Source organism: Phoca vitulina, unplaced genomic scaffold (genome assembly GCF_004348235.1).
Source record: "Phoca vitulina isolate PV1807 unplaced genomic scaffold, GSC_HSeal_1.0 scaffold46, whole genome shotgun sequence".
NCBI classification, from domain to species: Eukaryota; Metazoa; Chordata; class Mammalia; order Carnivora; family Phocidae; genus Phoca; species Phoca vitulina.
Window position 1 is genome coordinate 8,437,889 of NW_022589749.1, and position 72,089 is coordinate 8,509,977.

Here is a 72,089-nt window from a genome sequence, read left to right on the forward strand (position 1 = left end):
TCACTAAAGTAAAGTGCTTGATCAAGGGGTGTGGATGTTTAAAAGCCTCAGTGATTTGTCACGTTGCCCTCCGAAGGCTGGGCCAGTTGATAGGCTCCCCATCAGCATGAATATGGTTTTCTGATGCCACTGCAAGGGAGAGATCAATATCCGTCAGCCTTCGATTTCTGCCAATCGTGCAAGGAATTCGCTTTTTGTCAAAGGCACAGCAAATCTATTTTCCTAACTCAAGAGAGGGGTATTTTGTTCCAAATGTTTACCTTTTTACGTAGTCAATTTATTCCTTTTCTCCTGGGATTTTGTGTCCTGCTTGGAAAGGCTTGTCTGTCATCTTCCATGTTCTCTTCCTAATACTTTTATGGTGTTCTTAAAAAACCCCAGACATGCAAACAGGGATAACAACACCCACACATGTAACACTTAAGTGCTTTTTTTTTTTTTTTTGATTTTGAACTTTGTATACACCGCATTTGGTTTCCCCTGTGCAGGGAGATTTCTGTCGTTATTTGCAGTTCCAATTTACTCATTTTCATTGCTGCCGAGTGATCTAAACCTGTCTCAAAGGCCACGTACCTGTTTCCCTGTTGCTTTTTGGTCACCTCGGTCGTTCGATGCTTTTATAAACATGCTGGTGTGACTCTCCCAGCCCACGTGAGGGAGTCTCTGAAGGTGGTGCAGGCATGGGCCTGCCGGGCTGTACGGTGAGGGCACGCACGAATCTAGAGGTACTTACTTGTTCTGCAGCGTAGCGTACAGGGCGGTTCTCCACTTCCTTGGTGTCCCACGGCCCATTTGTCAGCTGATGGGCACAAACGCTCTCTCACTGGGATTTGGCTGGTGGGGCTGTACATCTCGTATTTATAAGCCATTCACGTTTTCTTTCGTCTTGGTCATTTAGCCATTTTCCTTTTGGGGTATGGTTTCATTTTTCAAATTTTTTGATGCATTTGCAGTTGATTGGGCGTAAGGGGGATACAGCTGTGTTTTCTTCAAGATGACCGACAACGTAGCGAATACCCCCTTTCACCTACTAAGCTGGAATACCACCTTTCTCACACCGTGCATTTAACAACTGGAGCTTTATGTCTGAGGGTTTGCTGCACTTGCTATTCTTTTTCTTTTGTTCATGTTTGACTAAGATGTCTGCTGGTATTTTATCATTAATAAATGGATTACATATTACCTCAAGATGTCCATTCTCCCTGAATTAAAACTTTCCTAAGAACAAGATATTACCATCGATCTAATGAACTCTTGGGGCTCTCTGTTCCCTCGCAGGCATCGTCCCACCGGTTGCTGGATTGCAGAGACTGTCGACAGTGATGAGTGGTGGGCACTAGCGCACGGTGAGTGGGATTCTGGTTGTGTCAATACTTCTGGTTCATTTTTCAGTGGGTTATTAAATGGGAATTATGGAGACTGCTTTTTTCTTTACGTCAGGAATGGATGTTAGTTTATCAGATTTTTATCAAATATTTCTTCCATCTCTGTAGTTGCTAGGACTTGTGTTTTTTGTCATTAGGTTTATAGAATCATCTATCCTTGCCTGTTTTTTTTTTTAATGATAAAAGAATCATCTTCAGTAATTTGGAAGAGAGAGAAATGCCCCACACCAAACCCATGCCTGATAGATAAGCACTAAATAACCATCAAATGGAGGAATTCTGCTATCTGCGGCAGCCACTCCAGTTCACTTTTATCTATTCACAGTAGGAGTGCAGAATTTTACATTTTCCATCTGAACAGTATGAGAAGCATCTCTCCATCAGTACAACCTCCAAGCTGCTGACAACTTTTAAAATCTGATTATCTCTGAAAACCCAGTGACAAGCCACTCAGCTCTCCCCACACTTGAGTCATGTGACACACGAGCAGACCTTGTCCCCAGAAAGTCAAGTCTAAGACCTTCCCCCCACCAGAAGGTAAAAACTCTTCGGGGTGCAGGGCTGGAGGCGCTCAGTGCCCACCGCCCACCCCTCCCGCCGGAGAACAGTCAGCACCACACTGAACTTATCGTAGAATAGATTTATTTACCTGAAACCATGTCTGTGCAATGCTTGTTGTTACCAGCACAGAAATAGACAACTGTTCTCTATTTACAGTCTAAAGTCAAACATGCGTTGTGATAAATGAAGTTTAGCATTTTATTAAGATAAATGCATCACAATATTCGTATTGCACCAACATCTGTCTACTGCTTCTGGTTTCATTAAATAAGTTACATTTAATACAGTGCAAAATAGCTGTTTGCACACTCAAAAAAATAACAAGTTATGAACTGGAGGCCTACATTCTAACCTTTCAACACCTGTAGTGTTTTCAATAAATTTATAAATAAGCAAACTGTACAGGGCCAACTAAAAAGTAGCATGTTTAAATGACACCATAGAGAAATCTGGCTACTTACAACTGAAGGCATGCATTACAATTGAATATGGTACATTTATATAGGCTATGACATTTTGCACAGAGAAACATGGAGACTTGGCTGATGGCTTCTAAGTTCTTAGATAAGGTTTCAGAACCTCATTCTTCTTGCAGCAAAGAAACCAAAGTTCTCTGGAGAAGCTTTCTGATTAAGCTAAATTGTACATTTGTAATTATTTTGATTTAAAAGCTAAACCCCGTTGGTAATACACGTTTCCTCCACATAACACACAATGAGTTGGGGACTTTTTTTTCTACTTTTCTTTTTCCCCCAACATCAATCATGCAGAGGGCTGGTAGATGTGTTGCTAAAAACGCACATGCACGCAACCGAACACCCTTATATTTCTGCAAAATGGTTTAGGAAGCGGTTACTCCAGTATTGCTGAAAAGGAAAGAGAAAGGAAATCAGCTTTATGAAATATGGGAAGAAATGTTAGAATAACTATTTAAGATTAATAGTGACAAGGAATAGTGAGAAGGAATATTCAGTTTGACCTTTTAAGATTTCAAGACCAGCATTTCTAATTAACTGTCCCTGAGGCGCTGCCTACATACATAGGGTAGCAGCTAGAAGCACTGGCTTGGCGACACGGGCCCTTCCTGTCACCCTGGCTCACAGAAGAACCCCACCAGGCAGACATGGAAGCGCTTCAGATGTAACGGAAGGGAGATGGGCAAGAGGAGGGAAGTTCCCGGTTAGCAGTGCAGATGGTAAGGAAGGTGAAGCAGAGGTGAGCAGTGTGGCCCCGTGCGAAGCCTCGGGCTCCTCCCTTTCCCTTCCCTCCCCTCCCAGGGGGCCTAGCCCTGCCTGGTCCTACAAGGGGAGCTGCGGCCCTCACCCGCCTCTTTGAAGCAGGCAGGCTGGGGATTACCGTCACTGTTAGCTGCACGGTGGTGGCTTTGACAAAATTGGTGGTGACACTGAAAGGGCTGCCTTAGCCCACGGGCACTGCAGACTGCTCCGGCGGTGGGTAGGTGCTTCACAGACACTGAGCTAGTGCTTGTGGTCTCCTATTCCTGAGGTCTACCACCTCCAGGACATTCAGGGGGCCGAGGCCCGGGCTGAGGGTGGCGTGGTAGCAGCTGCTTGTTGGGGGGGGAGGCTGCGGGGGCTGGCACTGGCCTGGCTTGTTTGGGAGCTCACGCAGCTCGCTCTGCACAATGTGCCACGTGTGCTGTGCAGATGAAGAATGAGCCGCTGGAGTGGGATCCCAGCTGGGGGACGTGTGAGATCGCCATCTTCCAGGCAAAGCCCTATCAAAGAAGCTGTGCAAGGCCTACCTGCCCGTCGGTGAGGACACGAACAAGTTTTGGTGAGTCTGAACATGACACCAGCCTGTCTAGTCCTGATGGCGGCAAAAGCAGAGGCCGCCTGTGCCTTCCTGCAGGTGCTGGGTGAGGCCAGGTCTGGGACAGGAGGCCTGAGGCCAGGGATGTGCCCACAGCAGTAAGTGGCTGAGGACAGGGGCTCATGGGGGCCTGTTTCTCAGCAGCAGAGCCGGGAGCAGAGCTGACGAGGGGATGCTCCCGGCGGCCCGGGCGGAGGGACGGGGATGCCTAAACCAGCTCTATGGGCCGGACAGGCCTGAAGCTGAGAAACCACAAGACAAGAGCCGGCCCAGGCCCAGCTGGGGCTGTGCACGTCTCCAACAGCAGCAAACCACATTCAGCTTCTTTTGTAAAGGCCACCACATCAAGGAACCAGATCAGGAAAAGGTGACTGGTAAGTCTGGTTTCCACTGAATAGCACACCCAACAAGCTCAGACATCCTGTCTTGGTTTGCAGCCAAGGTGCACTCCTTGCATTTGACCACTCAACCCGCTTCTTTTTACGCCAAAATCGGCAAAACCTACCCTCCTCCCCCCTATATTCTCTGCCAAACAAACCAACCTCCCTTCCTCAGAGACCTCGATGAGTCAGGCTGGGACTTCCATCCCCTTATACTCAGACCTGGGAGGTTGGCAGCACCTTGCCCTGCTTAATATCCCTTAACTTTTCCCCAAACACTGAGCCTTTATAGCACATCTTGGGGCCGGCCCCAGTCCCTTCACAAGAAAGGTCAGGGCCTCACAGGGAAGGAGCTGCTGCCTAGGCCTCCCTCACCCTGGCTCATGACTGGTCGGCTGGTTGCTAGCAGAACCATGCCCTACTAACTGCGCTTTCTCATACCCTGGAGAAAGAGAAGACAAGTCTCAGCTGCAAAGGATATGACCCAGAAGGTGAAAAAAGGTGGCCACCTATCTGAGACAAACCTATGGATGTATGAATTCACTGCTCAATTATTTGCTTTCACTAGGTTTTTACTTGTTAACAAACACGGTAGCAAGGCTCGGGGAGGAGTCCTTGCAGCTAGTAAACACCAGAGAACCATGAGTTTTTGAGACTCCTCACCTTGGCATTAACAAAGGCAGCATTCCCTCAGCCTGTCAGTTGGACCAAAGCAAAACGAGTCTCTCTCCCACCAGGCCCTCCTCAACATCTGGCTGAGCCACTGTCCAAGGCCGTGCGTGGAGTCTGCGGGCATCTAACCCACCCCACGTGTGCACAGGTACCACGCATCGTACGCTTGCTCTCGGAGACACAGAGCAGAGCAGTACATGACACAGGGGATGTTTCGTTAGTGTCACAGCTAGCTCGCTCGGTGGCAGTCACCCTTAGGCTAAAGCATCAGGATTCCAGGGAATACTCACGTTAGTTGATGGATGTTGGAAGGCATTGGAGGAAAACACCATAGTTAGGACAGTTAATGACTTACACACGGTTGGTAAGACTGATCTCGAACATGCGCAAACATTTGTCATAGTAACCATGGTGTTGGTTAGTGCCACATTCAAATAAAAATAGTTCTGTACATATGTTCATTTGGTCATGTGCTATTTACAGATTTTTACAAAAACACATACACACATACACCCCCACACAAACACGCACACACTCCCCTTTATATTCTCTACACCAGGCTAAAACAGGCCAGCAGAAACTTGCAAAAAAGTATCATGGGCGACAACAGGTGCCTATGTATTAATTCCTACAACTACCTCTGCAGCAGAACACAATCCTCCTTCCCCTCGAGCACAGTAAAACTCAAGTTCTGAGCTAAGAACTTAAGAGAAAATTGGACACATCTGTTTGATAGTTCAAGCTAAGCCACTTAAAAGTTAAAAACAAGACAGTTATTTTTCTGTCCATTTAAAATGTTTTATTTTCCTTTTTAAACTAGATTGTGAAGTGCCACTGAAATAGGCAATGTTGGCAAAACAATGTCTGTTACAATAAAATACATTAGACATTTAAATAAATAACCTTAAAAACTACGTGGGGGGACATGAACCCAGTCGATTGAATCTGGAACAATGTTTTCTGCACAAGCGAGAACAGGCATACCTCTTAAGACTGATGTAAACAGAACCATCGGAACCCTACGGGAGAAGCAGCCGAGCGGGGCCGGGAGCGGGGGTGGGAGTGAACGGGGGCCGGGGGGTGAGGGGAGTGGCAAACCAAAAAATACTGACTGAGGTAGCAGTACTCTGCTCAGTGCAGAAAAATTGGCTTATGAATAAAAATTAGACTGTGATCTCAGATTAAATCCAGATGATCATGCAGAAGACACAATACATGCTATTTAGTTTTAGAAAAAAACCACACACATTCATTTCCTAAAATCTGCTGCCAATTAATTTGCTGACAATGTCTGCTGGCTCAACTATTTTTTTTATACAAGGATGAGTTATTAAACAGAACACTGTACATGCTTTTTCATCTACAAAAAAATATTTGCATAAAATAGTGTTAGTTCTCTGTACATGTCAATGGACACTTTAATTATGTGTATAAAAAAGGAAAATCTTGCCCCACTGGAGTCAGAAAAGCAAAACAAAATCTAGAGTATGAAATCTCCTTCACCAGCCAATATGTTCATGTGAAAATTCAGCAGAAATAGACAGTTGCTTTAAACAATAAAAAAATTAATTGATTAAGTTAAACATCTTCTTTATGTAAAACTGTCAGTCAAGACCAAAACATATCACTAAAGTTAGTGTCTGTGCTATAGACCCAGACCACCAGGGGCATTATGAGCAGCACAAACGGCCAGGAAATCCCATCGGTGCATGCCGAGAACGAGCAGGATTTGGTGGCAGGCTGCACACACTCTTTACCAGGTTCCAGGTAGTTGCGGGCCACAAACTTGAGCGTCTCATCCATTAGAATCACAGGCAAGGAGATTTTCAGCACCATCAGCCACTGGGTCAAATTCAGCGGTGTGATCTGGAAAATAAGCTGAAAGACAAAGAAGCTCTGTCAAGTTTCCAGACTTGCGGGACAGGCAGCGAGGCCCCAGCCTCGGTCCTGGTCCCCCCAGCGCTTACTGGCAAAGGTTCCACGTAGAGGATGAGGAAGTGGAGCGACATGGACAGGCAAATGGAGCCCACGAGCCAGATGTTCTCCCAGGGGGGCATCCTCAGCAGGGACTGGTTTTCAGACAAGCTGCAGAACGACGAGAGGGACATGAAATACGCCCACCCGAAAGGCAAAGGCCCTTGTACCGAGCGACCAAGACCGTCCGAACGCTGCGTCAGGCAGGCGGTGGCTCACCTGGCGCTGCCCGCGGACCTACTTCCACTTGGTGAAGTTTCTATTGTGGCAAAGTTAAAGGAAGAATGTTCAGATGTAGGACAAACTTCCAATTTTAAATCTAGGCTTCAGCACAGCAGACTCCATTTCAATGGACTCAGAGCTGCTCTCAATTGCCCTTGACACTGACGCTATTTTGAAATTTCCATTTTTGTCACTGGCTTAATTGGATGATACCATCTGTCTCACTGCTAAAGGGCAAGAGTGCCTTCCCTGTGGACAATGGCACACAGGGGCACGAGAGGCCCTATTTTTGGCCCCCGCTGTCTCATAAGGAACATGTGGTTAAGCACTCCCACTACTTCCTGGAGGTGATGATGACTAAAGCTTTTAAAACCGGTGCTGCTTGTTCTCCTTTCTTTCTGGGAGGGAGGAGCTTTCCTGCAAACCTCCAACAACCACGACACCCAGTTCCCCGGTGTGCTGGCTGGCGGAGCTCTTGCCCCAGCTTGTCGAGGACTCACTGACCTGTTGAGGGCGTTACACATCTCTATGGTTACTAGAACAGACAGCGCCATTGTCATCGGGTATGGGGACTCAAAGATTGCACAATCCACTCCTTCAAAGTCCGGGTTGTCATCTTTACACTGTAGGAAGTGGCTCTGCAACAAATGTGCAATCAAGTTCTTCATCAGCCAAGTACATTTCCAAGGTCCATGTCCCCGTTCCACAGGAAGCCCAGGACACAGACCCACACAAGATCTCCCCCCATCTCCCAGAGAAGCCCTGGTCCTTCAGAATCCTCTTAGAGGCCACTGCTAATTATTTGAGTGTTAAGATTATTTGGTAGCCACCCAAACCACAAAACGCTCAAGGACAACCTTTTAATGCTTTGCCTCTAAGGCAGAGGAGAAAAGGCAGATACATACCAGCTGGTAGAAGGTCACTCTGGGACCTCCGTCGGCAGCAATGAACCACCACGCCGCAGCGCCCACGGTAGCAGCGCCAACATAACCTGGGAAGAGACACAGGCGGGGTTTGCAGCCCACAGCTTTCCCTGCAGGTCCGGCCTCGCAGGCCAGTGTCCAGCCAAGAGGAGACGGGGCAGGACGACGCTACGGGAGAGCCCGGGCTGCCACTGGCAAGTGCTCACTCCCATCGGCCAAAGCAGCTAGACGGAGGCTTTCTGCAAGGAGACGGGTGTGTGTACAGAAAAACTAGGCAACTTTTCTTCCAGAGCGTGGGAGGAGGAGCACCTACTGGAATTGGCTGGACGTTCACGCTAGCCAAGCCCCTCTCAAACTGGAGGCTAACGCTTTACAGCTGCAGGTACGTGTCCTCCACATAGCGCCTCACTGTGCTGCAGGGCCAGATCACACCCCCCAGGACTTTTAGGAAAACTGATGCTCCCAGTTAGACACCTACTTGCTCCAAAGGCCTGGCAGAACCGTTACATGGAAATGCCGCCAGCGCGGTCAGTGCAGAACGCAAGCGATGTGGCAAAGCCCAAAGCCGATTCTGGGACCACCTCCCCCGCCCCCAACCAAATAGTTCTGAATTGAGCAAGTTTATTACAAAGCAACAGGGTAATGGAGAACACAGGGACACCATGAAGACGGTCCCAGTGCGGCAGCGTCTACCAGAAGATACAAGCGCACACTCCCTCGAAGCCGGCAATTACAAGGGGACAGGGACAGGGCAGCCACACACGTACTGACGTGGCGATTCCCAACAAATAGGGAGAAATGCAGGGTTCAGCACATGTGTGTGTACAGCACACCAACACTTAGGAAAAATACAGGCACAGGATAGATCTATTTGCTAGAGTATTTCTGGAAGGCACAAGAGAAATTCAGTATTGGAGGGGAACTGACTGGCTGAGAACCTTCTCACTTTATGCCACTGTGTGCTTCTGGAATTTTAAATCATGTGAACATACTAAAAAAGCAAACAAAAAACCACCTTCCTGTTGAACCCCAGGGCAGTTATTTTAACTCTCTGGCCTCACTTTCCTAAGGTCTAAAGTGAGGACAAGAACCGGCAGCCGGGCGGGAGCAGGAGGGCCAGAGACGATATATGAGGAACCCGACCTGTGGCCGGGGCTCCCGTGTGGCTCCCACGCACTGTAGATGAATGCAGAGCTCCCCCCTCTACTTTAGTGGGAGGGGGGCTTAGTTTCATAGCTTGGTGATGGAAGGCCTGACCCTTACTCACCCCTGTAACCTTTTGCCCTTAGGTTAAATCTGAAAATCTCATTCACAAAGGCCCAAGGAATGACAGGGATAACTAAAACAAGGGACCAACTTTCCTGTAAACTGGGTATATAGTTTATTAAACTCCATCTTCCGTTACCCTAACACAGGGATAGAAAAGAAAAAATGTGCTTTTAAAGAATGAAATTTACAAAAATGTTGGCTCATGAACGTTTTGTTTCAAAGTCAACGATATAAAAACTATACTCACAGCCAATGGCCAGATAACGGAAAAAGAGCCATCCGCTGATCAGGGGTTCCTTCGGGTTCCGGGGTGGTTTATTCATGATGTCCAGATCGGGAGGGTTGAACCCCAGGGCAGTGGCGGGCAGGCCGTCTGTCACCAGATTGACCCAGAGCAGCTGGACAGGAATTAAAGCCTCAGGAAATCCAAGGGCTGCTGTCAGGAAGATACTGTTTCCACCCGAAGAAAGAGAAAGACCCCCAATTATTTTGGCCACTACTTACATAGCATCAGCACCCTCTCCTCCTCCATAAAAATCAATGGACAGTAACAATGACTGCTTGAAATAACTTTTTGGCCACCATAAAAACATTTGTTATACCTAATTTTGAGTTAAAGTACAATGTTAGAAGGCCAAGAATTTTATGTTACTTTATGTAGTTAAACTCATTTCTATGTTCAAGGACATGCTTTACACACGAGGGCAGCTGCAGGACAGCCCTCCCAAGGGCTGGAACAACCTCTACCTTCCTCCTCATGCACGAAGACCAAAGCTGCTGCCATATGAACCACAAATCTGGAAAACTGGTCATCCTAAGCCCTGATTTTAGACAAAGGACTAAAGTGATCTTTCTCAAGCACCCACCAGACAACTTCCCCCACATTCGACGAGATGAGGTAGCGGATAAACTGCTTCATATTGTTGTAGATGGCCCGCCCCTCCTCCACCGCAGCCACGATGGTGGAGAAGTTGTCGTCAGCCAGGACCATCTCAGACGCCGTTTTAGCCACTGCAGTGCCAGAGCCCATGGCAATGCCGATCTCCGATTTCTTCAGGGCAGGAGCATCGTTCACACCGTCCCCAGTCTGAAAGGGAACGCGAGGGCTGGTTTACGCACACCTGCCACCACCTCACACGCCCGACAAAGGCTCAGCCATCCTGAAGCAAGGGAACGAATGCAGCCATGGCCCTCTGGGCACAGACACAGAGAATTTTCATTTTTACAAAGTGGTATCACAAAACACACTTCACCTGGGAAACGTAAAATTGCCCAATGAGCCGAAGAGACTTCAGAGGGAAGTGGAACAAAGAGGACTTCAAAATTCATCTGTATTATTATGTTTTTACCAAACAAAATAAAAAACCACCCACATGACAGTTAAGATGCAGCACTTGTATCCACACAGAGAAAGCTCAAGTAGAACAGGTGCAGACTGCAAAAAGATGGAAACCGTAATATTTACGGAGGTCACAAACACGCAAAAAGACCAGATATTGTCTACAGATACAAAGCTATCATTCCCAACACTGAACACCCAACACTGAATTCAGAACAGTGGTTCCCTCTGGGAGAGGAAGAGGAAGGAAGGGGGAAGGGAGTTATACCTGTAATATCTGCTTTCACATAACACCTTTGTTTCTTAAAGTTTTACAGACAAGCAACAGAAAGCAAATATGGCACAATGTGAATGTGTCTGGGTGAAGATTCACACTAGGGGAAGAATCCTGGAAATGCCTCGCACATGGGCAGCTCTTAATGCTTGACCAGTACATCTTATTTCAGGTAGGGTTAGAGAACACAAAGGAGTTAACCCTGAATCAATTTTTAGAAACTTGAGATAGATAGAAACATGTACACTTTTGGGGCGCCTGGGTGGCTCAGTCAGTTAAGCGTCTGCCTTCTGCTCGGGTTATGATCCCAGGGTTCTGGGATCGAGTCCAGGATCGGGCTTCCTATTCAGTGGGGAGTCTGCTTCTCCCTCTCCCTCTGCCCCTCCCCCTGGCTCATTCTCTCTCTCTCTCTAATAAAATCTTAAAACACAAAGAAACATGTACACTTTAACCAAGATAAAGACTAGATGTCACCAAATATTTCCCCACAAGTGATTCAGAAGGCATACTTCTACTTCTTAAACTACTCTAGAATCTTCCCTGCAGGTCATACCAACTACGGGTCAACAGAAGCCTACAGAAACAGCCCTGATTGTGACAAAAATCAAGATATTCTAAATCTGGGAGCGGTTACTAAAAATTTAACAGTCAAAATTACAACCTGCTCTGGCTGCATAGTGAGAGTCCAAAGGTACTCACCATAGCTGTTATCTCATCAAAAGACTGAAGAAATTCTACAATTTTTGACTTGTGGGAAGGTTCAACTCGAGCGAAACATCGGGCATTCAAACAGGCATCTCTCTGGGCTGAAGGACTGAGCTCATCAAACTCCCGACCCGTAAAAGCTTTCGACGTCACATCCTCGTCCTGCCTGAAGATGCCAATGCGCCGACAGATGGCCACAGCAGTGCCCTTGTTGTCCCCAGTGATCATGATAACCCGGATGCCTGCCTGCCGGCACAGCTTCACAGAGGAGGCCACTTCAATTCTTGGAGGGTCCAGCATGCCCACGCAGCCCACGAAAGTCAGATTGGTCTACAGCAAAAGAATCACCTTAGTTCAAACAGGAAATTCTAGTTTTTCCCATGGTGTAGAACAAGGGCCAGTTATACATTAAGAGCAAAAGTCTCTGCATTTTCCTATAATAAATTCTGTAACTGTGACTCTTACCTAAGATTAATATTCATAGAGATATAAATCCAGTAAGGAATAGTATTAATTCCAATTAACTGGAAAGGATGAAAAATAGCACTACATTCTTGTAACCAAATCATCCTTTAACTTTCATGATGATAATCCTTTGAAATGAAGAGAAAAACATACCAAGGAATAAGAGCATTTTGCTACTGGCCACTCTAGGGGCCCACAGTATCCAAGTTATTCCTTATTCCTTTCAGGCAGTGCTTCAGGAAGTCACATACCTGGTAAGAAAGCTATGAGCAGACAAGTGAAAGGAATCTCTCAACTTGGATATTTTGACCTTTAATAACTCACGAATGTTTTAAAAACATTCCCAATTGTTAAAACATCTTAATTTACAGAGGAGTTGCAAAATAGGCTTTATAAGTTTATTTAGCTTAAGTCTTAATTATTCTATCTTGAAAGTAACAGACTTGTATTAAACTGTTAACTACATCGGGGCGCCTGGGTGGCTCAGCTGGTTAAGCGACTGCCTTCGGCTCAGGTCATGATCCTGGAGTCCGTGGATCGAGTCCCGCATCGGGCTCCCTGCTCGGCAGGGAGTCTGCTTCTCCCTCTGACCCTCCCCCCTCTCATGTGCTTGCTCTCTCTCATTCTCTCTCTCTCAAATAAATAAATAAAAAATCTTTAAAAAAAAAACAAAAAACAAAAAAAAACTGTTAACTACATAGGTTGGAAGCAGCAGGCTAAATTGGAACGGTGATGCATTTGGCCTGCAGAAAAACAAATAACCACACCCCTTTCTTGGCAAAAGCAAGACTCATTTGACCTTTTACTGAAGGAGTACTGTTTGAACACAATGAATGTGCAGGGTGTGGGGGAAGAAACTTTTCATTAGCTAACCTCATATTTAATAAAGTTGGCAGAGTCCTCAAGGTTCATTTCTTCTCTTCTCAGTGGGTTGTCGTGAGTGGCCAGAGCCAGGCACCGCAGTGTGTCGCTGCCACTACCCCATTCCCGAATGACAGACATGACCTTCTGTTTGACTCCTGGGGTCATAGGAACTTTAGTACTTCCAACTCGAATGTGGGTGCACCTGTCAATGACACCTTCAGGAGCACCCTGGAAATGTTACAGATTTAGGTCAACAATTTTATTTACTGGGCTCACCCAGGATGCTAATCCTGGAAAGAACATCTCAATTGCAATCTGCCGTACTTGCCTTCACAAACATTTTGCTCATCGACGTCCGGCTTGGTTTGTTTGGTGTACAATAAACTGACATCGATTTTCTATCACGTGAAAACTCCAGAGTAAATTCCTTTTTCATCAACTGCTTAATGACCTACAGGAGAACACACATGGGATATTACTGGATGACAATTTCTGTTTATTTCTCACTTGTTCAACAAATATTCACTCAGCACCTATTATGTGACAGGCACTGGGGGTTTAGCAATGGACAATGAACAATACAAGTAAGTTCTCCCCCTCATGAAGCTTAAACTTGCCCTCTGGTTTGGGAAGACACACTGGAATGTAAACAAAGTGCTATGGAGAAAAAAATTTTAAGTAAGGCAGGGAAGGGGGATGGAAAATTTGTATACACAAATTTTCAGATCGAAACTTTACATAAAATGGCCAGAAGGCAACATTTGAGTAAAAACGTGAAGGATGTGTGAGCCGGGAGTGCAGAATGCAGGCTGGCATGACCCGGCATGTTCAAGGGGCCTCCAGGCCGAGGAGTTGGAAAATCGTGCAAGAGAAAGAGGTGAGAAAGAGGTTGTAGGATGTTAAAGATCACCTTAAGGCATTTATAACAAGTGAAAATGGAAGATAAGGGAGGGTTTCAAGGTCTGGCAGTTGTGTTAAGAATGAGCTGAAGGGGGACAAGGTGCACCACTCAGTACAAATAATCCAAGAGATGATGGCGACTGTGGGCAGAAATAGGTGGTCCAGAGCACGGCTGCCTCACAGAAGTTCCTACTGTGGTGGGAATGTTCTGGCAGAGCTGCTCATGTAGCTGTCCAGTGTGGCTACTACACACTTGAAGAGCCGCTGTTTTCTTTATTCTAAAGAGCTTCAGGGAGCCAGCGGCCACCATATTACACTCCAGCACAGTGACCAAAGACCTCATGGGAGTCACTGCAAACAGGATAGGTTGAGGACTGGGCCCTGGGGCCTCCCCACCCCTGGTGGGAGGTGGAAGATCCAGCCAAGGGAGTCGGCAGAGGGCCGGGAGCAAGGAGAACAAGTGAAGGAATGTTTCGAGGAGGGAGAGACTGACAGCTTGGGTAAATGAGGACTGAAAATTACCCTTTCAGATTTAGATGCTGTTTGGATCTGGACCGTGTATACAATCAAATTACCTACAACATATACTGTGTCCTTTTTGACTTTTAAACCTTTGATTTTTCTTGCCTTATTGCATGGACTGGGGTTGCCAGTATAATACTGAATAGAAACATGGAAAGTAGAACTTCTGTTGCTATTAGTATGACATCACTACAGGCTTTGTGTAAATGCACCATCAGCTTGAAGGTGAAGTCTGCTGAATTTTTATCATGAACAGAGATTTTATCAGATGCCTTTTCTGTATCCACTTAATAATCTTATGGTTTTCTGTCTTGATCTGAATTACCCTGATTCTCCCCTAACCCCCAGACACAGAGCTAATGATAATTACAGAAATCCCCAAGAACCTCAGCATCTAATATGGGCAGTGATGAGTGGACTGACGCCTGTGGGTTCTCCGCCAGGCTGGGTGGATTACAGACACCCTCTCAGCCAGAGCTGCCACAAGCAGAAAAAAGACCATCACTGAATTCTGCATTATCTGACTCATATATATTTCTTATGTGTTTAGTTTCCATCAAGCATTTGTACCAAATGCTCTAGGAAGACTGATGGAAATTGTAGTGATTCTGACAAGGTGTGGATCTAGGCACCAGATATATCCGGGGGTTCGGGGGGCGGAAAAGAACAAAGCCATTTCTTCCAGTATTAGAATGGTCCAGAGTGGTAGTTATTTCAAAAGCTGGGTCCTGCCCACTTCACGTCTGAACTACAACAGGTTCCTCCTTTCTGGCGGCTGGGGACTGGCATGAGTTCGGATCTGAGAATTTTCAGTGAAGGAGCCCCATGACAGTCATTTCTGACCCCCACCCCTCTGCGCCCTGCTCAGCTGCGGACAAAAAATGAGGCAAAGGCAGCCGTGGAGCAAGAAAATGCTTAGTCTGCAGGTAAGAGAACAGATGGCTGTGCCCTTATTTGTGGTCATCATGACAGTTAACACACCACTTTTCAGCTCCATGATACTACTTGTTTCCCTCCCCTTCATCAAGTAGTTATAGGTCTAGAATCAAACAATTTTAACCCTCAGTCTCTGTGAAGCTAAGTCTTCAGGTTGCTTTTAGGGACTTAGTCACACCAACTAATAATAGAGCGGTCAGGCAGTGTAGCTTTGCAAGGACCAGCACCGCCCCCTACCCTTACCGCCAGTCAGGGAGTGAGCTCTCTAAAATGGAGATAAGGGGCCTGGACTTCTCCCATCCTATGGCAGCCATGTATGTCAGGGCAGGATGCCACAGGACCTGCCCAAGACCCTCGGGACTAGGAGATGCTGGCGGTGAGGTGTGAATTGGTACACTTCAGCGGAGATCTACATCCTTAATTCTAGTGTGAGTTTTGCTTCCTCAAATGACGCAAAGAAAGGGTGCAGGAGCAGGAGTCCAGTTCTGCCTCACGCTGTGAGACTATGCCAAGTCACTGAAGGCCTCAGTTTCCCTGACTGTAAGTGCCAGACTGGACTGGATGGTCTTGAAGCCCCTTTCACAGCCTGAGATTTGGTGTGCTCACCAAAATGCTTAAAGAGCTGGAGTGGAGTGGATTCAAGAAAACAGGAAAAGAATACAGTAAAATGGCTGCTTTAAGAAATTTTACTAAAAGAGAAAAGAAGCAGGCTGCTAAAGGGGGGAAATAAAGTCCAAAGAAAGTTTTAAGATAAAAACCATACTACTATTTGTCCTATGCTGATAAAGATCCGTGGAGACTAGACGGAAAAGTGGTAACGCAGGAGAGGGGGTGGGGCTTGCAGCTCGAGGAGCAGGGCTGTGCCGGGAGCGAGGACAGTGCACTCACAGCACCAGGGGCTCTGAGAAGACAGACCTTGGAGGCACGGTGACTGTGTGTGGAAAATATCTAGTGATACCTATGTTCCTGGTCAGAGAGCCGGATCATTTGACCTGAGAGCAAATGTGCGGAAGGAGATGCCGCATGTTTGAGGAGATAATGTACATATACCTTAGCTGTCTACGAGCGGGGGAAACAAAGGGCAGCATGGACAACACACCAAGCTTGAATACTGACCGAGTTGCAGGCATTTGCTCGCTCTACTTTAGAAAGACCCTTCAATTCAGTATCAAATACGTTCATCTTCTCTACTAGGCAAGTAAGAGCAGTCTCCGTAGCTTCTCCAACTTTTTCATACACACCCTTCGCCTGTATTGGTTAAAAGCACAGAATGTGCAAAAGTAGTAAATAAGTTTTTCATTAATAAAGACTTTCCATCAGAGGACAACTTCTTCATATCATTCTTCTAGGGGCCATGTTTATCTGAGTCTGGAGCACATGATGCAGATAATAAAAATATACTCAAAGCACGTTATCCTATTCTAATAAGTAGTTTTTTTATTTCCTTTAACCATGAGAACCCACTAGTCACAGTATTCAAACAGAGCTTGCAAAGAGCATGTGTCACTGTGTGTTGTTACCATTTCACAGAGTTCACATGGGGTTTCTGTTGGGGAATGGCTTGTCTAATTTTAGATAGAAGCCAGCGGACTACTATGTAAGTAAGAAGGGAGGGGAAAAAAGGATTTTTGTTGGTTAAATTTTGTATCATGATCATCAAAACAACCCTCTAACCCTCAGCTTGTCAAGGATGTAACAGTCCCCATCTTAAAAAAAAAAAAAAAAAAAAAAAAAAAGACCAATCCCCTATACTGTCAGGAAAACATGCCCTGTTCTAGGGTTTTCCTCATGTACTGTAGCTGCACCAGAGCAGAAGGGCCCACCACGTACACTCTGACTCTTAGCAAAGTGACTGCAATGCTCAGTCAGGGGACATAGGAAAGGCTCTCCGCTTTCTTTGGCTGGGTCACACTGACTCGGATAAAATGGAAAGAGGAAATAAAATCAGGAACCCTTACTTTCCAAAGGGAGGAAGGAAGGCTGGATTTTCATTCCACCCACCCCACCCTTGAACTAGAACAGCCAGGTCTACTTTCTCACTTATGAGAAGCCTTACCTCATTGTAATCCAACGCAGAATCATTACAAAGAGCACAAATTGTTGCCAATTCCACAAGACCATCATATTGATGACATTTCACTGGCTTATCATCTTTATGCCTATCAAAAGAAAACACTTTTAGAGCACAGTGTGGTCATCTCTATTGATTTTTACTTAATTATACAATATAATTTTGTGGACAAGAGCCTTGGCAAGTATTCAAAAGAATTTGAGCGATGGCTCTTAGAAATCTGATGCTGGAGATAACAAAAGAATGCGTCTCTGATATCAGGAATCAATCAGTAAAGACCAGAAGTTCTTAGTTAATGAAATTCTTCCACCACAGGTTATCAATACAGAACAAACAGAAACCCCACTTGAAAAATTGGGCTCCAGGGGCACCTGGGTGGCTCAGTCGTTAAGCGTCTGCCTTCGGCTCAGGTCATGATCCCAGGGTCCTGGGATCGAGCCCCGCGTTGGGCTCCCTGCTCAGCGGGAAGCCTGCTTCCCCTCTCACACTCCCCTTGCTTGTGTTCCCTCTCTCGCTGTCTCTCTGTCAAATAAATAAATAAATAAAATCTTTTAAAAAAAAAAAAAAGAAAAATTGGGCTCCAAAAATAAAGATGAAAAAAAAAATCTGACTTATAACCTGTGTTTTCTCTTTCAAAGTGCATTAAAAAAAAATTACTACTCCAGTAACTAATACGAGCCACATTCAGAAAACTTTTTAGATATACTACAAATCTATCCAAGTCCCAAACTGCCACAATGGATCCTTTCAATGATAAGGCAGGTTTACTCACACTTCTCCAAGAGGGGCGTATGTTGATCCGGTAATGGTAAACTCATTAAGGGAACAACCATCACCTTCAACTTTGTCCAGAATGAACATCTACAGAAAAAAGGCACGAATGTTTAAAAGGTATAAAAATATGCTGGAAAAAATAACCTTTGCTATGACAAAAAGCATTTCTCATTTAAGAAAACAAACTTATAAATGGAAGCTCAGCAACAGAAGTACTGTCCCTTATTCCAACCAGGCATTATTTAAGATCACTTCCCCATCCATCCAAGAGTCTGAGAAACGGCATCACTGAGGTGCTGAATAAATAAGCAGCAGCAGGGGCACCAAAGACACAGAAGACAACCCACATGACACATGAGTTACGAGGACTCTCGGTCAGTCAATTCCAGACACAGCAGTGCTCTTCAGAGTGCTCAGAATTCTAAATTTCAAATGGCCGGCTGAGAAAAGTAGTATTAGGTAGTCCTGCCTCAGAGCTAATAGTAAAAGCCTGGGAAGAATAAACTCACATTTCAGAACTGCATAAACATTCCCTGAGTAAAATAAGACAAATTACTTCTCTCCTCCTTCCCACTTATTTTTATTGTGGCAATAGCTCATTTTCTATGAAGCTCCATAACCCCATGTGTACAGTATGGAGGCTGCAGAGCTGAATGAACTCATGCTACCAAGACAATACACACAGAAGCATTTAGGAAATAAAGGACACTTCATTTTATACAATAAAGTGACATGAGCTAGTTTCTTAAAAACAAGGGTTTTTTTTTTTTTCTTGGTTTGCTTTTCTATCATAATTCAGAAGCCCAGTTTAGAAGACTCAGATTTAGATATGTGTTTTCATGTAAATTTAAACTGTAAAATCTTATCATAGAACACAAAAACAAAAGTGCTATTTCAGCTATACTTTTGTCATACCAAAATCCCTCTGAAATATGAACAATTAAGAACATGATTGGGGCGCCTGGGTGGCTCAGTCAGTTAAGCGTCCGCCTTCAGCTCAGTTCATGATCTCAGGGTCCTGGGATCACCACATGAGGCTCCCTGCTCAGCGTGGAGTCCGCTTCTCCCTCTCCTTCCTGCTTGTGCTCTTGGTCTCTTTCTCTAATAAGTAAATAAAATCTTTTTTTAAGATTTTATTTTATTTGACAGAGAGACACAGCGAGAGAGGGAACACAAGGAGGGGGAGTGGGAGAGGGAGAAGCAGGCTTCCCGCTGAGCAGGGAGCCTGATGCGGGGCTCGATCCCAGGACACTGGGATCGTGACCCGAGCCGAAGGCAGACGATTAACGACTGAGCCACCCAGGTGCCCCCAGTAAATAAAATCTTAAAAAAAAAAAAAAAAAAAAAGTAATCTCTGCACCCTACGTGGGGCTTGATCTTACAGCCCTTGAGATCAAGAGTTGTATGCTCTGACTGAGCCAGCCAGTCGCCCAAAAAGCTTCATTTCAAAAGTATACTTAGATATAAATCAACCTTGGAACGGAACTAAAGCCATGAGCAAGACATACAAAATGGCTTAAAAAAAAAAAGTATATAATGGGATTTAAAACTGACTCCTGATAAAAAAGGTTCTAGTTCAAACATATACAACCAGTGTCGAATGAGGAAAAGATTCATGTCCAAGGTCACATGCAGCAAGATCAGTGACGCCTACATTTTTTTCTAACAGATACAACACCTAAAAAAGGAAGCTTGTCAAATGGCTCCTTCCAAAGATGTTTGACATTTTACAGAAGAGGAACAAAGGACCAGAGAGATTAAAGCATGTGCTCAAGGTTATATAATTATTAAGTGGAAAAGAGAGGACTGGATTTAACTACCAATCTCAAAGAAAATCCAACTTTACCCTTTTATCAGAAGTTGTGTGACTCTCGGATATGTTACTTAACCTCTCAGGGCCTTAGTTTTTTAAACCTCTTTTGAGCAGGATTACCATATGATTCAAATAAAGTCACATGTGAGAAAACAAATTAACTGTACTAAGCAATATCAAAGCAAGTTAGCATTATTACTACATGCCATGTCATTTCTTTAATGATACAGTTTATAAAAAGTGAAACTCTTTGGGTTTATACCAAAGTCCAAAGTATTCTAAGATATTCAGAATTCTAATCCACATTAAGTAAATCTGAACGCACGCGGGCATTTTAGATTTCGAGCAAGTAAACCATTTAGGAATTGCATGATGAAAGTATCTCTAAGTCAAGGGCAGTTATGCAACCCACTGCAAGAAAGCTCCTGGAGAATACTGATTAGCATCAGCTTTCTGTCAGAGAGGGAGAACAGAACAAAGAGGCAAGCTAGGCTGTTTCTTTAATAGAAGAAAACATCTTAAACCAGTTAAGAGAAAATATAAAAACAAAAAATTTTTCCTATGGACTCTGTTTTATTCTTAGTTTGAAATTTGATTTGCTGCCACAGTTTGAAATTAGTTGCCAACTAGCTATTAGCTAATTTATGCAACCTTTTCTGGTTCCAAGGAATGAAAACTTAGGTAGCCAAGTCAAACCCTGCACTTCTGGTGAAACCCAGGACAGACTGGCAGCTTACCACTTAAGAGACAAAACACCTGTCAGTTCATTCTAAGTCGGGATCTGGACTACACAGAGTTTGGCGGGGGTGGGGGTGGAGGATGGGATGGACACCGATGATGACTGTGTATCTAAAAATCATCATGAGTTTAAATTTGGCAAGATAAAGATTCAGAGGGTTTAACTGTATTAAAAACAATTTCTAATGCAAAAAAATATTATCCAAAACCCTGGAGCTAAGGCCAAGAGGATGCCCACATGTCCCTTCAATGTCATTCAGAAGCATTCTTTTAACAGGCTCACTCCAAGATGTAGTATTCTAGAAAAATTTAACATTGTTCCACTGTGCTACTTACTATTAAGAGCTCATGTTACATGAAATTATGGATTTGTGTCCTGTAGGAAAGATAACCTGTAGTTTTACTGCCCTACTGGATATTAACCAGTTTTTGCAATCTAACATATAGCAATTCTATGCTGTTATTGAGTACTTCCTCAAATGCTCTTGTAACCAGTTTTACTGATTCCCTCATTCTTTAACAAGCTAAACAGAATCTTTGACCCAGTGTCCACTCAATATTTTTATGAGTTGTGTACCTTCTGGAAAATTATACTTTGAAAAGACTTGTACAAAGTTGTTTAAATAAAACCTAGGAAGAGAACATAATTCAGCTGTATCAGTGTTTCTGTAGTTACTACTTTTCTAAGGGCAAGTTTAAACAGTTTCTTATTTTATCCCCCCAGTGATGGTCAAAACAACCTAAGAAAGGAAGGATGAACACACATAACAAAGCAAGTTAAAGGCAATTATTTAACTTTCAAGAAAGCATGTCTCATTCAATGTGTTATGGAAATACCAGTTAGAAGTTTAGCTAGGCAGGTAGGGAGGGAACTAGCTGCTTTAAAGGATTCTCTTCCTTTAAGGCTGGTCCAGTAACACACATGCACTCAGAGACAGAGGAGCAGGAATACAAAGGGAACATAGTCACCTAACACATTAATAGATTGCCTATAGTCACCTTCCCCAACATAAGCACATCAACTATGCAGATACCCTTTATTCCATGAATTAATTTTAGGAATTAGATGACTAATTCCTCTGGGGCATCAGATTACCTTGGGCTCTGGCTATACACATAACCCGTTTGTTTAAAGCACTCAAAAAGGTATCAAATTACGAATCCAAGGTTTTGATGGCATGAGGGCATATTCCTAGGATGAACCAATAACCACCACCAGCAAAGAATCTTACGTCACTCCCACTTACCCTGCACACAGACATCTGGTTCGTTGTCAGTGTACCAGTCTTGTCTGAGCAGATAACGGAAGTACAACCAAGGGTTTCCACAGAAGGGAGGCTTCGAACAATAGCATTTTTCTTTGCCATTCTGCGAGTTCCAAGAGCCAGGCAGGTGGTGATGACAGCAGGCAGACCTTCAGGAATGGCTGCCACAGCCAGAGCCACCGCAATTTTGAAGTAGTAAATAGCGCCCCTGATCCAGGAGCCTCCATGAACTGGGTCGTTGAAGTGCCCAATGTTTATGATCCAGACTGCAATGCAAATCAGGGAGATGACTTTGGAAAGCTGTTCCCCAAACTCGTCTAGTTTCTGCTGGAGGGGGGTTCTCTCCTGCTCTGTTGCCACCATTTCATCCCGGATCTTGCCAATTTCTGTGTTCACTCCAGTTGCCACCACCACTCCCATGGCTTTGCCAGCAGCTATGTTTGTACCCTACGACAGAAGCAGAGGAAACTGGGTATAAGATTAACATCGCACCCAACTTAAAACTGACTAGCAAACTCAGACCCGGGTGGGTTTTGACTAGAGCACCCAGACTCTCATATCCTACTGGGCCGTGGAGGGTCTGCTCCTCAGAACCAGCCATCCAACCGTGATGCAGGCGGCATGGTACAGCTCTCCTGGATTCTCATCTCATGTGGTCCCCACTCGCCCAGAGCAGCTCCACCCTGACCCCCCTGGAATCTCTATTCACCATACCGAACCTGGCTTGCAGACTAGCTTCGGGCTTGAACAGTGCTCTAACCCCTCTGCGTTCCTCATTTTTCAAACTCCATACAGTCCTCAACCCTAAGCATTCTCCACTGCTGGCTCCAATAGTCCCACCTCCCCTACTTTCATCACCCACAATAAGCAGGGCAACCAGCACCATGTGCTACCTTGAGGATCTCCACTCAAGCACTGGCATTCAAAAAATCAATGAAATCAAGTACAGGGCTCTCTCCCCACCCCACTTTAATTCCTAGCGCAGCATGATACAACTTCATTATTTCCACTGTGATTCTATAGCACTTTACTTACTAGGAGTGGTTAGGCTCCCACACTAACCCACAGAACCTACCACTTGAAATAGCATATAAAATACCAAACAAGCAAAATATACAAATTTCTCAACTTTTTATTTCAAAAAAATTTAACAGAAAAACTGAAGTAGTACAATGAACATCCGTTTTGCTTTTCATCCAGACTCACCGTTAATTAAAGGGTTTGCCACATCTGCTCTCTCTCTAAACACATACCTCGCCCATATCATTTTAATAAGCCTTTTCCACACAAATCTACTTTTCAAGGTTTACAGATAAGGAATTTAAAGATGTTTGACCTGATCTTTTATTCCCCCCTCAAAAACTTGCTAATTAAAACAGACAACACTGGGGAGCCTGGCTGGCTCTGTCAGAAGAGCATGTGACTCTTGATCTTGGGGGTCTTGAGTTCAAGCCCCACACTGGCTGTACGGTTTACTTAAAAATAAACAAACTTAAAACCCTGCAGATTTTAAATTCTGAGAATGTCTCCAAATAAAAATACATTTGACGGGGCGCCTGGGTGGCTCAGTCATTAAGCGTCTGCCTTCGGCTCAGGTCATGATCCCAGGGTCCTGGGATCGACCCCCACATCGGGCTCCCTGCTTGGCAGGAAGCCTGCTTCTCCCTCTTGCACTCCCCCTGCCTGTGTTCCTGCTCTCGCTATCTCTCTGTCAAATAAATAAATAAAATCTTAAAAAAAAAAAAAAATACATCTGACAAAGTACTTACAGAAAAGAGCATGTTCTTTTTATCTTGATTGACAGCCCGTGGGTCCGGGACGGGGTCAGTGTGCTTGATGACAGATACAGACTCACCTAAGCAGGTTGCGAGAAGGGACTGTTAGGTCTGTGCAATTCATACCTAGACCCTGAGCCCTCATCCACTCATGCTACCACCACTCTCAGGAAAGGAGATGAAAGACCCAATTCTCTTGAAGGAAAAAAACTAGTAAAATTTAGAAATAGAATCCCAGTCAATTGTGAATATATATTTATATTTGTTGTAAACTTACGTATACACACTCTCTAATACTTCATAAAAAGGTCAAAGTATATTTATTCTTAACACAATGAACATACTAGATACATTATACGTATAATGAGAAGCATCTACTGGAAAGCCTATTTTTGTTCATTAATGCCAGACATGAGAAATGAAAACATTGTTTTAGAAATATCTTCATTAGTAATGAGTGATCAGACCATTCTATTTCAATAAAATAAAACTGAAAAACAATCAGCACTAAAAACATCACATGGTAGATAAAGGACTACTTGAACTTTTACAATGTCTTGTTGAATCTGGTTTCAACCTTACTTAACATCGCTTATGAAATATATAACTGGGGTTGGTCTGAGTAACATGAAATATGGCTCCAGTTGTTCATTTAAATTTCAGGTAGCCAACTTCACTCTCGATATCCGAACAAACCTGGTTCCTCACTCTAGTCTGAAACTACAGTATCATTATTTAACAAAAAAAACACTGAAGAAGTTTTATGAGAGGTTTTAAAAGATAATTATTTCTGTAGGCATACTATGAAAATCTTCTATGCACCACCTAATCAGTTTCCCAACATTTTATGGCTCAATCAGCTTCAGCTTGTTGCTGCTAATGGGAGTTTTAATAACTAAGCTATTCATAGAGAAACAAAGAGCCCAGGTTACTCACAGCACTACCTCCTAGGACTTCAGCTGCTTTTCAAAACTGATAATCAGATAAATCTTGATTACCTTTGGGTTTTCTATTTACCCTATTTAATTCAGGTTAGCATGGTGTTAAGTTAATCTTCTGACCACCTTACTTCCAGTTAATTAGAACCCTCCACCCTAGACTGTGCCTTTATCAAACAAAAATGGAAAAATGTTCCAAACAATTTCAAATCTAAGCATGCAAACTTTAGGCAGTAAAACATTCACCGTTTTTGGAGGGTGCTAACTTTTGTTAATTGTACATTTGATCATTGCAAATATGTTAGATGCAAGATTAGCATTCCTCCAATGAAAAAAATTATAGCTCCGGAACCTCTCTCTCCTGCCTGGGAAAAGAACACTAAGTAATTAATTCATTTTCATAAAACAGAGAGACAACACTTCAACCTTAAGATTATTACCTCTGCTAATGTAGAAATTTGTAACTTCTTTTTTTAGAAAGTAAAAACATAAAAGAGATTTTTGGTGAAAGCTGTTTTTTTTTTAAAGATTTATTTATTTGACCGAGAGAGAGGAAGAGAGCGAGCGAGCGAGCGAGCACAAGCAGGGGAGTGGGAGAGGGAGAACCAGGCTCCCCACTGAGCAGGGAGCCCAATGCGGGACTCAATCCCAGGACCCCAGGATCATGATCTGAGCCATAGGCAGACGCTTACCCAACTGAGCCACCCAGGCACCCCAAAAGCTAATTTTTGATAAAATTAAAAGACAAATAGAGGTCTTATGAGATGAAAGCCAAGTTTCTTTAAACCCGATACACTGGCAAAAAAGCCAGATTTCTAAAGCACTAAGAAATAACTATCTTGGAGGCGCCTGGGTGGCTTAGTCGTTAAGTGTCTGCCTTCGGCTCAGGTCATGATCCCAGGGTCCTGGGATCGAGCCCCGGGAGCCTGTTTCTCCCTCTCCCACTCCCCCTGCTTGTGTTCCCTCTCTCGCTGTCTCTCTGTCAAATAAATAAATAAAATCTTAAAAAAAAGAAAGAACGAACTATCTTGGACAGGATTAAGATAAAACCCTAAAAAGGGACAGGAGGGGCAGGAGCCAACTCACTCAGCATGGGGTCTGAGCAGGACTTCAACATTCAGAGACCTTTCAACGTATAATGCTTACCTGTGAGAATGGACTGGTCAACTCTTAGAGTAGTAGATTTGATGGAAGTTAATCTTATATCAGCAGGAACTTTGTCACCAACTAGTTGGAGAAAAGGCAGCTAAAATAAGCAATTTTGCAATTCATGTTTCATAGAGATGAATCTGTCTCCAAATAAAACACATCTTAAAGAAAATACATAACCTGTATACAGCACAAATACATAAAAATCTGTTAAACTGAACAAGATAATCAATCACCTTCTCCTTAGGGTCATAAAAACTCTTGCTAAATAGATACCGGATCTGAATTACACAGGAAGGAAGAGAATGCTGCTTGGGGAAAACTCTAAAGACACATTATTTACACACTTACACACACACATGGCATGGTGAGGGGGATCAAGTTGTATATACCATGGTTTATCCCATCTTCAGAAGAGATAAAATATCATGAGAAATAAAACTACAGAGACATAAATTTAAAACAAATTGACAAGAGTTGAGAAAATGCGTCAAGTTTACAAAGATGTATAGAAATAGGGATTCTTATTATAGGAGGACTATAAAATCTGGAAATTTTGGTGTAAATAGGGAAAAAAAAAAAATCAGAGTTCTAAATCACTTTAGAGGCAAGTGCCTGAGCAGAGATCAATGAAATTCTGTGTTATTGCACGGTTAATAAGGACAAATTAAATGCATGTAACGGGGCGCCTGGGTGGCTCAGTTGGTTAAGCGACTGCCTTCGGCTCAGGTCATGATCCTGGAGTCCCTGGATCGAGTCCCGCATCGGGCTCCCTGCTCGGCAGGGAGCCTGCTTCTCCCTCTGACCCTCCCCCATCTCATGTGCTCTCATTCTCTCTGTCTCAAATAAATAAATAAAATCTTTAAAAATAAATAAATAAATAAATAAATAAATGCATGTAACGCATTACATGGTCTATGTAAAAGTAACAGCTCAGTGTTTATAATTCAACTCTGCTTCCAGACTTTGTGACCACCCTTATATGCTGCTGAGTATGAAGAAAAAAAATGTTATAAAACCTCTGAAGTACAGTTTGACAATATATATCAAAACTACAAAGCACAGGTGCGCCTGGGTGGCTCAGTCGTTAAGCGTCTGCCTCCGGCTCAGGTCATGATCCCAGGGTCCTGGTATTGAGCCCCGCATCGGGCTCCTTGCTTGGCGGGAAGCCTGCTTCTCCCTCTCCCACTCCCCCTGCTTGTGTTCCCTCTCTCACTCTCTCTGTCAAATAAATAAATAAAATCTTAAAAAAAAAAAACAAACTACAAAGCACAATCTTTTTACCCCACATAATCCACTACAAGGAATTTACTCTTCAGATAGGCTCAGCAGAATATGTTTAGTCACAGCGTAGTTTTATTATTAACAGTAGAATGATACAACTCCATTCATACTAAAGTGAAAATTTCCTCTAAGATATACTGTATATTAAGGCGGAAAACACAAGTGTGAAGCATCACCTGTACTGACTGTCATTCATATAGGGAAATACCTTTGGGAAGGTATTACAAAATCTTAATGCTAGATAACTGGGTATGGAGTGGAGGGAGACTTTTCACTTTGTACTTTTGAAATCTGATTTATCAAATAAATGAATAAACCTCTTGCATCACCTCAAGAGGATCTGTAAGTCAACTGAGTCTTCTTCCCTGGGCCAAAGAGCTCCTTTAACAGCTCTTAAAGGGTCCACATCTCTAGTTTTGTAGAGTAAATGCCACAGTGCAGATGCAGGAACAGATAAAGCCAATGTTTTACATGGTCTTGAGAATAGTGTCCAGAACACTGTAGACATTCGGGGCGCCTGGGTGGCTCAGTTGGTTAAGCAACTGCCTTCGGCTCAGGTCATGATCCTGGAGTCCCGGGATCGAGTCCCGCATCGGACTCCCTGCTCAGCGGGGGGTCTGCTTCTCCCTCTGATCCTCCCCCTCTCATGCTCTCTGTCTCCCATTCTCTCTCTCAGATAAATAAATTAAAAAATCTTTAAAAAAAAAAAAAAAGAACACTGTAGACATTCAAATATTGTTGAACACATACTTATCAGTACCAAAACAACTGGATATTAAAATAAGTGTACAACAGCTTTCCCTGACTTTCTGAAAAGTAACTATAGTAGTTTTCCAAGTCTGACACAAGGGAGAGCTAAAAATTAGAACAAGTAGTCTCCCCTAGAATTGCATATAGTTTGTTGTTGTTGTTTTGTTTTTGTTTTTTTTAAGAGGGAGTGGGGGGTGGGTGGGAGAGGCAGATAGAGAATCTTAAGCAGGCTCCATGCCCAGCACAGAGCCCAATGCAGGGCTGAATCTCACCACCCTGAGATTACAACCTCAGCCAAAATCAAGTCAGATGCTTAAACGACTGAGCCACCTATGCACCTCTACATATAGTATTTTTAAGTCAAATGTTCATTTTCCATGATTACTCTACATACTGAATTTTAACTGTCTGGTTATATATGTAAACTGGCAAAATAGCCTTCTGTCCAAGTAGATTCATTTCACCTGTTAAGCCTTCAATTTAGCTCTGATTTTTCTGCGTTTCAGAGCTTTGAAGTTCAGAAGACTATGATTTGCTTTTTGAGCTCCAGTTCATTAAACAGCCCTATAGCCTAACTAGGAAATGTGGTCACAAAGCAGCCCAGAAACAGACTGTCAGTATATAATCTCAAGAGGCAAAGATCATCCTTGCATTTGACTGCAGGGACACATTAGGTTAAGGTGGAATTCCTGCTGGAAATGCTTATGCAATGAACAGCAATACTCCCGGACTGAATAAATGAGACCCTTTCACTTTAATTCTGCTCCTACTACAATCAACCATATACGAAACTTCAGTGACCTAAACAGCTAAAATGCCCCATCAAGATGAAAATTTGAAACCATTTAAAATTTTTTACTGTATTATTTCTGGATGTCATAATTAACTTGATCACGCATGATCTGGAACATGAAAAGAATATAAGGTTCAATGATGAACCTATGACCCTAAATGGAAAATTTACTTGAAAATGTTTCTTGCTGTCATAGGCAATTTATGTCACAGGAAAATTTCTAACATGGCACAGGGGTCCCCACAATCTTTAAGTACTAAGACACTTCTGCACTCCAATAGCTGATCATATACCAGCAATTTAAAAGCAGAACATCTGATGCCTGGGTGGTTCAGTCGGTTAAGCGTCTGCCTTTGGCTCAGGTCATGATCCCAGGGTCCTAGGATCAAGCCCCCAGTCAGGCTCTCTGCTCAGCAGGGAGCCTGCTTCTCCCTCTCCCTGCAGCTCCCCCTGTTTTGCGCTCTAAGAAAAAAAAAAAAAAAAAAATCATTTTTTAAAAAATTTATTTGAGAAAGAGAGAGAGCACACATGGGGGGTGGGCTGAGGCAGAAGCAGACTCCCCGCTGAGCAGGAAGCCCAATACGGGGCTCAATCCCAGACCCTGAGATCATGATCTGAGCTAAAGGCAGACACTAAACTGACTGAACCACCCAAGTGCCCAGAACATTTCATTTTATACTGAAAGTTGCATCCTGTTTTTCTAGTTCAACAATTTTATGTATAAGCCACAGCATGTACTCTCATATACCTACCAGATTTAAAGCCAATCTAATATTCAAATTGAGGATAAACTACAAGAAGAGTCAAAGGAAGTATCTTGGCATTTATTTTGCTGTGTTTCACTGGAAGCTCAGAGGATTTAAAATAGGTGGAACGTATCTTTGAGGCAATAAATACCAACATTAAATTTCTTTCCTGGGTAACATGGTCAACATATTAGCTATTAGTTTAAGACAGTATCAATTACTATATATATGCAGCATTAAAACTGGCATTATAAAAAACCAGCTACTTTCCCCCCTAAAGGTTTTTCTTTTTAAGATTTTATTTTTAAGGAATCTCTATGCCCAACATGGGAATCAAACTCACAACCCTGACATCAAGAGTTGCACACTCTACTGACTGAGCCAGCCAGGCACCCCTGCCCCAAAGGTCTATTTTAAATATATTAAATAATTTATTTGCTGTACAGAAATTGTATGGATACACATTTAATTGTTGGCCAAATATTTAGAAATGACTCAGCTGTCAAATGCTAGTAGAACAAATGAACTGGGAAGCCCTTAAAAACTGACCTCAAGCTTTTCTCAACTTTTCTTCCATCTGACAACAGCCATTCTAACTGGGAGGCAATTAAATATTTAGGAGTTAAAAGAAAAATATTATCTGGGAGCCATTTATAAACTATACAACCTCAGGACCCGCTCTTCAAGAATCTGGTTCAAGGGGCGCCTGGGTGGCTCAGTCATTAAGCTTCTGCCTTCGGGGCGCCTGGGTGGCTCAGTCGTTGAGCGTCTGCCTTCGGCTCAGGTCATGATCCCAGAGTCCTGGGATGGAGTCCCACATCGGGCTCCCTGCTCGGCGGGAAGCCTGCTTCTCCCTCTCCCACTCCCCCTGCTTGTGTTCCTGCTCTCGCTCTCTCTCTCTCTCTGTCAAATAAATAAATAAAATCTTAAAAAAAAAAAAAGAAATCTTCTGCCTTCGCCTCAGGTCATGATCTCAGGGATTGAGCCCCGCATTGGGCTCCCTGCTCCATGGGAAGCCTGCTTCTCCGTCTCCCACTGCCCATGCTTGTGTTCCCTCTCTCGCTATGTCTCTCTCTGTCAAATAAATAAAATCTTAAAAAAAAAAAAAATCTGGTTCAATGCATTTGGGATGGGAATCCACCTTTTAAAAAGTTCTCCAAACACAAAAAATACAAGAAACAACAACAAAGCATAATAATGGGTTTCAGATCCCATGAAGGGCTTATTCAGAACAGCCTGTTTACTTTGTGCTGTTTTTCATGTGCCAAGTATGCCAGCTCTAGGCCAAGAAGACCTTAATTACCCCAACACCTGAGAAATTTATTACCTTAAAGTTTTACATTGGGGGCACCTGGGTGGCTCAGTCAATTAAGCATCTTGACAGAGCAGGAACACAAGCAGAGGGAGTGGGAGAGAGAGAAGCAGGCTTCCAGCCGAGCAGGGAGCCCGATGCGGGGCTCGATCCCAGGACCTTGGATCATGACCTGAGTTGAAGGCAGATGCTTAACAACTGAGCCACCCAGGCGCCCCAGCCAGCTTGACTCTTGATTTCAGCTCAGGTCATGATTTCAGGGTCGTTGCATTGAGCCCCACATTGGGCTCTGCGATTAGCAGAGTTGGCTTGAAATTCTCTCCCTCTCCCTCACCCTCTGTCCCTCCCCCTGCTCATTTGCAAAGGTGCAAGCTCTCTCCCAAATAAAGTTTTACATTTGTTTCCATTTGTAACTGATCTCTGTGAGAAAGCAGCATAAATCCATACAGAAGCATCAATCCAAACTGGTCTTAAAAAACCTGCTATGGGGGCGCCTGGGTGGCTCAGATGGTTAAGTGTCTGCCTTCAGCTTGGGTCACAATCCCAGGGTCCTGGGATCAAGCCCCACATCAGGCTCCTGGCTCAGCAGGGAGCCTGCTTCTCCCTCTGCCCCTCCCCGTGCTCATGTGCTGTGTATCGAATGAATTAAACTTAAAAAACAACAACAACAAAAAAAAACCCCTGCTTTGTTCTAGTATTCTCTTAGCTAGAAAAACCCTCACATCATCTTAACCCATGTCCTCATTTTAGTTAGGAAACTAAAGCTCAAAATAAAAGGGATTTTACCTAAGGAACTTCAATTAAGGAAAGACTTAACCTACTGTGTGACTCTGCTTTGTATTTTTCTAAGAGTCAATTTAGGATTGAATCCATTAAGAAGCACACTCTAAGGAAGGAAAAGATTCATAAGATTCAATGGATACTTTTCAAACTAAGACATAACTTTCTTTTGTCTGCAGGCTTCTATGAATTTCAGACAGAGGGCTTTGTGAGTGAGGAGCAGGCAGTGCTGTTCCTGATGATCACACCCAGTAATATTTCCCTGATGGGGCATGTCAATGCCCTTAGGGCAAGTGGTAGTGGAAAATTCTTACTCTTGCCAAGTGGATGCTCTGCAATTTTTTCCTCTGAAATTTTTTCCCCGTCTCTTGGGTTCTGGTGGTGTAATAAAAGAATAAACTCTATTATAAATGCCTTCGATTTGTTTAACATCTGACACTTTTCAAATTCAGCTCTTGGCTTCATAAGTCTGTAAGCTCTTTAATCTGCTACCACAATAGGGATTTCTACTCTGAACAAAATCCTCAATGTATACTTTATGCTAGGTCACCAAGAATGCAAGTAGAAGTCAAAGGAAATTACTCTGCCACATTTTAGAAATGAACACAAACTTTATCTTAAAACCTGGGAAAGAATATTCGTAAGCCATGGTACTTAAACGATGTTACACCATTCCATCAAAAATAAATACTGATGGGGGCGCCTGGCTGGCTCAGTCGGTAGAGCATGTGGTTCCTGATCTCGGGGGTTGTGAGTTCAAGCCCCTGCTGGGTGTTGAGATTACTAAAAAAAATTAAATAAACTTTAAAATGAATGAATACTGATAGTTAAAATCAGCATTACTTAGAAAAGGCCTTAAAAAATATTTATTTTATATAAAGAGAGCACACACATATGTTGGCAGTAGGGGAGGGAAGAAGGGGCAGGGGAAGAGAGAATCTTAAGCAGACTTCACACTAAGCAGAGAGCCTGATCCAGGGGTCAATCTCATGACCCTGAGATCAAGACCTGAGCTGAAACTAAGAGTTGGATGCTTAACCGACTGTGTGACCCAGGTGCCCCACAGAAAAGGCCTCTTTATGAATTGGTTATATGTAGGGGGAAAAAAAATCTACTTTACTGTGACAAATTCTACCAGCTATTCAAGTCTTTTCTAAGGAAAAACTATATATAAGATCAGAAATTACCTCCTAAATATCACTATTGTTTTTGAGTTTAAATGGCTCCTAGGAAAAGCAAGCTGTAATAGAATTAACCTAAATTACTTAAACATTTAACTATGACTCAAACATTTTCATTATGTTTCTGATTTGAGTCATAGATTTTTATAGTCAGACAGAGTGAATGAAATTCCTCACTTGAGAAGCCCACTTGCCTACTTTCTCCAGGCCTCAGAGTGAGCAGGGAAGGAACATCACAAATCGCTAATACCAAGTTTGCTCCCAGTCCATTTTTTGGGAGTATTACCCATGAGAAGACTCATCTTTCAAAAATGCAAATGTTAAAAAAAAAAAAAAAAAAGAGCAAATGTAATACTCTTATTTAAATTTAAAATGTTTCAATAGTGGGACGCCTGGGTGGCTCAGTCATTAAGCGTCTGCCCTCGGCTAGGGTCGTGATCCCAGGGTCCTGGGATCAAGCCCCGCATCGGGCTCCCTGCTCCTGTGTCTGCTTCTCCCTCCCCCTGCTCATGTGTGCTCTCTCTCTCTCCCCCTCTCAAATAAATAAAATCTTTTAAAAAAAAATAAAATGTTTCAATAGTTTCTTCCTCCCAGAACTGAGATCAAGTTAGTATCTTAACCGTGGTTTATAGGACCTCCCAGGACCTGGCTGCTGCTTGCTTCTGACCACAATCCCCTTCCTCTAACACAACACAATGGTTTCCAATTCCTCAAAGTTCTTTCTGAGTCTCACACACCCTCTTCTCCTTCACCCCACCTGACCCCACCCAGCAAGGCTTTCCGTGAACTCCCACTTTAGGTTGCTATCCCTTTCAATGTGCCCACAGACAGCGGTCCTTTCCTTTTCCAAGGCTCTCACACCACGTGCTTGGTAAGTCTTCCTACTCAGTCACTGCTCCTTTCCTAGCCCCAAGCACTGTGCTACTGCACAGTGGGCACCAGGTAAAAAATCTGTCAACGAATGAAGTACTTGCACACATTATTTCCTTTAATAAACCAGCATCACAGATTTATATTATCAAGTTGAAGAACATCACAAAAAGAACAAGGAAGAGAGTCAGGACCAAAGAGATCTCAGACTTGGTTGAGCCGAATGAGGCAACAGTGATTGTTACTTAAATTCTACATTTAGACTATCAACAAAAAAACCATGTATGCTAGCAGAGATTGGAGGTGTAGGGGAAAGAGCACATGTGAGAGCAGGGCTTTAGCTGGTAAGGCAATGAAGGTTGCCAAAGAAGTGTCCTTAGCCTGTAAAAGCAGACTAAGGAGTGTCTAGACTATCAACCAGACTCCATTTACATAATGGCATTTAAGTCTGGGCACCAAAGAAAACCATCAAGATGGTAAAGGGTTTGAAAATAATTACATGAACAGCTGAAAGAGCTAAAACTAGCTTGGAAATTAAAATTTTAGCATAGGGCGCCTGAGTGGCTCAGATGGTTGAAAGTCTGCCTACAGCTTGGGTCATGATCTTCAGGTCCTGGGATCAGGCTCCCAGCTCAGCGAGGAGTCTGCTTCTCCCCCTGCTTGTGCTCTCTCTCTCTCTCTCTCAGATGAATAAATAAAATCTTTAAAAAATAAAATAAAATTTTAGCATATACCACACTGTTAGCACTCAAGACTCCCCGTTCCACCACAACTGTCTCTTTCGACTGGACAAGCTGCAGCTGCTCCAGGTTCTAGTCATTTAAGCTCCCCTCCGGTTCTAAAAGGCCCATGAATTTACCTTCACCCACCTAACGGGGCTATCATGGCAGGAGGAATCAAACTTGTGTGTGACTAAAAAGTGAAAAACTAACGTACAGAACAGATGAGTATATTGTAGCTAGTAATAAGGAATATTTTATAATAAAACAGACTAAAAAAGGCATAGCTGGTCCTAAAGAGCCAAATTTCCAGTGACTGGAGGCGTCAGGTAACAGCTCAGGAGATGCTGCAGAAGCAGCCCACCACTAAGCAAGCTTACAGCACACAGTATCTGGCATACCCACCAACAGTTTTCTCATTATTACAAAAGTAAAGCCTGCTTTTAAAAGGTGAAAACCCGTTCCTCAGTCCCCTCATCCAAATAGATACCAGCTGTTAACATCTTTCTCTCCTAGGCATCTCTCTACGGATAACACTTAACTAAAACTTGATTAAAACAGAAATCACAAACCTTTTACATTAATATATACTTATCTGTCTCATGCTTTTTTAATGGCTGCATAGTGCTAACACCCACTAAAATTTGGGGAATGCCTGCTTATTCCATACCAACCACTGCCATAAGGGCGTTATGGGTTACTAACAACCTTCATAATTTTAAGAAAGAGGCGGTCATCTTCATTCCTAGTTTACAGATGAGAAAAATGAGGCACACAAAGCAAACTTGCTCAAGGTCACAGCGTTTATAGCCATACTACATAGTAAGTCAGTCACCATTTTCATGGCCATCTAGGCATTTCTTATTTTTCCTATTACACTGTTATATGCTAAACCTCTTTGTGCACTGAGATTACTTCCGGAGGACAGATTCATAGAAGCAGAATTTTCCCACATATACTCCCACCAAATTTAATCCCTGCCATTTCTTCATTCTCAATCTTCTATTTTTCTGAGCATTGGAATACTTTATTTTTCAAAATTCTTTTATCTTCAAGATCAAAGTTGTTTTACATTTTTACATAGTCAAATCTGGTGCTCTTGGAAGTTCTGTATCACACTTAGGAAATGTGTTCCCAATACAACGTGCTTTCTTCTAATTTTTCCAAAATCTTAATCAGAGTGACATGGATAGAGATGGTACTTACTGGTACTGTGACTACCTCTGAGTCATGGGGAATGGGGAGGAGGTAATTACACGAAATCAGGAAATGCCAGCCCCAGGAGATTTAGGTGAGGCTTCAAGATCAACTAGTCCATCGTGATCTGATGGTCAAAGGAGACCTTCCTGAGTCCCTTGTTTCTCAGGTTCTTAAAAGTCTTAGCTACCCTGACTGATGAATGAAGGGCCCTAGGTCTCAAAACTCTCTGCTTCTAATACATCTGCACTGATTTCTATAAGACTATTTGCTCTTCTGCTTATGTACAAGTTCTTAAGATTAAGAACTTAACATCTCTGATTCTGAAACAGAATTATGACTTATAGGAACACCTAAGATAATGATTTCTACACTATCTGGATGCAGAGGCTCAGACTTACACCTCCAGATAGCCCTTTCTTCTATCCTTCTCACTGCAAAACAACTCCATATGGGGGAAAAGGCACGAGAGCAAACCTGCTCCCCACCTTATTTGGTCATACATTTTTGCTTCTACTTCTCTGATCCATGTTTATCATTTTAGAGCATTTGGGTTTGTTGCTTTTTGTTTTTGGGGGGGGGGGGTAAGTAATCTCTACTCCCAACGTCAGGGCTTAAACTCATGATCTCAAGATCAAGAGAGTCTCATGCTCTATCAACTAAGTCAGTCAGGCACCCCATGTTTATCATTTTAGAAACAGGTAAAAGCTATTTAACAATGTTCCAGCAATACTATGTAAATTGCTTAACAATGTTTTACTTAATTACACCACTTAATTATACTTCTTTTCCCCCTCCCCAGTTTTATTGAGATCAACATATAACACTGTATAAACTTAAGGTGTACAACATGATGTGATATATGTATAAACTGCAAAATGATTACTATAATTAGTTAATACATCCGTCAGCTCATAGTTTTAATTTTTTTTCCTTGTGGTAAGAGCTTTTAGCAACTTTCAAATATATAGTGTTGTTAACTATAGTCACCATCTTTGACATTACATCCCCTGAACATGTGTCTTACAATTGGAATTTTGTACCTTTTGGCCACCTTCACCCAGTTACCTCACCTGGATGTCCCTGGCAAACACCAATCTGATCTGTTTCTAGGAGTTTTGGTTGTTTTTTTTTTTTTTAGATTCTACATATAAATCAGACCACACAATATGTGCCTTTCTCTGACTTATTTCACTTAACATAACACCCTCAAGGTCTATCCCTGTTGTTGCAACTGGCATGTTTTCCTTCTTTTTTATGGCTGAGTAATATTCCACTGCACATGTATAACACATTTCTTTACCCATTCATCCATCAACAGATGTTTAGGTTGTTTCCATGTCTTGCCTATTGTAAACAACACTACAAGTAACATAGGGGGTACAGATATTTCTTTGGGATAGTGATTTCTTTTCCTTCAGATATATACCCAGAAATGGAACTGCTGGATCCTATGGAGTACGTACTTTTAAAAAACATTGCTCTAAGCAGCTAGCCAGATCTGAAGGCCTGTTTTTGTCTGTTTTTAAAAGAGCCCTCAATGGGGCACCTGGATGGCTCAGCAAGTTAAGGGTCTGACTCTTGATTTCGGCTCAGGTCATGATCCCAGGGTCGTGAGATGGAGCCCCAGGTCAGGCTCTGAGCTCAGCATGGAGTCTGCTTGAGATTCTCTCCCTCTCCCAGTCCCCACTTCAAGTGGGTGCACACACATGCTTTCTCAAATAAATGAAAAAAAAAAATAAATCTTTAAAAGAGCCTGTAAGAGAAAAATGATTTTTATAATTTTAGAGGCTTAATTAAAAAAATTACATATATTTTTCTACAGAGACTGTGTGGGGCCCATAGAGCCTCAAATATTTACTAAAAGGCTCTGTATGCCAAAAAAAAAAAACCAACAAAAAAAAACACCTCTCTGCTCTATAGCACAGAATCTTGGGTATTTGTATCAGCGGTTAGGGAGCTTGGCAGTTATGGATTAAAGTGTTTGCTGACTTTCAGACTGCTCCAAATCCTTTTTTTCCTAAAAGCAAAAGTACACCTGGACTCATGGCCCCAGTTAACAAATGATAAGACCATGTTATCAGAATCAGACATCTTCTAGAGCCAGAAAGCTCCTTTAAAAAGTCTACTCCAATTACCCAATTCTGTAGAGGTTAATCTGTCCAGTGTCATGCAGAATTAGAATAATAATCCGGGTTCTTCTGTCAATCAGTCATCTTTGTATTTTACAACTTTGTCTTTCCTTTCCCTCAACTGCTTGGAAACACCGCTTCACAGGTTATTAATTTCCATTACTGGAAGGTGACTATCAACAGTGGAACTTTTCTTCCCTTAAATAGCTGCCAAGTTTAAGAATTAGTTTTTTTATTGACTAAATCCCAAAACTGCTGGCACTACTTACTGAACATTAACTTTTCATTTTAGGAAATAAATCAATTTCTTTAGAAGCTAAAGCAAATGGAATTTTATGTTAAGACTGTCATTTCTATCACATAATCTTAAGATATGATTTGCTCCCAAGTATACTTACTATAGGACAGAAATCATCAAGGATACTTCTATCTTTGTACTATTCACCAACTCCAGGTTACCAACATACATAAAGTTTGTTGGTTTTTTTTTTAAAGATTTTATTTATTTGACAGAGAAAGACACAACGAGAGAAGGAACACAAGCAGGGGGAGTGGGGAGAAGGAGAAGTAGGCTTCCTGCGGAGCTCTATCCCAGGACCCTGGAATCATGACCTGAGCTGAAGGCAGACGCTTAACGACTAAGCCAGCCAGGTGCCCCCATAAAGTTTGTTTTAAACAATCCTGAAAACGAAGGCGTTGAGAGTCAATAAATAACCCCCCCAGGCATACACTAGAACCCCTAAAATTCTGAAGTGAAGACTTTTATGACTACCATAGCTTGATTCACTTTGATAAGATTAGCAAATAATCCAGAAAACGTAAAAATATGGATGTTTGTTTCTCATAAAATTATACCTGATTTTACGAATATGGGTTTCCAGCCATCCAAATATTTTCCTGGCATTAAGGTAATACAAAAGTACTGTGGCTTCAGATGATGAAAATGTAGTAACTATCTCCGTATTTAACTTGCCAGAGCAATTTTATTTGGCTCCTATATTCTAGATACTTCTAAGGTTTACATAGCATCTGCTATGCATGCTTACACAATGTCTCCTTGGAAAGGTTATTAGCTGGTATAGCAACATCTGAAATTTAACTTCCTTAATCCCTACGTCTCCCCCTCAAAAAACCTCCTGGTCCAGCCTAGCCTTCAGAAAGTTCAGCAGAACTACTCTATACTCATCCAAAAGCTAGCAAAAAGGACTTTATCACCTGAATTTAAGAGATGAACCCTATATCCAAAAAAATGGCTACAAAAAGATCTCTTTTTCTGTAAGTATCCAAATAGTAACTCCACACTTGCTTTTATCTCCAAAATAGTTCACAATATTCTCCAGTTTTTCAATTCATCAAAGAATCCCTCAAACTTAATTTCATAATTTAAATGAAAATATAAAAGTTACCATGTCTAAAAGCACAGATCATGCCATTTATCCCTTAGGCTATGTAGAGAGTAAGACTGACTGCCAAGAAATAATTTAGATCTACACTTAAAATTCAAGTTCATTTCTTTGGTTCACAGAACTGAATTACTGTGCTAAATGCCAAATGGCAGAGTCAATCAGATTATTAATCCTAATAAAAGTAGAAGTTAAAAAGCCTCAACATGTATAGTTTTAATGTTTTAATAAATAAACACTTATTCATCTGGCTCAGGTTAAGCAGTCACAGTATGTTTATCCAAAAAGGTTCCATACATCCTTGTACACGTCTTAGGATTACGTGTTACCCAATTCAGTGACCCACTGGTTCTAGTAATTCAGCAAAACTATGATTTCTAATTTGGATATAGATATACAACCACCATGAAAAGTCACCAAACAGACCAAATAATATATTGACAACCTAAAAATTAAATTGTGATCTGGCTTCAACATGATAAGGGCCACCTACAAAAGCCACAGCTAACATAAGACTTCATGATAAAAGACTACACTTACCCCCTATGATCAGGAACAAGACAAGAATGTCTACTCTTGCCACTTCTATTCAATATTCTACTGGGGATTCTATTTACAAGAAACAAGAAAAAGAAACAAAAGGCACCCAGATGGGAAAGACACAGAAATATTTGTTTGTAGATAACATGATCTTATTTACAGAAAATCTTAAGGGCTCTTAAAAAACTAGTAAGATTCCAGCAAGATTGCAAGGTTTAAGATACAGACAAAAATCAATTGTATTTCTATACACCAGCAAAGAATAATCTAAAATGAAATAGAGAAAACAATCCCAATTACACATAGCTTCCAAACAAAAAAAAACATAAAATACTTACGAATAAACAAGACTTGTACACTGTAAACAACAGAATGCTAAAATAAAAGACCTAAATAAATGGAAAGACACCCTACATTATCATCCAAGTGGCATTTTCTTGCACTGGAAGATTTAATGTTGTTGGTGGCCATACTCCCCAAAATTATCTATACAATTAACATAACTCTTACCAAGATCCTAGGTGTTTGTTTTGGAGAAAATAGCAAGCTAATCTTAAATTTATATGGAAATGCAAGGGAACCAGTATACTCCAAACCATAAAGAAAAACAACAAAGTAGAGAGGACACAAACTCAATGATGTCAAAACTTACTACACAAAGTACAGTAACCAAGACAGTGTGGTGTTGGCATAAGGATAGACACACAGATCAATGGAATAATAGTCCATTTGTAGTGGAAAATGTGGTCAATTGATTTTTGACAAGGGTGCCAGGACAATTCAATGAATGTCTTTTCAACAAATGGTGCTCAGACAACTGGATATCCAAACTGCAAAAGAAGGAAGCCCGACACCTGCACACCTCACACCACATAGAAAAACCTTTGTGACCTTAGATTAGGCAACAGTACCTCAGGACACCAAAAGCACAAGCAACAAAAGAAAAAAACTGACAAATGGGACTTTATCAAAATCAAAAATATTTATGCTACAAAGAACACCAAGAAAGTAAAAAGAAAACCTACAGAATGGGAAAAATTATCGGAAAGCACATCTGGTAAGACAGGATATGTAAAAACAAAACAAAACAAAACCTTACAGATGACTAAAAAGACAAATAACCCAATTTAAATAGATAAGGATTTGAAAAGACATTTCTCCAAAGACAACATACTAACAGAAAATAAACATAGGACAAGATGCTCAACATCATTAGGAAATTAGGAAGATACCACTTCATGGCTAAAATTAGAAAATAAAGATAATAACAAGTGTTGGTGAGAATGTGGAGAAACTAGAACTTAAATGTTGCTAGTGGAAATGAAAAATAACGCAACCACTTCAGATAACAGATTGGAAGTTGTTCAAAATGTTAAACATAGAGTAGTCATATGCCCCAGCAATGCCATGGCTAAGGGCGTACCTAAGAGATTGAAAGCATACGTTTACACAAAAACTTGTACACAAATATTCACAGTAGCATTATTCATAATGGCCAAGAAGGGGAAACAACCCAAATGTTGGTGAACTGATGGATGGATAAATAAAATGTGGTACACCCGAACAATGGGATATTCAGCCATAAAAAGTAATGAGATACATTATACACATGATGGAAAAATATGTGACCCATGCTGCATGGATGAATTCTGAAAAACAATATACCAGGTGAAGAAGGCAGTCTCAAAGGCCATATATTGTATGGTCCCATTTATATGCAATATCCAGAATAAACTGTGGCTGCTGGGGCCTACGGGCAAGGGGCAGGGGGAGTGACTGCTAATGTTCTGCATCCCTCAGAATGGTCAAAATTCAAGAAGAGTAGTATACAAGAGCCCAGTGTTGAAGCACCGCACATGCTTTTAGCAATCCATGTACAGTGGGGGAAAGAGTAGGAAGGAAAAAGCATTAAACTATTAGAACTGCTCGCACTCCCCACAAAGGTTTCAGAAAGAGGTGAAAGCAGAATGGGGGTTTCAACGTGTTTATTGCTTAACATAGTTACTAGTAAGTCTATTCACCTAAGATGAGGGATTTAAACTCATCTTCTAATATTAAACCAATTGTTTTTTGAATAGTAAAAGAAAGGGAGTAGTTGCCAGAAGCTGGAGAAGGGCTTAAAGGGAAGTAACTGTTCAATGGGAACAGAAGATCAGTTTGAGAAAATGAAAAAGTTCTGGAGATGGATGGATGATGGTCTGGAGATGGTCGCACAACAATGTGAATGTGCTTAATGCCACGGAACTATACATTTAAAAACAGTTAAAATGGTAAACTTTATATTCTGTGTATTTTACCACAACATATACAAATAAGGGTATTCTAGTAGACTGGAAGTTTTAGGTCACACACACTGAATCAATCATTATTTGTCCTTCCTAAACCATCAAACACATACAAACATACAAAACACTACATTATAGGAAACAGAATTTCACAGCGGGCAAGAAAAGTCAGGTAAATTAGGGCTATAACCAAAGCTTTGCCACTGTGAGATCTGGGCAAATTAATAAATTATATAAAGTTTAACTTCCCAAAAAAGGCCAGGAAAGTTCGGTGGTATTGAAAACTAAAAATAGAGGCCCATAAGGAGAGGCATGAGATGAAATCATAGAAGCAAGCAGGAGCCATACGATGGAAGGTCTTTTAGGTGAAAAGCATTTTATATTTCAGGTACAATCGGGAAGCCACTGAACAATTTTAGCAGGTGAGTGAACAACAGGACCTTTAGGAAACTGCTCCGGCTGCTATGTGGAGAAAGGACTGGAAGAAGGTGACAAAGGAAGCCAGAGCCCAGTAAGGACACAAGGACAGTCCCAGTATGAGCTGGTGACTGAGGAAACAAATTCACAAATTTGGGTTTGTTTTGGAGACAGAATCAAATGGTCTTAGAGAAAGATAACGAGAATGAAGGACCAAGATGACTCCCAAGCTTCTCTCAGCTAATTAGGTGGTCAGAATGACGTACCGAGACAGGAAAGCCTGGAGAGCAACCAGATTGAGAAGAAAAGACAAATCCAAAGAGTAGCTGGCCTTTATCTCTTCAAAAGGGAAGATGCCTTGAGGGTCAAGGTTACAGCTTCCTCCGACACTATTTACCACTGCCACTTACTGATGCAAACTCAGGATAAACGCCTGGGTGGTAATTTTTCTTTTTTTAAAAGATTTTTTAAAATTTATTTGAGAGAGAGAGAACACAAGCAGGGGGAGCGTGAGAGGGAGAAGCAGGCTTCCCGCAGAGCAGGGAGCCCGACACAGGGCCCGATCCCAGGACGCTGGGATCATGACCTGAGCTGAAGGCAGACACCTAACGACTGAGTCACCCAGGCGCCCCTCCCTAACTTTTCATATAGACTCAATATACTGATATAGCCTAACTAGCATAAAAACTCTTAAAATATTTTTAGTGCGAGAGGCTGAAGAGTATATGAGTATATTACCAGATTAAACTGGAGAAACGGAAAACATATGAAGTCAAATGGAATCTCATACACAAATTTAGGTGACATTATCAGCAACTGCACCTCTCACATACGTACGTCTGGAAAGACAAACCATCTTTCTCTGAGGTTTCCTTCCTCAATTACCAGCACCATCACCATCCAGTCACCTAAATCAGAAATCCTGCCAGTGGCTTTGATTCTACATCCCAAGCCCAGTCAGCTCCATACACCCATCTGGTTATTGTTATTATTTTTTTTTTTTTAAAGAATTTATTTATTTATTTGACAGAGAGAGACACAGCGAGAGAGGGAACACAAGCAGGGGGAGGGGGAGAGGGAGAAGCAGGCTTCCCACGGAGCAGGGAGCCCGATGCGGGGCTCGATCCCAGGACCCTGGGATCATGACCTGAGCCAAAGGCAGACGCTTAACGACTGAGCCACCCAGGCGCCCCCCATCTGGTTATTAAAACCTGTCACTGAGCATTGAAATTTGAGACTATTTGTCAAACTACAAAGGCCATAATTTCATGCCCAAGGGAGATTCCATTATTTTGGGACAGGACCTGGTCAAAACTTTAAAGAGCGCCCCCAGATGACTGTGATGTGCACCTCCGCTTAAGAACCACTATTCATAAACTCAAAATTCTTCCCTTGTTATTCTTAATGCTACTGCTCTCATTATCTCTTGCCTCATCACCTTTGGCCTAGACTATCAAATAGCCTATCTCTAGCCTTCCCCATTCTGACCTATTTTCTGTATCACAGCCAGAATTCCCTAATTCTTATTTTTGCTATAAAATCCACTGTGACAAGTGGTAAAAAACTGAATGAGGTTGTCGATTAGACAAGTTTTGTATCAATTTCCTGATTTTGATAATTGTACGGAACTTATACTAAGAGAATGCCCTTGATTTTATAAATACTCAAGTATTAAGGATAAAGAGGCATCATGCCTGCGACATATTCCCAAATAGTTCAGACAAAAATGTGTGAATGTATAGGTATCGACTGAAAAAGGATAATGCACATGTGATAAAACATTAACACTTTGAGAATCTGGGTAAAGGATATGTGGGAACTGTTACTATTCTTACAATATTCTTAATGTCAAAATTAGTTTAAAAAATGGATTTTAAAAAATAATACAATCCTGTGTATTTGACAGAAAAAGAGAGAGAGAGAGCACAAGCAGGGGGAGTGGGAGAGGGAGAAGAAGGCTCCCCACTGAGCAGGGAGCCTGACTCGGGGCTCCACCCCAGGACCCTGAGATAATGACCTGAGCTGAAGGCAGACACTTAACCGACTGAGCCACCCAGGCGCCCCTGTATTTTCTCTTCCTTATGATTTTCTTAATAACATTTTCTTTTCTCTAGCTTACTTTAAGAATACAATATATAAAACATATAAACACACAGAACATGTCTTAACTATGTTCTGTATATAAGGCCAGCAGTAAAGTTTTTGAGAAGTCAAAAGTTATACATGGATTCCTGAGCGCCCCAACTCCTTCATTGTTCAAGGATCAACTGGTAAAAATTATTTGGAGCTCAGCAAGGTGTGAAAAACCATGACATTGTGAATAATCTGATATAACTCTCCAGCAAAAAGACTAGACTGTTATTGGTTCTGGGCATTCAGGGCTGCCTAAAAACATGGTACTGATCTTGAGCAATGAGAATACAAACCCCTTTAAGATCTGTGGAGAGCTCTGGCCTTGCACTGAATTCACAAACTCTTTGAAGGTCTTTGAAGCTGAGACCCCTGGCTCTGTGTTATGCAGAAGTATTTTAAAGCAGAGCTTGTTAGGGCCGGGAAATTACCCTTAACCATCTACTTAGTTTGATAGTTACAAGTATGACTAAACATTTGTATCAAGAATCAAAACAGGAAAAACTATGTAGCCCTTAACTTGTCTTCTAAATTGCTCATTTCAACTAATTGTCAAATAGAGATTAAGTTCATTATTTCACGAGTGCTAGTGTTCTACCACGGACCAAAAGTATTAAGTACAACAGTTCAAAACACTGTTTAAAACAAACAAATTTTATCAACACGAGGGGAGATGGCAAACACCTAGAAATAAATATACAGAAAACTTGATTTGTTTGGAAGGCACCAAAACCTGTTAATATAATTGATACATCTGAGCATAATTTTTTAAAAAATTTATTTATTTGACAGAGAGAGAGAGAGAGAGAGAAAGCACAGGCAGGGGAACCAGGCAGAGGGAGAAGCAGGCTCCCCGCTGAGCAGGGAGCCCGATATGGGGCTCGATCCCAGGACCCTGGGATCATGACCTGAGCCGAAGGCAGACGCTTAACCGACTGAGCCACCCAGGTGTCCCTGAGCACAATTTTTAAAACACTTAATTATGAGCCTTGAGAAAAGGACTGCGTTCAGATACACAATCTAGAATAAAACAAAAATGACAAACTCAACTCACCAGCAATTTCTACAATATCACCAGGAACTATGTCTTTAGCTTTAATCCGCTGGACACTCTTTCTGTCCTGTCGATATACTTTGCCCATTTCAGGCTCATATTCCTTAAGGGCTTCGATTGCATTCTCAGCATTTCTTTCCTATAAAAAAGATAAAAGTAGTAAACACATACTTGCCACTGCAAATTAGTATTTTAGTCCAAGGAATCAAATTTTAGACTTCTAAACTTTAGGAAAAAAGACGCAAAAGATGCACATTAATGATACTTATAAACAATTCACATAAGATGAAAAAACACCAGGATCTTACAATTTTGTGCTAAAAAATGAAGACTTAAGCACCCTAACAGGCCTGAACAGGGAATAAAATCCTAACAGGAAAAAGCAGTTAAAAATCTGTTGTCCCCAAGCCCACTGTGTAACAAGGCCCTCACCTCCAGTCACAGCCACACCGCTGAAAATTGATCCTGTCTCATATGAAAAGTGATGGTCTGGGGCTAGACTGCTTAGGTTCACTCCAGGCTTTTCCACTTAACAGCTAAGTGATTGTGCATGAGCTACACAACACACAGGTTTGGTGCCTACAAAACCTGGACACCAACACTACTACCGCAAGGGCTATGAGGATTTACAAACTATTTAGACTGTGTTTTGGCCAATAATACATGTTATGAGTGATGAAAATTAAGAAAATCAAGTTACATCTCAAATTCTAGGAAATCTCTCTGCAGTAGTGAAGACTAATAAATGGTTGGAATCTCATCAGAGAACTGTCAGTCCTGGGGTGCCTGGGTGGCTCAGTCATTTTAAATATCCAACTTTTTCTTTAAGATTCATTTATTTTGAGAGAGAACATGCACGTGCATGGGTGGCAGGGCAGACGGCAGAGGGAGAGAGAATCTTAACCAGACTCCATGCTGAGTGCAGAGCCCGAGGTGGGGCTAGAACTCATGACCCTGAGATCATGACCTGAGCTGAAGTCAAGAGTCAGACGCTTGACTGAGCCCCCCAGGTTCCCCAAGCAGCTGACCCTTGATTTTGGCTCAGGTCATGATCTCAGGGTTGTGAAATCAAGCCCTGTTGGGCCCTGTGCTGGGCGTGGACCCTGATTAGGTTTCCCTCTACCTCCCTTCCACCTCCCCCTAAAAAACCAAAAAACAAAAACTGCTAGTCCCATAGCATATATACCATATTTACTGTAACTGTATACAAATATATCAAACCTTAGTCATACATAGCTTTTCTTTCCAAATTTTGAGATGAAAGATGTAGAAATCAAAATATGTTAAAAAAAAAAAAAAAAAAAAGGCTACAGGAAAGTTCCTTTAAGGGAAGAAAAAAAAAAAGAAAGAAAAAGAAAAGCAAATGTGCCAAATTTGTCTTCTCTCCTTTTGGAGAGTAAGCAATTAGAAGTCAAGGAGCAATCTACACAGTGCATGCCCAGGTGAGGTTACTCAAAACACAAAGGAAGGATTCATTTCTCTCACTTCTTGCCTTCTGATATAAACCTCAATTTAACCTTTTTTTTTTATTTTTAAAAGATTTTATTTATTTGACAGAGAGAGACACAGTGAGAGAGGGAACACAAGCAGGGGGAGCGCGAGAGGGAGAAGCAGGCTTCCCGCTGAGCAGGGAGCCCAATGTGGGGCTCGATCCCAGGACCCTGGGATCATGACCTGAGCCGAAGGCAGACGCTTAACGACTGAGCCACCCAGGCGCCCCAAAGCTCAATTTAACCTTATCTGGGTAGAATTTACACACAATACTACATGATTTCATTTTTTTTTTAAAGATTTTATTTGAGATAGAGCGAGAGAGAGAGAGAGAGAGAGAGAGAGAGAGAGAGAGAGCGCGAGCACACAAGCAGGGTGGAGGGGCAGAGGGAGAGAGAGAAGCAAGACTCCCCGCTGAGCAGGAAGCCCAATGCGGAGCTCAATCCCAGGACCCAGAGATCAAGATCTGAGCCACCCAGGTGTCCCTGTAATCTCATTTTTTTACCTGAGTGTAAGAATTATGGTCTGTCGCAAAAAATCCCAAAATCTGCTTAAAGTGAAGTTAGAGGGCTTAAAACTGAAAGCTAATGGCATGAGTCTCACTTTAAATGTTTACATCCGTGAAAAAGTATAGACTATGTTAAATTTGGGAACCTCATGATAAAAATAATTTCAACCCCATATCAGATTTGCTTAAAGAATATTATCTGTATCACCTTGTAATTAACAGAAATGCTAGAATATTTAATTCTAATTAAATGTCATTGCTATAAGGTCCTTAAATTCAAATGCTACTGATATTGTAAAAGAATAAATTCTCAGCACTGCTGCTATTCAATTAGTCAAATTTGAAACCACTTTTTTCCATAGAACTACCTCTCCCATTTGTTAACTGTGGCAGTTTTAATTCCTTTTCTCCCTCTTCAAGGTCATGTCAGATAGAGTTTAACTAGATTGCTCAAGGTTAAGAGATATCCCAGGAGCACTGTATTTTACTTCTACTCAAAATTAGCAAAAGTACATTTAAATTAGAAGCATTAAAGATAAATTATCTCAGACCCCAAGGACAAAAATGCCAATTAAAATTACTTTAAAAGGCTTCCTCTCAACTCAAATGATCAAAAGGAATATTTAGAATGTAGGGGTGGAAAAGGGAAACAAATGATCACATATTCAAATAGGTTATATCCTGTTGGTGGGAATGCAAGCTGGTGCAGCCACTCTGGGAAACAGTATGGAGGTTCCTCAAAAGGTTGAAAATAGAGCTACCCTATGACCCAGCAATTGCACTACTGGTATTTACCCCAAAGATATAAATGTAGTGATCCGAAGGGGCACGTGCACCCCAATGTTTATAGCAGCAATGTTCACAAAAGCCAAACTGTGGAAAGAGCCTAGATGTCCATCAATAGATGAATGGATAAACAAGACGTGGTATATATATACAATGGAGTATTATGCAGCCATCAAAAAAAAAAAGTATGAAATCTTGCCATTTGCACAATGTGGATGGAACTAGAGGGTATTATACTAAGTGAAATAAGTCAATCAGAGAAAGACAATTATTATATGATCTCACTGATATGAGGAATTTGAGAAAAAAGAGGATCATAGGGGAAGGGAGGGAAAAATGAAACAAGACAAAACCAGAGGGGGAGACAAACCGTAAGAGACTCTTAATCTCAGGAAACAAACTGAGGGTTGCTGGAGTGGAGGTGGGTAGGAGGGATGGGGTGGCTGGGTGATGGACACTGGGGAGGGTGAGCGCTGTGAATTGTGTAAGACTGATGAATCACAGACCTGTACCCCTGAAATACATTGTATTAAACAAACAGGTTCTATCAAGTGCTCACTTCAGCAGCATATACACTAAAATTGGAACAATTCTCGATTTCTCTAGTTCCCAATCACTTGTCACCTTCTTTGATGACACTGGTCAGCAGCATGTGCCCCCCCAACCTCCCAATACTACCTTACACTCTACTTATAATTTCCCTTACTTCCAGAAGAACTCTTCAGTATTGCCCATACCATCTGTATACTATGTAAATGAGATTAAAACCTAAGAATGTTATTTTTTAAACTAAGATAAATATAAAAGTCCTGTGAAAACTGCTGTAAAATTTTACTTCAAATTTGGATCAAGCCTGGGCCTAGACTCAAGTCACAGATACTCTGTACTACCGGTACAGCCTTTAAGAGGTCACTTAATCCCTCTGAACCTCAATGTCACATCTGTCAAATGGGAATATCATTTGTCTTATAAGATCACTGTAACAATGACATGGGAATGTATGTAAAGTATCTACCTAGTAACTAGCATAAATTATTTAATAGGAAAATATATATTACTAGCTTGAGAAGGATAATCTAATGCTGTGTATTGTTTCTTTTGCCTATATTATTCACAAGGGGATCACTTCTACTTAAATATAAACTTTAGAAAAAAATTAAAATAAGAGAAATATAGCACAATAGTATTTTCTTCTAAGTAGACCATCCTTCTACATGAGCCCACTACATAAAGGCCTTCATGTTTATTAATAAGATCAGAAGTTTACAATTTTTTTTTTAAAGATTTACTTATTTATTTTAGAGACAGTGCAAGTATGTGTGTGTGTGCGTGTGGGGGGGAGGGCAAAAGTAGAGGAAGAACCTCAAGCAGATTCCCTGCTGAGCGGGGAGTCTGACATAGGGCTGGATCTCACAATCCTGAGATCATAACCTGGGCCGAATGAAGAGTTGGCTGCTTAACTGATTGAGCCACCCAGGCACCCCAGAAGTTTACAATTCTAATAGGACTAAGTATGCTTATAAAATGTTCCTACTTTAAGAATGTAGATGCACTCGGGGTGCCTGGGTGGCTCAGTCGTTAAGCGTCTGCCTTCAGCTCACATCATGATCCCAGGGTCCGGGATCGAGCCCCGCATCGAGCTCCCTGCTCAGCGGGAAGCCTGCTTCTCCCTCCCCCACTCCCCCTGCTTGTGTTCCCTCTCTCGCTGTGTCTCTCTCCGTCAAATAAATAAAATCTTAAAAAAAAAAAAAAAAAGGAAATTTAAAGTCCTCTAAACTAGATATATACAGAATAGCAATTACATGAAGGGGGGGTGGGTAGGAATCCCATTATGTTTCTGTAAACTGGCTTCCATTCTGTGAGTCAGAAAGGCCCGGGCAACTGAGGGAAAACAGCCAGAAGTATGCTCTGAAGGGAAAACAATTTTTACAGTTTAAGAAAAAAAAAAAATCCAAGGAGAATAAAAATGACATTGAATTTATGAAACTTTTCACAGGAAGCAGCTAGGAAATATACAGATACTGAATCTCAAATTTCCTAGTTTTCCTCAAATAGTTTCTCTCATCCATTATTCTTAACTCCATGCTGCATGAAGGATGAGCAATTTTAACAGTATATACATGCAGGAGAGGTCTAAAATGTTGCCATTAAATAAACAGACAAAAGAAAAAGCACACATAGATTTTCCAGAGATATTTTTAGTCAATACATGAGGAAAAAAAAAAAAACAGATTAACACAGTTTAAATCACTTATATAAATTGCTAAACTCTAGCACTGCAGAATTTTTGCTTACCTGCCATACACCCACAATTGCATTGGCTACTAATATAAGTAAAATTACAAAGGGTTCTACAAAGGCTGTAATTGTTTCTTCACCTTCTTCAAACCAAGCCAAAACCTAAAAGAGAAATGGCATGTGTTAGAACTGTAATGTGTTTTTAGGCTTAGTGCCACTTGACAACAAAAGTGGCTGGCACTAAAGGAACTGCACTATATAAAATCTCTCTTCTTACCGTCCCTAGAGACATATGGTGGCAAAATGTAATGACGGCAACAACCAGTTTATTATGTCCCTTGTTCAGAGTATTCTTGAGAATCAAAACTATACAACTTCTTAATATTCTTCAAAAGCTATTTTTCACATACTAATTGTTTTAAAATCCAAATAAAATACTTTCTGGGAAATAAATCCCATTCATTTTACATGGATATCTTCAGAAGAAATAAAACTTAAATTCTCTATTTTGTTAAAGTAAAAGGCAATCATCTACAACTTTGTTGATTTGCTTAATATTCCTACCAAATAATATCTATAGGCATAAATTCATTGTAAAAATCACTTGATCATGGACTCAAAATTATAGAGTACAATAGCATCCCGGTTATTTTCAGTGGTATCACTATAGGTCATCTCAAAATTACTCAAGGTTGTTGTGCAATCAGGAATGTATTTTGAAGGTTATCCGCCATATGACATCTAGTATAGCAATTCAGAACCTCAGAGAGGACAGAAGTCCACAAATGTTATTTATAACTGGATACAGAACACTGCCCCAAGGAAAATGAGCAGAAAATTAATTTCTAGCTCACACAACCATAACCTGGTCAGGATGTAAAAGCTACAAGTTAAGAGAAGATAAACTTCATAACTGAGCAAACTTAAGTTGATAAGAGAAGCCAAGAAATGAATCTTTAAGAATGATAAAGAACATGGTAAAAGAGCCATCTAAATAGTTAAAAACTAATTTTTGTGAAAAACTGCCAATCCAGAAAAGATGTCAAACATATCTTATGATTCAATCTGGGAGATAAGATTTGCCTTTGTTTTTTAGCATTGCTTAAAATGTCTGCATATTTCACAAAAAAATATTTTCTTTAAAAGACCAATTTAGTAAACAATCAAAGCACTGGTTTTGATACTTTTTAATAGTCAGATATGGCTCACGGCAATAATGAAACCACCTAAGTTTATACTTAGTGGAACAGTATAAGGTAAACTTTTATACAAACAGTAAACAACCAGAGAGGTAAGACAAGGCCTAACATGAATTTTGCAAGTAAGATAAGGGAATGATGAATGAACAAGAAATATCAACCTGAGCAGGAAAAAAACCAGGAGACACCAGGACCGGGTTCTGAAAGGTACCAATGACCACTGACAGCTAGTGAACTAGGGCAGGCAGAAAACCAGAATGAATATAAATGTTGCCGCAGGCTTTCAACAGGGCATTCCTGGTGTTAAGGCCAGGCCTAGTGCCAAAACGAAAACTTCCCTAGGAAGTTATAAATTTTGATAGATGCAAGATCACAGCTGCTTTGATACTAGCCTTTCAAACATTTGCCAAGGAGAGCATATCAGAAATAAGAAACTTAATTAGCTCTTGGGGGAGAAAAATCGCTCAACCTGATGAGCAACTAGGACCTATGCAAAAGGTCAGTGAGGCATTAGCAACTGTAAGATAAGCTTCACACCTTGTTAAAGAGGGTAGGAACTTCCCTCTTGGCAGCTAGGCCTAAGGAACAAACTTAAATATCCCCTAACAGCTGGAGCAAAGGGAAGACTACAGCAAATAGCTACAGGACTATCAGAGCAAATCTCTACTTTAAAAAAAAAAAAAATGTGTGGTTCCTCTGCAGAAGTAGAATTTATCAATTATGTAAAAATCCTAATCTGTACAATGCAGTAACCTTTTCTTCCACTACAGGACTTCAAATGTTTATGTGTAAGAAACCCAAACACTGGGGTGCCTGGGTGGCTCAGTCGTTAAGTGCCTGCCTTCAGCTTGGGTCATGATCCCAGGGTCCTGGGATCGAGCCCTGCATCCGGCTCCCTGCTCCACGGGAAGCCTGCTTCTCCCTCTCACACTCCCCCTACTTGTGTTTCTCTCTCTTTCTGTGTCAAATAAATAAAATCTTTAAAAAAATAGAAAAGAAAAGAAAAGAAACCCAAGCATTCGTAATTATTTGAAGGTTCCACAACTGTATTAATTACTGGTTGATGAGAAACTAGCGGGCAGATTTCTCAGTGTGGAAGGCTGATGCTGAACCTATTTAAAATCAACCATCAATTTCCTGAATACTTTTTAAAATGTCTATTTTGAGGACGCCTGGGTGGCTCAGTTGGTTAAGCACTGCCTTCAGCTCAGGTCATGGTTCCGGGGTCCTGGGTCCCACATCGGGCTCCCTCTGCTCTGTAGGGAGTCTGCTTCTCCCTCTGCTTCTGCCTGCCACTACCCCTGCTTGTGTGCTTGCACGCTGTCAAATAAGTAAATAAAATCTTTTAAAAGATAAAAATAAAAATAAAATGTCTATTTTGAAACCACAAATAACCCAAATAATCAAATGCTACAGCCCAAAGTGAAGATCAACCCATATTTCATTAACTGGTAAGAACCAATCCAGTTGATTATGTTCAGATCATATTATGGAGTCCTTCATGGTTTGTTCTATTGAAAGGAAACCTAGTGTACATGGGATGATGATACTACAAATGAAAGGTCCCAGGAGATGAGGGAGTGAAGTGTGTGAGACATTATTACCAAAATGAAAGATGCCTTATTAGCATTATAGCATAGTCAGTTCATAATTATGGCTTATCAAGTTATACAAAATATCTTCATATGGGGGGGTAAATGTTTCTAAAAATCTTCATTGGAGAGTACATTGAACATAAATGATTACCTATTTGTATTGCCTTTTGTTCACCACTGTATCCCCAGGGGCCTAGAAGTAGCTCTGGTACACAGATGATGCTCACTATTTACTGTACAGAAGCATGAATGAATGAAACAAAATCTCATATAACCTGTAAGGTACAAGACCCTGAGGGCGTATTTGAACTTAAACATCTAGAGCAAGAAGTAACCAACTTCATCAACACTATCAAAGGAAAGTGGAAGAAAAAGCTACTGCAGTTAATTTTAGGCACAGTGTTTCTTCTTTGCTTTGCACTATTAATACAGTAACAACACTTGTCTTCTGGGGCTTATAGAATCCAGCAAATTCAAAGTTTCAAATCTGCCAATCCTATTCAAGGTAACCACTTACTAATGAGTACTCAACTACATCTTAAACTGCTTCAATAGGGTAGGATAGGCTATCTTCTAATTATCTGTAAGACTGATGATCTCTGCCAATCACAGTAACTTCTGACAGGACAACCAGAAGATGCTGGAGAGCAGAGTTTAATGAATAAAAGCAAATTTTAATCCAAGGTAAAAATGTGTGTTCCAATGGGAGACAGTCACGGTTCTGTGACTCCATTATCTTAGCTTCATGTGGGGATAATGTACTAAGCACTCAATGAGATCCAAAAAAAGAACATGAGAGATCATAAGCACATTTTTAAGACTGAGGGCACCTGTCTGCATTCCTCTTTTATCCTTAGAAACTTGCAAGGACACTGGGTACTCAAATACTTCAATGAATGAAGAAATTTACATTAAAAAAAAAAGTTTTAAAGAGGAAATCAAAGTTAAACATTTCACAAGAAAGAAAATGTATCAACAATAAATGTTATGACAATTTTCTGGGGTGGGAAACCAAAATTCTTTTAGCCATTAAAAAAAAAAAGGTATGAATTAGACTACATTCTCTTCTGATCCACACATAAATTTAAAAATACTGGTTTTCGATTTGAGAATACAATCTTCTTAAACACACACAACATAATAAAATAAAAATTTAAAAAAACACTAAAACCCTACAGGCAAACACACCCACACACACACACACACATTCACCTTTCAAAACATTTTAAAGAAAGGCTCTAAATAAATTAGACCAATCAGTGAACTACCCATTTTATCCTTTAAAAAAAAATAAGTTAAAAGAAAACACAGGAAAAAAGTAAAATCATTACATAATATAAACTACTTCTTGACTATATTGTACTAAGAAAACCAAGAAACCAGACCTCATGTATTTTGAAAATGCTACTAACACAAGCTCACTCAAATATATTTGTTTTATCAGAATCACTAACCCAGGCTCTAAAAGAAATGAAGAATCCTTTTTAAAGGGTCCAGTAGGAAGGAAAAGACACTATTCAAATACAAGTGACAAGATGAGAAGTGCCTTGGTCTAACCACGTTTTAGCAGCATTTTAGGATCACTCCAAGTAGTGTGGTGGGGAAATGGGGATGGAGGGTAGAGCAACTTTTGCAAACTATGTTACAACAGAGGACTTCACGAATTCCTATGAGGCAGATATGGCCCTCCTACTCATCTCCTTCAGGTCTTTTCTCTAAAGTAACCTTCTTGGAGGACTTTCCTGACCACCCTATGTGAAAACTATACCCTCCCTCCTCATACTCTTACCCCCTGCTTTATTTTTCTCCATAGCACTATCACTGTCCAACAGACTCAACATTTTACTTGTTTATATCTGTCTCTACTAGAATGTCGGCTCCAGGTTAAGAGACTTTGCCTATTTTGTTCAAATGGCTGTATCCCCAGTGTCTGTGCCATGTCCCAGGTGTTCAATAAATACCTAATGAAGTAGTGAAGGAGAGAAAAGAACAGGTGTTCCAGTAAGCAACCATATGATGTATTAAATGAAGGGCAAAGTTGTGACCAAGGAGGATGTAAAGACAGTGAAAGGATAGCAGGTCATGAATGTCAAATGAAGGAATTTCTAATGTTACTTTATATGTAGTGGGAGAGATTATAGCTCACTTCTTCCAAACCAAGTAAACTTTAAACTCTTTCTATCTGGCGAATATTGCAATTACACTTTATCCCAACAGGTCATGAGTACAGAACATTAACGCAGCTTCCTACAGTTAACAGTTTACTTAGTTTGATATCTGAAATAAATCACTAAAGCCTGATATTTCTTTTTAACTTGAGCAGAACCTGACGATATGTACATTTTGTAGGAACTGTCTATCAATTCTCCAAAAGAACATGAATATTCTACCATGATTTTCCTGTAAATTAGGAATAAACTACCACAAAAAAGACTCAGTGATCTTTTAAAAGATAAAAGAAACGAGGAATGAAAAGGTCAAGAACAATGTAATAATAGCGCCAATTCCACATGAAGAAAATGAACAAAACAGGTCTGATATCCAAAATGTCTTGATCAAACAAGTCAGAGCAAACTAACAGTATTTCCTAAACCTTTATTATTTTTGTTTAGCAACCCATGAAATAAAAATGTCACACAGTTCATTTCCTGAGCATTAACTCCAAGTAGTTACCAAAAAGGTAATTCAAATTTCAATTCCAAAATATAGTTCTATAAAGCTATAAAAACCCAATATCCTACCCTATGATAAAATTAGAGCATTTTAAAACCCATTTAAAAATGCTTAAACACTATAAACTCCTTTCTTCAAAATAAAAGTCACACACATTACTAATTCAAAATGTTAATACAAAGTCATCAAACTGGCAACTCAAGAGATTCTATAAAACCCAAATATTCAATAGCTTGTTTATTGGAAATAATGCTGTTACAACACAGCCTTAAGTTACACACACAGAATAACTCAATAAAAATTTATTTTATCTCTGCCTTGTATACACCAAATGATTTACTTCTAAGATGTCCCTGATAACCTTATTGAACCCCAGTATCTTAACTGCCAAATCTGAGGCTACTTCAGAATTATGCAGCTAGCTTAAACATACATAAACATTACACTACCCCAAACGTATTATTTGTTTTGCCCCAAGACGATGTACTTCTGAAACTGAGACTCAAACAGCTCTAGTCCTTTATCTTAATCGGTAAAAGCAGCAGCCATTTAGGAGGGGTGGGGGGAGGGGGGAGGAGTGGGTGGTGTTGAATTAATCAAGAACAGACAGACATGTAAGAGGTATGGAGTAATTCAGGACACTGAATGCTTTCCTATGACACTCTCAGTTTTATTCAGTGAAAACCACAGAAAAGATTCGTGAGGACTGAATTATTATTAATAGCTACATATCACTTAGCCAACATGGCATGATAGATTAATATTAAAGTCTCATGTCAGAAGCTGTATACAGTAGTATTACTCCAAGAGCTCACCTCTTGCCAATTTCCCCCCTCACCTAAAGAAGTGCCTACTGCTTCCTTTTGATTTAGTTCTCAAAACAGCCTTCTAGGATATGGTTGTCATAAAGACGGAGGTAGATTCCTGGGGCTTTCAAATGTACAAACACACAAAAATGAAACCTTGAAGCTGTGTCAATTTTGTGAAGCCTGAAGAAGTATTGCACTGGGTGAATTTCACTTCCCATCATGGTTATTATAAGAATACAATACTGTAATTTAAGAACAAAAGTCATCTCATGCTGTTAGGATTAGGAACATCTGTGTCCTATTCATGACCATTTTCAGGAAAACTACCAAGAAGTCCACTGCCCAAGAAAAAATGCAGTAAAAAATTAATATTGAACAGAAAAAAAAATGTTAATAACCTAGAAATATCCTCACCAACCCATCACCCTTTTTCTGCTGTAGTTCCTTGCATTTCACCAGTTTCTTAGCAACCATACAGGACTCAAGTCGGTAACCACATACAGTATAAGAAAAAACAGGTTTTGGTTTTTTTTTTTTTCCTTTTAAAATCCAGAACCAATTGTACTGAACCTTGTGCTCTCTACCTAGGAGTCACTTAAGACGGGGGTCCAATTTAGATAAATATACCACCCTAAAGGTCAGTGACCAAATTTGGTCAACAGTGGTGCCATCACTGCCGTCATCATTCTTGTCACTGTCAGAAACAACTGTCACCTTGCCATTACCAGGAAGGGAGAGTAACTGGAATATTCCTTTTGTAAGTTCTATTTACAGACTACAAAGGGCCCATCATCATCTTAGGATGATCTTACACAATGGAAGAACCCAAAACAGAGAAGACCTTCTGACAAAGAACTTTTTAATATTAAAATCTGATAAGCCACAAAAATTTATAAGACCCTGCCCCATGTAGGAACAATTTCTAACTGCACTGTAAATGCCAGGCATTAATTTTTTGCACACAAATGGCTTCAAGTGTTTTGTTTATAATTTTAAAATACCCGGATTTTTAAAAAATGAAGACACCGCTGAAATCTCTAAATATAATGTTCTCACGCAATAGACATCATTTGTTTCTTGGTTTTTCATCTCTGGAATAGTCTCTACTTTTTGGAGAGAAATAAAGTTTTTTTATACTTACAAAAGATATACAAGCTGCCAGCAATAAAATTCTAACTAGTAAGTCTTCAAACTGCTCAATCACAAGTTCCAGCAAGGTTTTTCCTGTTAGAAACAGACATCTGTTGTAAATGTCATCTTAACATCAGCACACAAAGGGGGTAAAAAAAGACCAGGTTAAGATTACTCACCTTCTTCAGCCGGTAACTCTGTAGAATGCAGAAATTCGCCCGTCAACGTGTCAAGAAGGGAAAAAAAAAATTAGCATTGTCTTTATAAACTGCTAAAATTATCAGTCTTCGAAAGACGTACCTAGATCTATGAACCTTCAACCATTTTTAATGGGAACCATACCAAACGGTACCCCAAGAAAATATGCAGGATTTGTTGTAACCAATACCTTAGGCGTATCCCGAAGCGTAAAATCCCATCGCTACCTACTAAACAGGGCTCCCGAAACAAGGAGTCATTTCAGCTATGTCATGACTTCTGCCAGATGTGTAACTTTGGGCAATCCAAGAACGGTCAGAGGCTTTCTCAACTGCAACGACGCCTCATAAACTGGCTAGGGACAAGAAAATGTCTCGCAGGGTTCAACCCAGTTGCAGGAGACTCGTCCCTCCCTCCAGCGGGGCTGGCTGCTGCGGGTGAGAAGCCACCGAGCTAACTGCGTGCGGGGAAGGTCAAGGGCTCGAGGCGCGGGGTCCTGGAAGTACAGACAAGACCCCAGAGCCTCGGCCTGCAGTCCCTCTCCCGCGGGGCCGGGGCGCGGGCTCGACCCGCCGCCTGCAGCCCTCGGCGGGCGCGGAGCCCAGACCCACGAGGTGGAGCCCGGTCAGCCATCTTCCCTGGCTCTCGGGCCCGCGCCGGGCAGCACGGGGCCCCTGCAGTCCCGGCGCCGGGCACCTACCGTTGGAACCCCATCTCTCCTTGAGCTTCTTGACCTGCTCCAGGCTCAGCCCCGTGCTCTCGTTGACGCCGAAGTGGCCCAGCACCTCCTCCACCGTCTTTGTGTGCGCGTTCTCCATGGCTGCGGGGGCCCGGCCGGCCTCGCCTCCAGTCCCCGCGGCCTCCTCGCCTCCGCCTCGCACTCGGGCCGCGGGCTCGTGCCGCCCAGGCGCGGACTGGCCTCTCCCCCTCCTCCTCCTCCTGCGGCCGCTTCCGCCTCGCCGGGCGCTGAATCACCCCGCGCCCCCTCCCCCAGACAACCGCCCCTCTCGCAGCCCGGCCCGCGCCGGCGCACGCCCCGGACTCAGCTGGGCGGTGGGGGGCTCCTGACCCTCCCTCCCCTCGTCAGAAGGGAGGGCCTCCTTTGCCCTCAACCGCCCGCCGGGAGCGCAGGCCGCGGCCCCCGAACCCCCTCCCCGCTTTCCTGAGGTGATTCGCGGCCCCTCCCGGGCCGGAGGAGGGGGGCGCCCGGCCGACCCCCGAGAGCAGAACGGAGCGAGGGCGGCGAGCCGGCGGGGTGGTGCGCGGCGCGCTCGCCCTGTTCCCTCAGCTCCGCACCCCCGACAGCGGCGGAGGAAACTGCGGCGAAAGAGAAGGAGGTGGCGTCGGGGACGGCTCCGCGGCGGCTGCTCTAATAGCATTTATCCGCCGCTGCCTCCCCTCTCGCCGCCGCCGCGGCATGTGGACGCCGCTCATTGGCCGAGAGGGCCCAGCGCGGCGCGGGCGGCACGGCCCCGCCCCCTCCCCTCGGCTCCCTCCCTCCCGCGCTACTCGCGCCCACGCCGCCGCGCAGGCCCCGCCCCCTCCCGCGCACCGCCCCCAGGAACCCGGATAGAGGCCGGCGCGCGCGGGGCCGCGCCCGCGCAGTGCGCGCCCTGGCCCGCGGGCCGGTGGAGACCTAACCTACGCCGGGCTAGAGCCCTTCCATCCACGCCCACCCGCGGGCACAGAGCCCAGAGAGGTCGAGGGCTCACAGCGGGCTCCCTGCACTCGATGCCCCGAGGAAAACTGCCTGCCCTTCGGGGTTGGCCTGGGGCCGGGGTGGGTGTCTGGGAAGGCGAGGCCGAGGAACCTGGGAACCCGGTCCGCACTGGGCCTTCCGAAGCGCGCTCGGCTTGGTGTCCTTGGCTCGCCCGCCCCCTCGCCCTCTGCCTTGCGGGCCACATTCTGCATCCTAATCTGTCTCCTTTAGAGCCCCCTTCGGGAATCGAGGGGAGGAATTCCGCAGTTCATTTCCCACACGGCCCGAATCCCTCATCTGTCGCCTCAGGAGCACCGCATCCCACACCCCCAGCCGAGCGCTCATCTCACACCAATGTCCGCCCTTCCCCAGCGGGGTCTGTGCTCTGACCGAAGGAATCCCACTCCAGGGAGGAGGTTTTAATTTGAATAGCCCACACAGCTTTTGATACGTGTCTGCCTAGAAGTCACAGGCTATGCCACCGTAAATGCTAAAAAACGAGAATTGTGCTAGGAGGTGCTTCACTTGGGCGTTAAGATCAAGGCTATTTTCCAGATTCCACTTTCCCCGATAGGAAAAAGAAGGACTTTAATCCAAAATCTATTAAAGCAGAGATGACTTGCTCCAGAAGTCTGTACAAAACCTAGGTAACAGCAAAATAAAGGGCATTTTGCTTATGTAAAGTTAGATTACTTAACAGGGGAAGGGACCTTTGCGTTGAATTCATGAACAAAAGGTGAACATATTCGCAGCACAAAGAGCAGCTTTCTTAAGGGAGTATGTTGCAGAATGAAGCATTTAGTCTCCTTTTGTGTTTGGCAATAGTGTACCATCCGCATGAGCCAAAGCAGAGAAAAAAACACCTCAGTTGTCCCAGATGGCTCAGTCTCAGGATTTAAGATGAATTCCTTCAGCAGATGCAAATCACAGTATATTACCCAGCTGAAAAAATCGGGCACGTCATTTAATTATTTCCAAGGAGTGGAGGCTGGCAAGCAGTTTTGATTGATACTTGGAAAAGGACCAACAAAACCCTGCACGAAATAAACAAACAAAATTCTAGTGTATGGCAATGCCCTAAGAGAAGCAAGGTGGAAACTGGTTAGGTCACAGGATTGGAGCCTCCTCCAGGAGGGACACGTGATCGCATGGTGGTGGTGTGGTAATGGAGGGTTGGTGGTTCTTGGTGGGGGTGTGGTAATGGAGGGTTGGTGGTTCTTTTCCCTCTGAGATCGGGTCTGCACCATTGCTTCTGCCTCACCTCACCTCTTTCAGCAACAATAGAAGCACGACAGGCAAGAGGACTGCTATGTATCTTAGCCTGGAAATTATCTTGGCCATTTGACTTTGGGTCTCTGTTCCGTGGCTCGGTGGATGCTTGGGGTTGTAAGCGCCTCTGGTGTGATCATGAGGTTTTTAAGGGGTTCCCTACATTGGCTTTTGTACTCAGTGGCCTTCTCGGGATTGTCACGTGCCTAGTTCCATCTTATCATTCAGATCTCACCTTGAGAGAGAATGTCATCTCCTTGTGGATGTCTTGGCTGACTACTTAAAGTGGCTACCCTTCCCCAGTCACCCTTGCTATCGCATTGTTTTATTTTCTTCAGGGCATTTATCTGTGATATTGTGTTTTTCTTTAGCTGTTCACTGTCTGTCTCTCCTTACTAGAATACAAGCTCCACGAGAATATGGGTTTGTCTGTCTTGTCCATCCTCAGGATGTGGAATGGTCCCTGGTATACTTTCTTTATTGAACGCCTACTGTTGCAATGAATGAGTCCCACCATCCCTGCTCTATCAGTGACTTGTGAAGGGCCTCGCCATGGGAGGAGCCTCAAAAAATTTTTGCTGAACCCAAGTTCACTGATTTCCAATTTGTGAAATAAACAGGAGGGCCTCCAAACTACTTGCCTTATGGGAATGGCTGTGAAGGTTAATCAGGTTTAACGAATACAAAACGAGGCAGCATTAAAGGTTTCTCAGAGACAAGTGATGTGTAAGTGCACATTGGGGCTGTTACCACATTGTCATCACCTCCTAGACTGTTCTTTGCAAGTCTGCTATCTACTGGAGGTGGGAATACTCCTTTAAACCGAAACTGTGATTTTTAGCCTGGAGTTGGCCCCTTTTATGTCACATACATTTATGTGCTTGGTTCCTCAACCTGTGGGTGTCTCTGAAACTTTTCGTTCATAGGTTGCCAAAATTTAGCATAAACCCAGACTCCCAAGGGCAGAAAGGTCAAGTTTCTCTTATGTAGAAATAAACTTATGTTCAATTTATTTTGTGCATTGAACTACACATGATTCTTGTGAACAAGGTTAAAAAAAAAAAGTAAGAATGGGTTTTGGAAGTACTCTATTGTCTACCAAAGATTGCAGCTATTTTCAATCAATTGGGGACAGGGAGAGGAAAAAGAGAAATAGTGATTCAGAATGATGGCTGATTTGATCAAAGAACCTCAAAGGAATTAATAAAGGAGGACATTAGCTAGTGATAGGCAGGCTAGTTTCAAAAGCTGGGCAGACAGAAAAGGCCCAGTAAAAAAGAGTGACCTGGAAAGGAGGCCCCAGCCAACTTCCTAACCCTCTACAGCCCTCCTGTAGAGCAATGCAGATTGCAAAAGGCGGTCTGTTCTGTATTTGGACAGCTTTAATCATTAAAGCAGGCTCATTCTAGGCTGAATCCACATCCCCTAACTAACTTCTCCCATATATTGGTTCTTGTTTAGCCTTCTGGAACAAGTCTGAATAAATTTAATCCCTCCTCTGTGTGAGATCCCTTTGAGTATTTCAAAATATCTATGGTGCTTTGTAAAGTCTCTTTTCTCAGCTAAAAGAAACAGCTCGGTCCCTGAGGCTGTTCCTCCTATAGCGGGAGTCTGCAACCCCTCATTGTCCAGGCTTGGAGACACCCAACAGGGAACACAAAAGTCTAGGCATAGTCTTGGTGCAAGGCCCTGTGGAGCTACCACTGTCCTCCCTTGTTCTGATGCTTTCCCCTGCACATTGTTGATTTGTCTTAACAATCAGCTCAAAACTGAGTCCTGTATACATAAACTGCAGTCTTATTAAATCTTCCCATTGTGTACTTGCACTGTTGATTCTTTTTAACCCAGACACTGAACTCTGACTATAACGGAATGTTCTCATGTTCATTTTGGTCCTTGCAGTCTGCTGTGGTTTTTTTGAGTTTTCATCTTCTTCTTTTTTTTTTTTTTAAAGATTTATTTATTTATTTATTTGACAGAGAATGACAGCGAGAGAGGGAACACAAGCAGGAGAAGTGGGAGAGGAAGAAGCAGGCTTCCCTCTGAGCAGGGAGCCCCATGAGGGGCTCGATCCCAGGACCCCGGGATCATGACCTGAGCCAAAGGCAGATGCTTAACGACTGAGCCACCCAGGCGCCCCTAAGTTTTCATCGTCAAGACATATTTTATCTCTACGTCCCAGGTTGGGTTAGGCATAAATTTGGAAAGCATAACTTACGACTTCTACACCTTTATCCAATAGAATGTCTAGGCATTCATTCCAGATTATAAGATAACCAATCAACTGAGTTTAGTTGTTCAACAGCTATCAAATCAACTTGGCTACAGGTTCCAAAATCAGGAAAGTGAAATTCTTAACAGTGTTCTCTCCTGCCTCTCTGTCTCCCATAGTACTCTGTTATACAGCATTGGAACACACCATTCTTTTGGTTGAGCACCTGACGTAGTCAACTTGACTTAAGGATCATGCTATGTGAAAGTACACATTTACATGCTAGACTCAGAGCAGTAAGGTGTTCACACTGAGAGGTGGGAACTAAGGCTGTCCAACTCAGTCACACCTGGCGTCTCTTACTGACTCTGGAACATATGCGTGTTGAATGAAAGAATGGGCAGAATTGTTGCAATATTAAAATGCTTTGCTATGTAAATTAAAGTCTCTTCAGGTAACCACGGGATGTTAGTCCACTGCATTATTATCTAGCCCACAGTTCTTGACTTGCCCATAAGAACTTACTGAGAGAACGAGTCATTTGTGTTGCTAAGCTCTAGATACATTGTCTACAACAGACTCAAAGTCCACGTTCTAGTGAACAGTCTCCAAGTCACATTCTAGTGAATTTTCACAGAAATGTATCCAGTTTGGCATGGCTTGTGTTTTGTTTTGTTTTGTCGCTAGCTTGTGTTTTTGAACACATGTCCGTACCTAGTGACCACCATTTTTTCTACATGTTCACAAACTATAACTTTAACATCTGAGAATTTGCCAAACTTAACAGAATGCCTTTTCCAGAATTTGCCTCCCTGCCTCCATTGGTAAGTATTCTTTTGATGGCTTAGTGTCTAAAATCCAACTGACTAGCTTATGTTTATAATAAAGGGACTTATTGGGAGTAGACTCCAAATTCAGAACAGCTTGATCCAGGTGCTCAAATGAAGTCACTGAGAATCTCTTTCTATCCCTTGGATCTGCTGCTTTCCTTTGCCTTTGGCTTTGATGTAGGCTCTCTCCAGGTGACAGCAGACATGGCCCCCAGTGTCTCCGGTCTAAAATCCACCAAGTTTAGGGGCGCCTGGGTGGCTCAGTCGTTAAGCGTCTGCCTTCGGCTCGGGTCATGATCCCAGGGTCCTGGGATCGAGTCCCCACATCGGGCTCCTTGCTCAGTGGGGAGCCTGCTTCTCCCTCTGCCGCTCCCTGCCACTCTGCCTACTTGTGATTCCTCTCTCTCTCTCTGTGTGTCAAATAAATAAATAAAATCTTTAAAAAAATAAAAATAAAATAAAATAAAATAAAATCCACCAAGTTTAGAAATTTCATGGAGGGAAAGGCCTAATATTTTCTGAGGGTCCTGTGCCCCACCTGAAAGAGGGACTGTGACCAGCCCCACCTGAATTACATGCACTGAGAGTAGGGAAGAAGTGGTTCCCTGAAGCAGTGGTTTTCAAACTTTGGCATGCAGCAACATCACCTGGAGGGCTTGTGAAAAGACTTCTGGGCCCTACCTCCACAATTCTCACTCAGTAAGTCTGGGATGGAGTCCAAGAATGTGCATTTCTAACAAGTTCCCAGGTGATGTTGACGCTGCTAGTTTAGGACCCACACCCTGGAAAACAATGCCCCTAAGGAAAATCAAATCAAGGAAGGGAATGAATGGTGGGTTAACTAAACAGAAGATGTCCACTTCATTGAGGAAAGCCAAAGAGCTTAACTCCTTTTGGAGGAAGCAGAAGTAACTGGCATGGAACACTGGGAAGCCTGGTTGGGAATGGCCCTAGAATCTTCCACTGCAGTTTTCAGTTTCATCTGCCATATATCCACCACAGCCTCTCCTCCAGTTCTAAGCTCCTGCCACAATGGACTATTATCTGTCCCTCTGCACCTTTACTCGGGCTGTTCCTGCTGCTTGGATCTGCCCGGCAAACCCCTAATCCTCCTTCCAAGATGAAGGCTAAATCCCACCCCATCGTGGAAGCCTCCTCTGACGATGGCCATCACTTCTCCATCACTTCCATTCTCACTAGTTGCTACTCGTTCTGCATCCCACATGACACTTTGTATCTCACTCAGCTGTGGTATAGTAACTCAGGTTTTTTGTGTTTTTTGTTTGTTTGTTTTTTCAGGTTTGCCTCCTACTTCTCAGGCTTATCCTTGTCAGCCTTCTTTTCATGTCCTTCCCATCTTCTGCTCAACTTGAAATGTGGAGTGTCCCAGGACTTGGGATGTGGGACATTCTTCCTTATCCACAATCTTTCCTTAGGCCCACTGCTTTAAATTCCACCTAAATATTTTTTAAAAAGATTTTATTTATCGGGCGCCTGGGTGGCTCAGTTGGTTAAGTGACTGCCTTCGGCTCAGGTCATGATCCTGGAGTCCCGGGATTGAGTCCCGCATCGGGCTCCCTGCTCAGCAGGGAGTCTGCTTCTCCCTCTGACCCTCCTCCCTCTCATGCTTTCTGTCTCTCATTCTCTCTGTCTCTCAAATAAATAAATAAAAAAATCTTTAAAAAAAAAGATTTTATTTATCTATTTGACAGAGAGAGACACAGCGAGAGGGAACACAAGCAAGGAGAGTGGGAGAGGGAGAAGCAGGCTTCCCGCGGAGCAGGGAGCCCAATGCGCGGCTCGATCCCAGGACTCTGGGATCATGACCTGAGCCGAAGGCAGACGCTTAACGGCTGAGCCACCCAGGCGCCCCATAAATTCCACCTAAATATTGATGACATACACATTTGTATATCCAGACTCCTGTACTCAGCTGTCTACCTGATCTCGCCACTTCTCTGGGACATGGACTCACACGGGAGAGTGACAGGTGTGGGGGGGGGTGGGGCAGTGGGATGGTCACCTCCCTCTGAGCAGTGAGCCATGAATAATATATAGCCATGTGCACAGTCAGAGCTGAGAAGAACAGCATTTGGAACAGAAGGACCAGCAAACTGGCAAATGTACATATCTTTCTTTTGTCCTGCTTAGCCACTAAGTCACTTGCTTACTGTCTGTGTTCTGCCACCAAATTATCAGGTCCAGGAGAACGGGGATCATATGTACTCAGAAGGTGCACAATAATTAATGAATGCATGATAATGATTTGTTTTGATGTCTTCAAATGCTCCCTTCTTTACTTTGTGTCCCCTATGCCAACACAGGGTGGGTCACGTAGCAGGTGCTCAGTACGTATCTACCAACCTAATTCATGAAGCCCTTCACTTCCTTCGCAATTACTGCTTTGGAAAAAAAAAAATGTTGCCATTAGAAAAAAAAAAATTAAAGAAAAGAAATCCATGCATCGGTGCCAAACAAAGTACTGTGGAATGGTTTTCAAAAACCATAGCTCCCTGATGGGATAATGTAGTTTAAATATAGCTGCTATTTTTCCCTCCAGTTGGTTTGTTCTTTGATTTTTGTGGAAAGATTTCAAAAGTTCTCTTCCACTGCCCTCCTTTCTCACCCCCCAAGGTGCTCAGACCTTAAACAGTGAAATGTTTAAAATGAAGAGATGACAAGGCCTCCCGAGCCTGGTAGAGAAAGGAATAGTGATTAAATGCGATTTTTAATTTTAAATGATGAGCTCCTCAGAGGCTCCTTCCCTGCCCGGTGCGAGGGTGCTGCTCTAGCAATGGTGGGGGCACAGTGAGCAGGTAGAGTTTCCGTCAGGCAGAAATCCAAGGCTTGCAAATGTGCCGGATAGGGTTGCAGTGGACAAATTCCTAGAACAGGATCTTTGTTCCCAAGCTCATGAGCTCGCTCCCTTGATGTCCCACAATAGAAAAAAAAAAGGGGGTGGTGGTGCTGGAGGCATGTTTAGGTCTCCTATTGTGATCCCGCTGTCGTTACCTGATAGTTCACAAAAGATCCCAGAAGGCTGGCTGCCCTCCCAAGTCACCTTGTGATTCTCTCCTGATTTCAGAGAGGGGGAGGGAGGGGGACACTGTGTATCCTGAGGGAAGCATGTCTGACAAGGCTGATCCGCTCCATCTGGGAGGATGCATCATGAGCCCCATCTGGCTCCAGCAGTCTGCTGAGGCTGAGGCGATGGTCCTCTCCCGCACACCCCCGCCTACTCCAGTCCCTCTCCAGCCCGCTCAGCCTTCATCCTCCCCTGAGAGCTGCAGTTCCAGGTTTCTCCCAGTTGCAAGGCTTCCCTCTCTTCCTAGCCCTTGCCTTCTTTTCTGCAATCCCTTTTGCTCCTTTCTCCCACGAGAGGCTTCTCTCAACCTCCCAGCCCTCTGCAGAGGTGCGGTTGACTAGAAGTGTGCTCAAGCCCGCCCCTTGGGACAGCCCTGTTCATTCACTCAGTCCTCCTGCACCACCCAGATCATGTCCTGATTTGGAGACAGATACACCCAATGTAAGGTCCTGTCCTGTCTCTCACATGTTGGAGTCCAGATAAAGGGTACTGCCTCCCTTTCTCTTAGCAGCTTTCCATCTCGAATGGTGGTAGAACCCACAGCCTCTGCTTTAGCCTTCAAGTTTAACATTTGAATTTTCTCAGGTGGGTTCAATCTGCACAGATGGGGGGATGGGTGGAGTACAAGAAAGCAAAGCCTTGGCTGGGGATGTTTGCAAACATTAGACGTTTCTCTTCCATGACTCATCCGAGGAGAGCAGAGTCCTCCCTCTTCCTGGAATGCAGCAAACCCATGGCCAACTCCTACCCCCACCCTACCCCCAAATGAAACAACCCACACATGAAGCCTTGTCCTTAAAAATCAGATTTCCCCCAAAGATCTGACATGGCAACTTGGGGAGGGGAGCATTTTAAGGCCTCAGAAGAACAGCCTCTAAGAGGATTCTCTGACCTGGGGATAAAGGGGGCTGCAGAAACACCCCATCATTTGCAAGCAAAGAAAGTGTGTGTGTGGTTAGGTGGGGTCCCTTGAAGAAAAGTGCCTTCATTGCCCCCTACCTCCTCCACATCCCCCAAACTTTCTATCTAGTAGCTTCCTAATATAAAACCTGGGATAGACAACCTTTGGGTCATTCTAGAGAGGCTTGATTTCAGGGGTACATAAAAGGGCTCTAGAAAAAAAATCAGCGGATGCAGATAAAAAGGAAGGAAAGGAGACAAAAAGGAAGATAACATTTACTACACACATATCAGCCATGCACGCAACGTGCTAGGAGCTTCTCCCGCGTTGTCTTACCCCATCCTTGGGACAAGCCTGTCTGGTAAGTATCATTATCATTCCTATTTTCCCAGATACTGAAAGCTGACTCTCAGACAGGTTTATGTCATTTGCTTAAGTCACACAATTAGAAATCGCTATTCAGTAAACATTGTTAAGAATACAAGATTATTTGTATGGGGGGAAGAACTAGTTAGAACCATTCCTCACACCATGAAATGCAATACATTTCTTAGAGGAAAGAGTTAAACACTACAAAAAAAATCCATAAAAACAATTAAAAGCATCAATAAAAGCATATACGGGTGGAAGGGAGATACATTTCTAAGTACCTCGGGTGAGGAAACATTTTTAATTTGCATAACAAAACGTTACAAAACAAATGGAGGGTCTATATGCATAGGGAGTTGGAAAGAAACTACATGATTCCTGAAAAATCTTTTTATCGCGAGGAGTCTGATTCTGTGACTGCGTGAACGCACTCAGAGACAGACACACGCATACACATCTTGACGGTAGCAAATATCTCAGCGGCTGGTTCTGGGAGCAGGTTGGTTTCCTGGCCCCGGAGCCCATTGTGGTAAGAGGCGGGGTCATTCTGAGTTCTGCAGAACTACAGTCCCCGCGGGTGGGGGAGGGACAGCTGTTTAATTCGCTGCACGCGGAGCTGAGAAAGACGCAAAGAAGAAAGTGACATCCACTGAAAACCGCATGAGGCGGCTTCCGCCAGCAGAATGCAGTGACCTGAGCTGGATTTCTGCCAGGACAGTGGGATTAACTTCCCAAGCGCGGGCCAAAACGGGCCCCGGGATTTTTATTTTTATTCGTTTTCCATTACAACTGCACAGCAACGCAAACAAGCCCCAAAACAATGGAGAGCCACGGAGAGTCATTTTCCCTTTCGGGTGAGGGGTGCCATCTCAGTACCACACATCTTGCTGGCCTTATGTTACCAAAGTGTACAATTGAGAGTTTGATTACTCACTTCCCCACCATTGTTAATGGGGGAGTGGCATATTGATTGCCCAATTAAAGCAGTAAGCACACACACACACACACAACGGGAAATAAAGCAAGATGCGCCCATGGAGCCAGGAATAATGACTTGAGAGGTCAGTGGGGCTGAGAAAAGCTAGGTCTAGCCCTCCCAGTCCCCCAAGATCAGGATCCTGTAGGCACTGGGATTGAAAGAGATCTGACCCCAGGCAACTAAATGTCAATTAAAGAGATGGCCCCAGGTTAGGAGGGAAGGGAAGAGCTGAGTGCATTAGACGCACACTTGGGGCTAATGATGCTCTACGGGGGTACTTTCTAAAGGGCAGGGGCGCCTGGGTGGCTCAGTCATTAAGCATCTACCTTTGGCTCAGGTCATGGTCCCAGGGTCCTGGGATCAAGTCCCACATTGGGCTCCCTGTTTGGCGGGAAGCCTGCTTCTCCCTCTCCCACTCCCCCTGCTTGTGTTCCCTCTCTCGCTATACCTCCATCTGTCAAATAAATAAATAAAATCAAAAAAATAAAATAAAGGGCAGACCTTGGGTGTGATTTAGCTTGTGATTTGCTCTATTCTTCCCGCTACATGATTCAACGTTATCACAGGTCTTCAAAATACCGCCTTTTGGAAATTGTAGGGAAACAAATTCAGGGAATTGCAGCCACCTGGTCTTAGACAAACTACTGAACCCGTGCCCCTAGTTCCTCTCTGGTGAAATGTGGAAAAGAGAGCTAAGCTCACGTAGTTTTCATGAAGTGGAGTGTGTATAGCACAGCCCTTGGAAGAGTTTGTAGAGAGACACACCTTTATCTTAGGCTCATCTTAAGATCCAGCCTTCTTAAATCATTTGGTTCAATCTCATAATAAACATATCCAGGGGCGCCTGGGTGGCTCAGTCGTTAAGCGTCTGCCTTGGGCTCAGGTCATGGTCCCAGGGTCCTGGGATCGAGCCCCGCATCGGGCTCCCTGCTCCGTGGGAAGCCTGCTTCTCCCTCTCACACTCCCCCTGCTTGTGTTCCCTCTCTCGCTGTGTCTCTCTGTCAAATAAATAAATAAAATCTTAAAAAAAAAAACCCACACATCCACTAACATTATTGAGTATGTAGAGGCTTCATATTTTTCATTTTCCCCCCTTTTTATTTTTTTATTTTTCCCCCTTTTTAAAAGAAGAAATATGTCAGGCATATAAAAAAGTACAATAATTATATAATAAGCACTCATATGTCACCCCCCCCATCCAGTTTAAGAAATTCAACATGCTTGGTACAATGGGAGTCCTCGTGAGCTCCGTGAATTCCTCCTCCTTTCTTTCCCAGTGGTGACTTCTATCCTGAACTTGAAGTTTGTCATCCTCATGCACATTTTTATATTTTTACTATATATATATGTCGACCCATAAGCAATTTTGCAAACCGTACTGTTTTGCATTTTCCGCATCGTACATGTCGACCTCACCAATGCCGTACATATCCTGCATCTTGCTTTTTTTACTCACAATTATGGCTTTTTTTTTTTTTTACGTTTAGCTATATCTCTACATCTATAGTTACTTCATTTTTCTTGCTTTCTAATTACATGTATTTTGAAAATAAACAAGTGGGGCGCCTGGGTGGCTCAGTCGTTAAGCGTCTGCCTTCGGCTCAGGTCATGATCCCAGGGTCCTGGGATCGAGCCCCGCATCGGGCTCCCTGCTCCGCGGGAAGCCTGCTTCTCCCTCTCCCACTCCCCCGCTTGTGTTCCCTCTCTCGCTGTGACTCTCTCTGTCAAATAAATAAATAAAATCTTTTGAAAATAAACAAGTAAAACAACACAGAAAAGGCTGAAATCCTCATCGTTCCCCTTCCTCTGTTAGTCCATATTATTAGTGTACAATGTTGGTTTCTCAGATAAAATCAAAGATGAGAATTTCACTTTCTCTCTCTTCCCTAAAACACTTAGCTCTGTTTTTTTCCCCTGCTTCCAAAATTGATGAGACTTCATTTAGGGCTGCCAAATTTTGCACTGCTGGTGCCTGTAAATAGACTGGTTTGCACTGTAGAGAACTCATCTTCATGTGATGGGTCCCACCTCCTCTTTCAGACTGTGAAGGCTGTTCCTACCTTGAAGAGAGCTGAAACCAGCATTGCCATGGGGTTCTGGCACTGGGGGGATACTGGCCGATGACAATTTCTCAACTGTGAGACTTTTGATAGAGCCTGAATATGAAAAGAGAATCAAGTAAAGCTTGCAGGTCAGCATGAATTTTTTATTCACCAGCCCCCCTTCCCCATAGTTATGAAAGCCCAGACATCTGCATATAAACTTTCCTTTTGTTCTTTCCTCTGAGCTACCTCAATAATTCAAACACTTTTGTTGGCCTGAGAACTACCGTATGGGAGGGTTGTTTACACTAAATCATATATATATTGTACTTTGTTGGCAATTTAAGGGGCTCTCAGGGATTGGTTTGACTATAGTTCATTTTCACCTTACTCATCATATATAATGTAATTCCTTTGTGGTAAGTTTTCTGTAAATGTTAGTTATTACTATTATTATCGGAGAGGAGAAGTATTTCACTGCTTTGTAAAAATACCGGAAGAACAAAATCAGCTCAGGGTATTGTAGAAAATGGCCCATGTATATGAAGCTGATGCTTTGGGTCTTCCAGATAATGTGTTCTGGGTGGACCAGGTGGCTTGGTGAGGTTTGGCAGGGGGGTGCCCCCACACAGCAGACAGGCTTCCACCTCAAGATTCATTATGGAACTAACCTTAGCACATGCATAATTGGATTTTATGGTGCTTCATCTCCTTTTTTTTTTTAATTGCCGTCGA

The 72,089-nt window shown here is 42.6% G+C and overlaps 1 protein-coding gene across 2 annotated transcripts; it reads right to left on the reverse strand.

The window, feature by feature from the left end:
- Nucleotides 1-2,010: 2,010 nt before the first annotated feature.
- On the reverse strand, nt 2,011-59,386 carry ATP2A2 (ATPase sarcoplasmic/endoplasmic reticulum Ca2+ transporting 2). 2 transcript variants are annotated; one of them, XR_004302618.1, is made up of 21 exons: nt 58,669-59,386; nt 57,950-57,967; nt 57,781-57,863; nt 50,421-50,525; nt 45,341-45,479; nt 25,745-25,825; nt 23,655-23,740; nt 21,868-22,332; nt 18,068-18,156; nt 17,281-17,383; nt 16,341-16,472; nt 13,195-13,317; nt 12,876-13,094; nt 11,532-11,867; nt 10,086-10,306; nt 9,467-9,669; nt 7,933-8,018; nt 7,532-7,665; nt 6,799-6,916; nt 5,122-6,709; nt 2,011-2,812 (listed from the first exon to the last, which is right to left on the reverse strand). XR_004302618.1 is itself a non-coding variant. In XM_032431629.1 (20 exons), exons 1-20 carry the CDS (start codon nt 58,784-58,786, stop codon nt 6,440-6,442), a joined length of 3,129 nt encoding a protein of 1,042 aa, XP_032287520.1. In that variant the 5' UTR covers nt 58,787-58,964; the 3' UTR covers nt 2,822-6,439. The 2 variants fall into 2 exon arrangements, 1 of the variants encoding a protein (XP_032287520.1); XM_032431629.1 differs by lacking the exon at nt 2,011-2,812 and having other exon boundaries at nt 2,822-6,709; nt 58,669-58,964.
- Nucleotides 59,387-72,089: the final 12,703 nt, after the last annotated feature.

Bases quoted from the DNA above. Each gene is read 5' to 3' on its own strand.
- ATP2A2 (XM_032431629.1), bottom strand. From the start codon at position 58,786: ATGGAGAACGCGCACACAAAGACGGTGGAGGAGGTGCTGGGCCACTTC. The intron at 23,741-25,744 runs GTAAGCATTATA...CAACCTGCTTAG, and splicing joins TGACCAGTCCATTCTCACAG to GTGAGTCTGTATCTGTCATC. The intron at 7,666-7,932 runs GTATGTATCTGC...CATTTGTTGCAG, and splicing joins GAGTGACCTTCTACCAGCTG to AGCCACTTCCTACAGTGTAA.